At 33.2% G+C, this 57,913-nt stretch overlaps 1 protein-coding gene across 2 annotated transcripts; it reads left to right on the top strand.

Moving 5' to 3' along the window:
* The first annotated feature begins 10,168 nt into the window (after positions 1-10,168).
* Positions 10,169-56,560, top strand: LOC144422932 (uncharacterized). Of its 2 annotated transcripts, XM_078112969.1 has the most exons (49): positions 10,169-10,260; positions 23,241-23,511; positions 23,880-23,951; positions 24,433-24,699; positions 25,274-25,540; positions 26,185-26,236; positions 26,513-26,587; positions 30,459-30,563; positions 30,795-30,839; positions 30,997-31,101; positions 31,304-31,396; positions 32,207-32,269; positions 32,616-32,705; positions 33,855-33,883; positions 33,994-34,266; positions 34,806-35,081; positions 36,244-36,537; positions 37,083-37,376; positions 37,639-37,929; positions 38,183-38,464; positions 39,084-39,368; positions 40,806-41,075; positions 41,493-41,528; positions 42,089-42,424; positions 42,961-43,227; positions 43,586-43,867; positions 44,161-44,196; positions 44,497-44,790; positions 45,006-45,281; positions 45,455-45,742; positions 45,992-46,072; positions 46,149-46,190; positions 46,265-46,582; positions 46,834-47,100; positions 47,430-47,717; positions 48,111-48,386; positions 48,601-48,789; positions 49,113-49,271; positions 49,410-49,694; positions 50,677-50,967; positions 51,243-51,509; positions 51,767-52,030; positions 52,214-52,465; positions 52,780-53,073; positions 53,366-53,608; positions 54,182-54,478; positions 54,771-55,013; positions 55,486-55,767; positions 56,289-56,560. In XM_078112969.1, exons 2-49 carry the CDS (start codon positions 23,250-23,252, stop codon positions 56,558-56,560), a joined length of 10,215 nt encoding a protein of 3,404 aa, XP_077969095.1. In that variant the 5' UTR covers positions 10,169-10,260; positions 23,241-23,249. The 2 variants fall into 2 exon arrangements, with proteins under 2 accessions (XP_077969095.1, XP_077969098.1); XM_078112972.1 differs by lacking the exon at positions 41,493-41,528.
* Positions 56,561-57,913: the final 1,353 nt, after the last annotated feature.

The raw sequence follows: 57,913 nt of genomic DNA, 5'->3' as shown, positions 1-57,913 counted from the left end.
TACAGCCAATGCAACATGTAACGACATTCAACTCATTTGCATTTTAAGTCAACTAAATATGCATATACAGCCAATGCCATAAGTATATACATCCAGATCATATTCATATACAGCGAGTAACATATAAATATAGAAGCGGCCAAATATGCATATACAGACAACCCCATATGCATATATTAATATTACATGTACAACGAATGTCATATGCATATACAACCAGATCATATGCTTATAAAGCCATTCAATCATGAATGTACAACCAATGTCATATACATATACAGCCAGATCATATGCGTATACAGCCAGTGTCATATAGATAGTCATTCCATTCAAATATGCATGTAAAATGTCATATGCATATACAACTAGATCATATGCATGCACAACCAATGTCATTTGCATATACATCTAGACCATATGCATATGCAATCAGTGTCATGTACTCGTACATATAGAGGCAACCATATATGCATACACAGCAAATGTCATTTGCATACAACCAGATCACATGCATATACAATCATTGTCATATACATCTAGAGGCAACCAATATGAATATAGAGCCAACCAAATATGCACATACGTCTATGTCATACACATATAAAGCCAGGTCATATTCATAAACAGCTAGTGTCATATGCATATAGAGCTAACCAAATATGCATACTGAGCAAACCAAATTTGCATACAACCTACTGGTATACATTTAGAGCCAACAAAATATGCATGTACAGCAAATTCAATATTCATATACAACCAATCAATCATCCATATAAAGCCAGCGCCATATGCATATACAGTCAGATCATATATGCAGCCAGTGGCAAATACATATAAAGGCAACCAAAAATGCATATGCAGCCATTTCATATGCATAAAAGGCAACCAAATATGCATGTACAGCCAATGTAATATACATATACAGCAATATCATATGCTTATACGGTCAGTGGCATATTACGAATAAAGACAACCAAATATACATATACAGCAAAGGTCATATGCATATAAATTCAAAGCCAACCAAATATGCATAAACAGCCAAACAAATATGCATATACAGTCAATTTCATATGCATATACCGGTAGGTCATATACATATACAGTCAGGTCATATACATATACAGATACAGCTAGTGTCATATGCATATAGAGCTTATAATGTGCATACAGCCAACTGATATACATATAGAGCTAACAAAATATGCATGTACAGCCAATTCACTATTAATATGAAGCCAACAAATTATGCATATAGAACCAACCAAATATGCATAAACAGCCAATGTCATACTCATATAAAGCCAGATCATATCCATATACAGCTAGTGTCATATGCATGTAGAGCTAACCAAATATGCATACTCAGCCAACCAAATGTGAACAGAGCCAACTCATATACATATAGAGCCAACGAAATATGCATTTACAGCCAAATTCAATATTTATATACAGCATATACAACAAGTGTCATATAGATATTGAGCAATCACATATATATTCATATACATCCACTGTCAAATACATATGCTGCTAGATAATATGCATATACAACCAGTGGTATATTCATATCAAGCCAGATCACATGCATATATACAGCCGCCATTGCCATATACATATAGAGTCAACCATAGGTGCATATAGAGCCAATGTCTTATGCATAAACAGGCAAATCATATGCATATAGAGCCTACCAAGTATGCATATAAAGCCAATTTCATATAAATGTATTTCCGGATTATATGTACATAAAGCCAGTGGCATATACATATCGAGGCAACCAAATATGGATATGCAGACAATTCATGTACATATAGTTGCAACCAAATATACATATACAGCTGGGGTCATATGCATATAGAGGCAACCATATATGTATATTCAGTCAATGGCATATACATATACAGGCAACGATTTGCATAAAGAGCAAACCAAATATGCATATGCAGTCAATGCCATATGCGCATACAGCAAGATCATATTAATTTAGAGCTACTGGCATATACATATAGAGGCAGCCAAATATGCATATACAGCCAATGTCATATGTATATACAGCCAGATCATATGCATATATAACCAGTGTTATATACATATAGAGGCAACCTATATATGCATATAGAGCCAACCGAATATGAATATACAGCCATTGGAATATGCAAATACAACCAGCGTCATATACATATAGTAGCAGTAGAATATGTATATACAGCCAATGTCATATGCATATACAGGCATATGATATGCATATAGAGCCAACCAAATATGCATATACATCCAATGCCATATGCATATACTGCCAGATAATATGCATATACAGCCAGTGGCATAAACATATCGAGGCAACCAAATATGCATATGCAGCCAATGTCATATGTATATACAGCCAGATCACATGCATATACAGTCAGATCACATGCATATACAGCCAATGTCATAAACATATAGAGGCAGCTTAATATGCATATACAGCCAGCGGCATATACATTTGGAGACATACAAATATACATATACAGCCAACTCATGTGCATATACAGCAAGATCATATGCATATACAGGCAACCCATATGCATATAGAACCAACCAAATATGCATATACAGCCAATGTGATTTGCAAATACAGCCACATCATATGCGTACACAGCCAGTGTCATATACATGAGAGGCAATAAAATATGCATATTCATCTAACCCATATTCATATAGAACGAACAAAATATGTATAAACAGCCAATGTCATACGCATATACTGCCAGATGATATGCATATACAACCGGTGGTATATGCATATACAGCCAGATCACATGCATATACAGTCATTGTCATATACATATAAATATATGTGCATATATATACAGGCAACCAACCCATTTACATGAAGGGCAAACCAAATATGCCTATACAGTCAATGTCATATACCTATACAGCAAGATCATATTCATTTACCGCCAGTGGCATATACACATAGAGGCAGGTAAATTTGCATATACAGTCAATGTCATATGTATATACAGACAGATCATAGGCATATACAGCCACTGTCATATAAAGGCATCCAAATATGCATATACAGCCAACCCATATACATATGAAACAAATCGAATAGGTATATACAGCCAATGTGATATCCATATGCAGCCAGTGTCATATGCATATACAACCACTGTCATATGCATAGAGTCAACCGCATATGAATATACAGACAGATAATATACATATACAACTCGTGTCATATACATATAGAGAAAACCATATATGCATATTGAGCCAACCAAATATGCATATACACCCAATGTCATATGCATATACCGACAACCAAATATGCATATACCGCCAGTGGCATAATAATATCAAGGCAATGAAATATGCATATGCAGTCAGATCATATTCATTTACAGCCATCGTCATATGCATATAGGGGCAACCACATATGCATGTAAAGCCAATATAATATATATATATATATATACTGTATATACAGCCAGATCATATGCATATAGAGCCAATGCCCATATACATATGTAGTCACTTCATGTACACGTAAGGCAACGTAAGGCAATAAGATCATATGCATATAGAGCCAATGCCCATATACATATGTAGTCACTTCATGTACACGTAAGGCAATGTACGTATAATTTGCATATACAGTCATTTCATATACATATAAAGCCATCCTTATATGTATATACAGTAAATGGAATATGGAATCTTATAATGTGCCCTCTGGAAACAAGTGATGTAGAAATTATTCACTGGTCTGGACATGACCGAACGCCAATGTCATATGCATATACATGAAACCCATATGCATATAAAACCAACCAAATATGCATATACATCCAATGTCATATGTCTATAGAAGTAACCATATTCATATACAGCCAATGTCATATGCATATACTACAAACCAACAAATATTAAAGCCAACAAAATATGCATGTACAGCCAATTCAATATTCATATACAGCCAACCAATTATGCATATTGAGCAAACCAAATATGCATAAACAGTCCATTTCTTAAACAGATGCAGATAAATCATATCCTTAAACCCTATCTATATGACGGTCACGAATCGCCGCCATTGTTTCCAGTTTTGTGCCATTCTGAGCAACTCAAGCATGCTCATGTCTGCGATGTCCTTGGCGTTGTCTGACATTCTTGTTTTCAGTCTCCCACGTCTTCTTTTGCCAGGGGTTTTACCAAAATGCAAGTATTCTGTTAGGCCTTCTGTTCTGGCCACATGCCCCCAAAATCGCAATTTCCTGCCATTGATGTTGTCCAGCAGTCTTTGGCATGGTCCAATCTTCTCCATAACCCATTCGTTTGTACGTTTGTCCACACAGGTTACACGCAGAAGTCTTCGGTAGCACCACCATTCAAAAGCAGCAAATATGCATATTCAGTCAACCAAATGTGCATATAGTCAACTGATATACATATAGAGCCAACAAAATACGCTAATACAGCCAATATTATATGCATATACAGCCATATTATATTCCTATACAGCCCGTGTCATATGCATATAGAGACTCCAAAATATGCATATACAACCAGTGGCATATACATATAGAGGCAACCAAATATGCATATACCGCCAATATCATATGCATATACAGCTAATGTCCTATGCATATGCGGCCAACCAATATGTATATAGAAACAACCAAATATCAATATATAGCCCATTTCATATGCATTTATGAAACCCAATGCTTTTTGCATATTCAGCCAACTCATGTACACATTATGCCAACAAACTATGCATATACGGCCATTATGCATATACAGCCATCCAAATATGTATATACAGCCAATATCATATGCATACATAGCTAATGTCATATGCAGGCCTGATATGTCGAAACACTGTTCGGAAACGTTCCGAAACACTCTATATGCAGATATGTCGATACATAGAACAATCATATATGCATATAAAACCAGATCATATGCATATACCGCCACTGTAATATGCATATAGAGGAAACCAAATAATATACACATACGGCCAATGTAATATGTATATACAGCCAGAGCATATCCATATATAGCTAGTGTCATATGCATATAGAGCTAACTAAATATGCATATCCAACCAATAAAATGTGTATACTGCAATTGATATACATATAGAGCCAACGAAATATGCATGTACAGGTAATTCATTAGTCATATACAGCCAAGCAATTATGCATATAGAGCCAACCAAATATGTAAATACAGGCAACCCATATGGATATGGAGACAACCAAATATGTCTACACAGCCAATGTCATATGTATATACAACCCGTGGCATATTCTTATAGAGGAAACCAAACATACCTATACAGCCAATGTCATATGCACATACAGCCAGGTCGGATGCATATGCAGTCAGTGTCATATGCATATTAGGCAATCAAATATGCACATACAACCAACCGATGTGCATATAAAGCCAACCAAATATGCATATATTGTCAATGTCGTATGTATATACAGCCAGATCATATGCATGTGCAGCCAGTGGCATATGCATATAGTGGCAACCAAACATGCATATGCAGCCAATGTCCTATGCATATGCAGTCAGTGTCATATTCAAATGGAGGCAATTCATATGCATATAGAAAAAACCGAATATGCATATATCGCAAACCAAATGTTCATATAGCCAACTGATATACATATAGAGCCAACAAAATATGCATATACAGCCAATGCAATGTACATATACAGCCAACCAGTTATGCATATGAATTCAAGTTATACACATATAGAGCTATCTAAATAAGCATGTACAACCAATGTTTTATGCATATACAGTCAATGCCATAAGCACATTCAGCCAACTAATGTACACATGAGCCCGACAAAATATGCATATACTGCCAACTTTTGCCTACCTATAAAATCATCCAAATATAAATATATACGGCTATTGCCATATACATCTAATGTAATATTTATGATTGGGTGTTTCGAAACTCTGTTTGGAATAGTTTAGAAACAAAGATATTCGAAATGACGCTGTTTTGACTTTCGAAACAAATATTATGACGTATGACTAAAATTTGTCAAGGTATGACGTTTTGACAAAAATGTTCCCGATGCGTATGAATCTGCTGGTTCAGAAAATTTGTGGCATTGGATGGAGTAGCAAATGAGATTCTATGATTCTACCATTCATCTTTTTGCATGGTGGCGTGATAATAAAATGTAATATTCTACTTTTTCGGAGCTTGTCATAAAATATCTACCAGTTCCAGCAGCCTTAACTTCCCGTGGATGAGTCCTCTCGATCGCAGGACATACTGCTAGAGAATTAAGGTTTGCCTAAACAGTCGAACACGTAAAAGCCCGTATATGTTGTGAAGAGAAAGATTGCATGACATAATTAATTTTGAGCAAGTGGCTACCTTCCTCTCATGGTTTTCTCATCGTTCATAAGCTTTCATTCACTTCATGTAAGCCTACAAGCTTGTATTATTTTCGTATTACCCTCGTGATATTTAGCCATTGCTTTGTAATCAGGCAGAAATCTTTGCGGAGAGAATACCTTGCATGAGGTGCATTGCAAAAACATTCCATGCTCGAATGTTTTTTTGTTGTGGATTTAATTCCTTAAAATATTTGCTATTATACATAAAATTCGATGCGTAATATTGGTGTCACGTTTTATACTTGTTTTGTTTCGTTTCGAAGACAAAATTGCGTCTCGAAAGGAACAAGCCCTAGTTACAAGCAATCAATCATATAAAACCAATACCATATACATATCCAACCAACTCATATACATATGCTTATTTTGTTTACTCCATATGTATATGATTTGGCTGCATATGCATGTGACATTGACTGTATATGCCTATAGAATTGGATGTATAAGCTTATTTTGTTAACTCCATATTTATAGGATTAGGTTGCATATGTATATAGAATTGGCTGTATATGCATAATAATTTGGCTTATGCATATGTCGTTATTAAATTTGCTGTATATGCTTACGATATTAACTGCACATGCATATTAATTTAGCTGTATATGCTTATAATATTGGCTTTATATGCATACGTCAAAAGGTTTATGAAATTGACTGTTTATTGCTCATATGACGTTGGCTATTTTGGCAATCCCGTAGTATGTGAACCAAGATGGCGGACACCGAAACATAGTATGTGTACCAGCTTAGGGTTAGACCATAATTTTGTTCCAAATTTCCTTAATTTTAGTTTTACTACAAGTTCGGAGACTAGCCAAGTGACTCCCGTAGTATTTGGACTTGACATTATAGCCTATCTCTAACCTTGTACACATACTACGTTCCGGTATCCGCCATCTTGGTTCCCATACTACGGGAGTACACATATTTTGACTCTATTTGAATATCACGTTATCATCGCTGCAGGCGCCAAAACATTACCGGGGCCTGTCGCATATTGGTTAGCTCTGATCAAGAATCTACAGTAAACAAGGTTTCGATCAAATCCGGGGTCATGAGAAAGATATTACTCTCCATAAAGTACTTTAGATGGTGGTGCCCTTGTGAGTTTTTTTTATGTTAGGTTTAAAATCTAGAACTCATCTATTTGGAATGACTTTATTACTCATCAGTTGATCGCAAAGTATTATGAAGATTTTTCGTTTTCGTTTTCGTTTCGTTTTTTTTTCGTTTGAAGGTTTAACCCAGTCGAAGACAGTTTGGCCATCCCTGATCACCCCTAAGCAAGCGGCATCTGTATATGCATATCCGACAAGATTCGTCAATTCCTTAATAAGCAGTCAATCAAAGTTTAATATTGACCAACCTGTATTCACTAGTGGTATACATTAGAGTGAGCAAATCATTGACAAGTTAGCCTGACTTCATTTGAAATATAGTGAGAGCATTTCATCGCAAGCGCGGCTGTTTTATAGGCTCATAAAAATACGGTAAGAATACGCCTCTTCCTCAAAATAAATTTTAATAGTGGTTTCTGAGGGTAGATAGCATAGCTAGCTGGCTGTCAGTTGCCCTTTAATCTCATTATTGTTCGCTCAAGTAAATATGTAGGCATAAGTAAAATACACATGATGACGATCCCGAATTAAAACTATACGTAAGTTTGCTTGAGTAAATATGTACATAGCCTTACTTTTTGTAACTTCATCCCGGGGTACTTTTTTATGCGACATAGCTATTTATAGCGGCCGAACTCTAGCATTAGTCAAAGCACTTTGCGATTAAAGAGCGTATGGTTGTACCGTTTTTACCTGTATGCAGTCGCAAAAGCCAATATTTTTTGCTCGAATTAGACGAGCCTTTGACAGTATAGTACAGTTGCTTGTAATTGGGGTGTATAAGAATGCACATAGTGTTGGAATTCGAAATTTTAATAATGGGTTCTTTTTTGTATCAACCTCACTAACAACAGATTCTCCCATTCAGAAAAGGAATGTCACTACATAAGCGACTGATAACTAAAACATGACGCGGTCGACGAACCTCTAAAGCAAAAACACAAGAACGAGCCTATTTTATTTATCAATATTGTTATTTTTTTTAGCGAATTGGGTATATATGCATAACACAGAAAACAATCTAGGATTTCAGTTTCATTCTGCTCAAGTGAAGCCAATGCACTGCAATTTGCAGGTGAATATACTATTTATTTTTCTACGTTTTATGTTTTCACAAACTATAATATAATACTTATTACTTATCGATCTTGATCGGTAAGTTTTATAGTTTTTTCCTATTAATATGGTATGATATTGTTTATAAATTTATTAATGAGAATTGTTTTAGAAAATATCAACAAACTATCACAAATAACCTATAGGATGGTATCACAATCTGTGCAATAATGTTACTACTATTTGTATGAATTTGTATAAATTTTACGAGATAAGCTGAATTGAAAATACTCGATAATCGAGTTAGTGTTACGTGGTTGAGGGTACGAGTTAAGTCAGTTTCGCTCCGACTAAAGAGAAGGAAATATGATACTATGGTAGAATTTTTTATTGCAATGTATTATGTAAATTGTAATATTTTGATCAAGCATTGATGATTGTAATAAATATTGATGATTATAAATATTGGAATGAGTTTTATTATCATCCTAGGTGCAATATAGCAATTAATAACAAAGTCTGATTTCCTGTCATTTTCATTTTGATTTACGTTCAGGCATTGGTGAATTTGGCAAAGAGTTGAAGCTGCTTTTCAAACCAGAGTTTGGTTATTTCATTAAACCCAGTGGACCTGCTTACCTCTGTGAGTAGACTTTTCTTGAAATATATAAATATTTTATTTATTCAAGTTTCAAAGAATTAATGGCTTCCCAGAGTTTACTAGAATGTATCCATTTCAAGTAAATCGTATTCTAATTATATTTTTTGTTAACAAGAATTCTGGAGGAATAATAGTAATTTGAAAAAATGTGTTTTTTATTTTATTTCTGCTATGATGGCGGAGCATTTCGAATCGAATACTCGAATTGAATCGAATGGTAAATTATTCGAATCAGTTCAGACTAAAATTTTGAATCGCAGCCATCTTTATTTTTCTGTTCGCAAGCTCGAAGTGAAAATTCCCCAATTTTTATTTATAGAATCAAATTTCAATATGCAGTCCAGATATATGATTTTTTCCCATCCTAGTGTGCTGTTGATAAAACATGTTTTGTATAATATGTGAACACTCAGCAAACTATATGAGTGATGCATTCTATGTTTTCAGTAATTCATGTGCGGAGACGACTCCCTACAAAAAGTAGACACATACAATTACATGTCTTCTAAGTATACGAGATTCGTTTAGATTCCAAAATAATATTTGATTTGATTCTGAAGTATCTGGTATTTGAAATGCCCATCCCTAGCTATGACTCTCGAATTGAAATTTTCACTTTGAAACCAAAGCAAGAGGTATTGGCGCGATGGCCACTAGTACAGCTACCAAAATATCAAAAGTCTGCAAAATTTGGAGTGAAATGTCTGACCACAAAATAATAAGTAGATTTTAAATAAATAAAAAAAAACATAAATGTAATAATCTTCATCGATTTCCTCCGCCTTCACGTCTCCGCACCCATGACTAACCAAAACCCGAAAACGTTCTTTAAAAAAGCTACACAGAAATTAAAGTATCGTACATAATAAATATAATATATATATATAACATTTTAAACAGAACACTTCTGGAGAAAACATCGATTACTGATCTTTTTTATTCCGAGGGAGAAAATCCATTTAAAGGGGGAAATTTTTTGCAAGCAGCGAACAGGTAATTTTATTTGAATTACATTTAGTGTAAGTATTAGTTTTAGCTTTACTTGTCAGTGACATTATTTAAATACAAACTTAGTGACAGAGAGTGAGAGAGGGGAATAGATTTATTTCATAAAATAGTCATAACAACAATAAAATAAAAAAATAGCTACAAAAAAAAACGTTTTTCGGTATAGATTGGAGGGGGCGATACGACCATGCGGTCGGTCATCGAAGTCTGCTCCCTCCAAGTTCGCGCTGATAAGACCACATCAAAGTTCAATGAGTGTCACGTGGATTGTCACAAAGTTTTTGGAATTCTAATCCTTATGTTCCTGCAGGAGCAATTTTAAAGGGTGGGAACGCCCTCATTTTGAAATGTAGAAAAAAACATATTTTAAGAAGCATATTTTTTTTTCGTTGCATGAACCATTTTTTATACCTTCAAGACTCTTCGAAGCCCAGGTTTTCCTAGCCATTACGATCAAACTTGTCAATTAAAAATTTCATAACTACCACCTTTTTGAAAAATTCTGGGTTTATGGGAGTTTCGGATCAGACATTTGGGATCAAGCAAGTTCCAATGCGGAGAAACGTTTATCATCGTTGTGCGAGCCCCGATTACAGTGACGTATTCCCGTAAATGTGGCCAAATTTAAAAATGCCTCCCTTGATAGTTGGTTGGCAATTTTTAATGACGGTTGTTTTAATGAGATACTTATCTATGTCAGTAAAATTCCGGGTTTCAATTATTTCCAAGTTATTGAAGCATTTTAGGAATAAAACTTTTCGCCATCCAAACGGTGTTCATGGCATGAGCCATGGTTGCCACACCCTCGATACGGCACTGCTCTAATATTTAGTAACTAAATATTATTGAAATATTGTTTTGGCTGAACATAATTACATCTTAGTAGAGTAAATCACCCGACTTAAATTGTCTGCCTGATCTATTATATTTTTCTATTCGTGAGGATCGCAGCGTATAATTCTTTTTACTATTGTTAGCAAAGAAAATATCAATTCTCGTTGTGCTTGATTTCCTCTAAATGCTATCTGTATATTCAATTTGAGTGACGCCCATAACGATTGTTTTGTTTTCATGGTAGCAACGTATTTCAAAACTCCCGCCAAAAATTGTGGCAACGACCAATTGACAGTTATCGAAGCATCCGACCACGAAGTTTGTTTAATGTCCAATAAAAGATTTGTCTTATCATTGTAAAATAAACACGCATTATACTAAACTCATCTGCTGCAATTCTCGTTTACAATTGAAATATTACTTGAATATATTTACTCATTCAAAGTGTAGGGTAGTTAATATTTTAACATTGAATCGTGTTGGTCAGTATGCAAGACCCTTACGGTTCACCGAGAATTTATTCTAGCAGATAGGAACTCCATAAGACGGCTTTTTGATAAATGGACCTCATTACTTTGTCTGGTGACTTTACAGTCGAATTTATTTAAACTCCAGGGCGCTCACATACTGGGTTTTGTTTGCTAACGTCTGCGAGATAATAATTAACACAAAGATAATGTAATGTAGGACCCTCGAACCTTATAATATTATAACCACGACTAGGCTGGAAGATTAAACATCAAAAAAAAAACGTAGCGATGCACCCTTTTGGTAACGCTACCTGCTATAAAATAGGTTTGTTAAATATTTTTTTTTTTCAATTTTTCGTTGCTTAGATGCTCAATATGCTTTTGCATGTTGCATGATATAAAATTTTCCTTGCGGCATTGCCAATTCACAAACGTTTAAATATGCCCATTGTTGAGATTAGTAAAGGGAAAATTTTTTTCATTGGGGAATCGATTAACATGGGTATAGGTAAATAATGTCTTAAAAATCTATTTTCCTTGTTTCCTATTCACGGATTCGGTAATACATTATATTGTAAAACTGTGTCGACTGAAATGTGAAATTAGATTCGATTACATTTATTCATTAATAGAATTCTGTACCCACATTTTCGATTTTTTTCGAAGTTTGTGGAGTTTTCGCAAAAACTAGTTATGTATTTATATATCAATGCCAGTTGGCTAACGAGTCAACAGTTTGAATCTAAATCCCAAAACTCCGAAGCGAAATGTATTCACAGTTTCGGGAGACGGAATTTAATTCGGTAAAGGAAATTGAAGTACTACGGCCTCAGTTTCTGTTGCGCAACGTTATCACTTAAATATTACCCGTAGGTTTGCAATTTTCTTTTATAATAGAACAACAGCCAATTTACGATGAACGCGATCGGTTTGCGGTTTGACCAAACGCGTCGCTTTTATTAAACTTCTCATAAAAGCATACAATCGAATTTATTTAACCTTCAAGGCGCTCACGTACTGGGTTTTGTTTGCTAACGCCTGTGCGATAATAATTTACACACAAAGGTAAAGTAAGTTTAAACACCATAAAATATTAAAAAACACAGAGTTCCTGTAAGCTTGAACATCAAACTAAAAATCGTCTAGTCACGCCCTCTGTTGAGAACCCTATCTTCTAAAATTCAAGTTTTTGACTCGTTTTTCGCTTGGCTGCCGGCCGATTCACTATCATTCAAGCTAGCCCATCAGTAAGATCAGTGGAGGGGGAAATCTTTTTGTCGTGGATCTGAAATCAAGAACCGTTCGAAATTTTAATCCGGTCTTCGATTCCGGAGAATTCGAAATTTTTAACTCCAACTTCACTTCAATAATAATATTATATCGTGAATGGTGATAGGTGTTTTCCTAAGAACCCCATTTGCATACTAATATTGTTTGCAGGTCGTCACATTATGATATAAACGCGCCGAAAAGTTCGAAAATATTTGTTTTATCTCAGCATACATTCGATTTTGCGCTACTGAATACACTTTGCGCTGAAAGTGTATATCATGTCTATCATGAACGTCCGCACATAACCCACAATAAAACGTTCATGATCATACTCGAAAGGAGTTTTTCTTCTGAGAGATATTAGGATACGCCAGGGCCAAAGCTTACCCTAACCAGATGCAGAGTGTTGAATAAAATTTTTTACGACTAATTAATGTCAGAGAAATTCACTAGGTAGTTTTTCTAACAGAAGGTTGTAAATCTGACGCGAACGTAGGACATAAGACCTTATTTACGGACCACTAGTTTTGCTATGGATCTGACAAAGCTCACCCAAACTATATGCTGAGTATTATACCCGCCCTAAACAAAAAAATGTTACGCGTTTTGTCCACAATAAATACTATGATTCAAATTTGCTGTTCACGTATGGTTTGCTCTCAAAAGTGCGTTCCCGACATCAAACTAAATATATGAACATGAAGGTCGCACCTTGGCATCGGCATGATATGGCCTTAAAGCAGTGATCTTGCTAGTAAGTTCGACGAAATTGCGTGTCGGGTCGGTCAATAGTAACAGATCAAAAATCGTTTCTCTTTCAATTGAAGTGAAATATTTTGGAAATATTGGACCTTATGAGACTCCGAGAAAATTGGAATAATATACATTTAAGTAATGAAAAATTTAAATCGATGGAATCGAGTCCATTATTTATTTTTTGAAAAATAAATTTTTTTGTCAAGTACAGCAGTCATCAGAACAGTTAAAATAATTTAGCAAAAACCCATGCATGTTTAATTAGCTTTACTTAAGAGAAAAATTTTGATCGGATCGGTTGATTGCTCAACTAAATAACTAACTGGCGTAATCGCTGGTTATCCACAACGTCAACGGCCTCATCTTTGAGGATAAAGTATTTAGATTGATTTATATCTTTTGATATGTATATATTTGCGATCTATACATGTATTTTCAGTTTGCTCAGTAGCAGTACGCATTGCTGCAAAACAATAGTTCAGGAATAGCTTGCTTGTTTTCTCGGTAAAATTTCCAATTTCTGTATTTGAAGTAGGTCAGAGGGCCAAAGCTAACCTTAACCTGATGCAAAGGGTTGGATAAAAAAAAATTTCGAACATCAATGTCAAGGAAAGGCACGATAGTTTATTTTTCTAACAGGGGGGTTGTCAATCCGACGCGAACGAAGGACATAAGACCTTATGCACAAACCACTCGTTTTGCTACAAAGCCCGCCCTAACTATATGCTGAGTATTATACCTATCTCAAAGATGAAAATATCATGCGTTTCGTCCGAAACAATAGGATTCAAATTTGCTGTTCACTTACGTTTTCAATCAAAAGTGCGTCCCCGCAGCGAATTAAATATATGCATATGAAGGTAGCGCATTGGCATTGGCACGATAAGGCCTTAGTTCATCAAGTCCATTTGTTGCGTAACTACAGCAGTCATTAGAACAACAACGATAATTTAGCAAAACATTTATACGTGTTTACTTTGTGTTTAATTAGCTTTATTAGAATGAAAATTTTTGTGAGGATAAACGGAAATGTTTTAAATTGATTGCTCAACTAAATTACCAAGTGGCGTAATCGAGGATTACTCACAAGGTCAACAACCTTATCCGTGGGGCTAAGTAAACGGAGTAATTCGTATCTCTTGATATACATATTTTCAATCTATATATGGAGTTTTATGTACTTTCAGTTTGCTCGGCAGCAGTACCTATTGCTGCAAAACAATAGTTCAGAAATAGCTTGCTTTTTTTCTCTGCCAATATTACCAATCTATCACAAATACGATTATTGGATACATCGCACTCTGCAACAACACATAATTCTATTATTTGTATATTGTTTAAGTTACCGCTAGATGGTACTGTGGTTATTTATCTCAATGTAATTGGTAATTCGTGTGGTCGTGGCAAAAAAATCGATGGATTTTATTAGAAAAGAATTTTACACATGAATTAGATTGCTAAACTTTGTTGCTATTGGATAGATTGTTGTTGTTGTTGTTGGAAAAATTGCAATCCTAAGAAGATTATTACAATTTTTCCACTTTTCGCTTAGTCCTATTTAGCCCAATATTTCTCACACGCTTTGCAGTTATATTTTAATTGAATGGGAACGTTCAATTTGAACGTTCACTGATCTTTGAACTTTGTGTATTAATATTTGAGTATCATTCTATTATTTTCGAAATATTCACATGTTTTCTCGATACAAAGTTCTATAATATCAAGTAATGATAAGTTCTAGATACCGCATATAAGAAAGATTGAAAATGGCGCATTGGCACCCACGTACATTTTCACCCGTATTATGCAAGCGGAGCATTTGCACCAGCATATTTTTATACCCATACATTTGCAACCACAGATTTTCGAACCCACAAATGGATTGCACTCCCGTACACTTGCATACAAGCACGTTTGTTTTCATGCAAATTTGCACCCACATACAATTGGACCCTTGGAGATTTGCACTTTTAACATTTGCAACCACGGACATTTACACTTGCAATTTTACTCATAGACGCTTGTATATCTTAATAGTCAAATTGATGTTTTTGTACATCAGTGTTCAGGCCTTGGTTCTATACACGACAAAGACGGAATCGGGGAATTTTGAAAACATACTTCGCATGTTAGTGTGGGATCGGCTGGCCTTGAAAAAATGAAAAATATTTACTACTAAGAGAACAATGCTCAAATATGTGTGCATGAATGTTGCGAAATGGTATCGGTACGGTGAGGAACGAGGGGATTGTATTGTATTGCCCGGCTTTAAAAAAGGTGAAAAATATTTACATAACGAATTGCACACTGCTTTCTTTGTGGCAGTGTGCAATGTTGCAGAACAATGGTTCAAAAACAGTATGATTGTGTACTATGCAAGGATTTTCAATTTTGCACAAAAAAAAAAGATTAGACATATCACATTCAACAAAAACACATTTTAAGTTACCGCTGGATGGAACTAAGGATCGGCAATATTTTAACTAGTATATTTGGAATTCTGTGAAGCCATGACATAAGAAATAATCGTAAATGTTGACGGATTTTATTGGGCAAAATGTGGATGGATCGCAACGTTGTTGGGATTTTTTTTGTTGTCGTCTTTTCTTTCAATTAATTGGCATATTTTTCAGTGCTTAAAAATCGGTGAAGTTGTTTTTATTTTTTTTTAAATTTGCGATCACTAAATTGACCCGAAATTTCACAGTTCAATTTCACCTTAAAATAACAGTTTTTGAAAAAAAAAAAAAAAATATGGGATCAGTTTATACTAAGTTTGACTTTTGTGTCTATATATTGGAGCATCTGGGAATGGAGCTCAGTGTAACCTCAGTTTGCCAAAATAGAATGCTTGATTTCTCAGCAAAGATTTCTAATCTAGCACAAATAGAATTATTGAACATATCAATTTCATTATTTGTATATTTTAGTTTACCGCTAAATGGCACTATGAAATCAATATATTTTATATTGATATATTTTGTATTCTGGAAGTCGAGGCAAAAAATTCGACCGTGATTATAGAATGGATTTTATTGGACGAAAAGTGGACATATTGATTATTTTGTTTCTATTGCGTTGCTGGACAAATTGCGTTTCTCGTAATTATTAGATTAGTGATTTTCAAATATTCAGTGTTTAAAGATAAAGAAGTCGTTAGAATATCTTATTACCATGATATTTTTCGACTTTTCTCTGAGTTATATTTAGCCCAATATTTCTCACGCATTTTGCTGTTTTATTTTAATTGAGTGGGCACGTTTTTTATGACATACGAGATAAATTTTATATGAACTTTGAGCTTCGTATATTCATATTGCAGAATCATTCTCCTATTATCGCGACTATTCACATGTTTTCTCGATACAAAGTTCCATAATACCAAGTAATGATAAGTTCTAGATACCGCATATGAGAAAGCTTGGCAACGACGCATTTGCACCCATGTACATTTTGCATCTGTGAACATTTTTACCTTTTGACATTTGCACCCACTTGCAATTTTACTCATGGACGTTTGCATATATTAATAGTCAAATTGATATTTTTGAAAATTAGTCTTGTGGCCTTGGTACTATGCGCGACGCAGTCGGGGAATTTTGAAAACATACTTTACATGTTAGTGTGGGATTGGCTGGCCATTAAAAAGCTGAAAAATATTTACATACCATGAGAACCATGCTCAAATATGTGAGCATAAATGTTGCGAAATGGTATCGGTACGGTAAGGTACGAGGCTGCAAAGCGCGAACGTGATGAAATATCAGGTTAAATAAATATATACACTAATTATCTTCTAGCTGGAGCTAGATAGGATTGAAACTCCAAAATAGAAGGAAATATTCGAGCACAATCGGACTTAAAAAAAAAAGAAGATACCATTATCAGCCTTTAAGGGCTTCAGCGGCCAATTCAACAAGTCTTTGTGGGAGCTCTTTTTCAATTTTTCTCTAAATCCATCAGTATATTTATGAAAATGGCTATTTCTTTTTGATTAATGAGATACTTTTTTATGACATGTGTTATCTTTATCTATGTATACATATTTTATCATTACTCTTAGAATACTTTCTCATGTCACCCACAAGTTCAACAATCGTATCTGCGAGTGTAAAACAAACAGCTCGGGTTATATTGAGGACACTTTTGTATCCTAGCACGTCAATAAATTTTTCTACCAAACTCGGCGCACACGTGACTTATATATATATGTTATCCGTATATTTGTTATATACTCTTTTTATTAAATTAATGCTTCTACGTAACATTACTTAAAACAAAGTATGAGCCTCTTTCTCAAAATCGGAACGAAGTTGTACATATGGATCACATTGTGAATGTTTTTGTTGCAGTTGTTGTTGTGAAAATCACATTTATCCGAAACTAGCCGCGATCAAATTTACAGTGCAATACTGTAGGTCTACCGTACTCGGAGACTGAAGAAGTCGCTGGAACGCTATTGATTTTATCTTTTTACTACTTTTTGAGTCTTTCTGAACCTATAAATCCACGCAATATTTTGCTGTTTTAGTTTTTATTCACGGGAACACTTTTTTTTACATACGGGATCAATTCGATATGCACTTCAACTTTCGTGTCCACAAATTTATGTCTCATCTTGAAGAATTTTCATGGTTTTTCTCGAACAAGGGCATAAAAAAGCATGTTTTTGTTCGCACATGGACATATAAAAGCAACTACTAATATGTAGAAGCTACCACATATTATAAAGATTGAACTCTTTCAAATATTTGTTACACCTACCATTAACTGAGTACAACTTTCAGTAAAATTGTTACTTTCGTCCTTTAAATAATATTCGCCGCAATGATAGAGCAATTGAGGAGATTAAAAAAACACTTCACATTGATTTGCCCGGCTTCTAAATAGGCAAAAAATATTTATATAACAGAATAGCAATGCTCAAATATGTAGACTCGGATATCAGTCATTGGGACAGGTACGATAGGGGCCGTAAGCGTAGAAAACCGGGCTCGGTAGTAAAAATCGGCGAACAATCGTGTGAATGGCGGTCAGGCGAGTCGAAATATTGAAAGTAAAACATCAAAATATTGAATGAAATATAGGATTCCATGGGACGATATGAAGAAACATGAGTAAATTTTATAACGTATACAAATTTAGCCTTCATGTGATTTCAATCTGATTTAAACACTGAACTATTGAATATATTGGTTCATTAGTCACGGAGAAAAGTGATGTTGTCGTTAACAACAACAACAACACCAATATAAAGAATTTACTAAAACAATGTATCTGTACAATTCGTGTTCACCTAGATTTGACTTTGCCATAAATTCTGATATGCATAAAAATATTGCTGAGTTGATAAATCTACAAAAATAACAAGTGTCGTAATCATTGGTTTCCCACAAGGTCAGCGGTCTTATCTGTAAGTGTGAAGCAAATAGAGTGTTTTATACCACTTGATAGAAATTTGCACACAGCTTTCTTTGTAGCAGTGTGCAATGCTGCAGAACAATAGTTAAATAACAATATGATTGCTTACTCTGCAAAAATTTCCAATCCTGCATAAATAAAGATTAGTTGCATTCAATGAAAACACTTCATTTTTATATTTGTTCACTTTAATATACCGCTACATGGCCCTATGTGACCACAGTATTTTACTTAGAATATTTTATATTCGGTGAAGCCAATAAAAAATGATCGCATTTTTGGAAGAATTTTTTGGAAACAAAATGGATGGACCGTATCGTTGTTGTTGTCTTTTTCGCAACTAATAGACGAATTTGCATCGCTTAAAAATCGAAGAATTTTCTTTAATTTGTTTTTCTCCAAGTCTAATGCGATCCGTAAATTTACCGAAAAGTTTACTGCTCAATTTTACTTCAAACAAACGGTTTTGCGATCAGTTTTATACTATGTTAGACTTTTGTTTACATATATTGAAGCCTTGCTCTCTTGTTTCTGAGAATGTTGTTTAGAACAGGCAACCACATTTAGGAAGTTCGGAGTTCTTATCGTTCCGCATGCAGCAGAAAAGTTATGGGATTGCATTGTGGGTAAGATTACATTAGTATTTGAAGATTACTTGAAAGTTATTTAAAAAGCTATCACTTTTTTTCACCAATTTGATCAGAGATTTCCGCTTCCAAATCCCCCCTATAGAACCAAATATTTCACCCAAACTTTCACTGTTATATTATAGTGAAACGTGAACACCATGTCACGCTTTTCAGTCGATCATTTTAGCAAACTAGAGTGTAAGGGATGGTGAGTCACGGTGGGACATGGGGCACAGTTGAAAATCAACTCTCTCCCTCATTTTTAACGGCGTATTTCGTTGAATTTAAAAGACTGCCCAATTGTGCACCAGGGTGTGTCCGAATGTACCTCACCAGTGAGGTGAGGTGGGACACTTGAAAAACGTTTTTAAAGCAATTTGGTGGAAAGATGAGTGTCGCTAGGAATTTTTTTCTTCTTTTTTCTTGAGTATTTTGAGTTCTTCGAGAATTGCACAGAATTTTCCCTTTTTATTTCCATTCATGGAGACACTTTATATGACATAAGTTATTCAAGCATTGAACTTCGTTTTCATGTATTTCATCATTTACCCTTCTTTTCTGAAAATTATGACACGTTTTTTCCAAACAAGGATACATACGAGCAACCACTAATATGTAGAAGCTACTACGTAGTAGAAAGATTGGAATCTTTCAGTTCAGCATAGCACAGAGAGCTTACAGTTACATAATTCAAACAACTATTATTGATCTGTACCCAAATGATATGGCAATCGAAATGATACGGTATATCGTGCTAATATTTAGGATATACATAATTTAACTTTTCTAAATGTTTGCTGAATTTATCATTAACCGTGCATATCTGTACAGTAAAATTGTTCATTTTGACTTTAGTCTTGCGGTTTTGGTGCTATGTGTGACGTAAGCGGGGGGTTTCAAAACATACTTTGCATGATAACACTGTGTCGCTTTCCCTTGAAGGGATGAAAAATATTTTCTTAACAAAAGACCAATGCTGAAATATGTGTACACAAAAGTTGCACATTAGTACCGGTACGATAAGGCACGGAGGCTACCAATCGTTAAAGTGATGAAATATCGGGTCCCATTAGTGTTTTTTATATTGCATGATAATACGGTGTCGCTTTCCCTTGAAGGGATGAAAAATATTTTCTCAACAAAAGACCAATGCTGAAATATGTGTACACAAAAGTTGCACATTAGTACCGGTACGATAAGGCACGGAGGCTACCAATCGTTAAAGTGATGAAATATCGGGTCCCATTAGTGTTTTTTAAATCTTGAGATATATATTTGCTATATATGAATAAAAGTTTGTGTCACTTCAACTTGCTCAGTAGCAGTATGCATTGCTGCGACACATTAGTTCAGATTTCCAATTTCTCGCAAAGTAGATGAAGCACATTGTATTCAACAAAAACAGCTCAGGTACATATTTATACATTTTATGTTATCGCTAGATGACACTATGGAACCACAATATTTTACCTAGTATATTCATTATTCCGTGGAGTCGTGGCATAAAATTTGATTATAATTATTGATTATTTGCTTTTCTCCAATGCTAACGAGCCATTGAACTAAAAATTGTCACAATTTAAAGACGGAAAAGTCTTAGAAGACTATTACAATTATATTTTCGGACTGTCTCTGGGTATGGGTGCAGATGTACAGCGGTCCAAATGTCCGAGTGTGCAAATCTACATAGGTGTAATTGTCGGTGGGTAAAAAAGTTTGCAGGTGCAAATGTACGTGTGCAAATGTTTGTGAATGCAAAAATAATGAGACCGAATAAATGGATGCTTCTCAATTCTGCATATTTTACGTGGATTACGGTTGCATAATTCAAACAACTATTTTTGATCTGTATCCAAATTATACAATTGAACTGACAAAAAAACTTTTCCAAATATTTCCTACAATTATTGGTATTTAAGATGATATGAGTCGTTAGAAAGCTATTTTTTTCTAGCATTTTCCATTTTAGAGGGCCAACTTTGCTATCTTATTCTTGTGAGAGGTGATACCTCCGTCATGCTTGTCTGTCGATATTTTGAACAAACTTGGTGCAAACTTTTGCGTCCATATATTTGTGAACTACTTTCTTGCTTTTAGGTGATATCATGAAACAAATCTGAATTTTAACGCCAAAGTAGAATATACGAATCAGATTTTTGATATACTATTGTTGTTTATCGAAAAATGGGCCCAGGTTTCAAGTAACGAAATTTATTTCAGCAAACGAAATTAAAGTACTTCGGACTCAGTTTCTGCTGAGGAACAATATTAGTTCAATATCACCCATGTTTTTCAAAACATTTATTAATAGAACAAAGATTTTACGACGCCTATTATAAATTTCTTCTAAAACTAGATACATCATGTAACCTTTTTTTTCAAATTCAGGGCGTACACGTACTGCGTTTTGTATTCTAACGTCTGTGCAATAATAATTTGCCCAAGGGCATTGTGAGTTCAAACATCTCGCAGCAGGGTGATTCAAACTCAGACCACATGCGGCCCGCCGCTTCATTATCTGTAGCCGGCCTCGAGTTTTTGCAAAAAAGTGAAAAAAAATAGTATTTTCTAATCAAGTAGCCAATATATATCAAGTTACATTTGTAGAAGGGCGATAATCATGCTCAAGGAGTTTGAAGGGAAAACAAAAATAGGAAAAAAAAAATAAAGGCGCGAGCAACAGATTTGAATTATAATTTGGTTTGACAATATTTTCTGGTTAAGATATAAGTTTTACACTCAGAGTGTAGTTAGAGTAGCATTGAAGGATTCATGCAAAAATTAGTGGTGCGTGCAAAAGGTCCTGTCTTTCTTTCAGAAAGAAAACCCCTTTCTAGCGTTGGTTTGACAACACTTGTTAGAAAACAAACTAATTCTACAAATTAAAATTATTTTTCATTCCCCTGACTTTGGTTAGTTGCTATTTTTTGTTTGATTGCACTTGGGTATACTTGTGATTGGAATGAATACTTTGACGCGAGCGTTTTGTGCCTTCTGCAAACAAAGCAATTTATGGCGCAATATCGACTACGTGTCAGTAATGAATGTCGCGACAAAACAAATATTTCTCGAACTTCTGATTGATTAAAACGTTAAGTACTTAATAGATGCTTGATTGCAAAATTTGCAGCCACTCACACTTTTTTGTATTCAAACTTCCAAGATATTTAGATTTATGATTCAAATACAATGTTTGACTGTGACCCAAGGGCTTCTGGGATGACAGCGTTGAAAATGTGTTAAATTCACCCTCTTATGCACTTTGACGTAGTTGTTTGACCTTCGTGTGTCCACTTATTCAAGCCTCGCTTTCTTGTTGATTGAAGGGGTAACCACTCATATAGGCACTCTACCATGTGATGTATTTCTGCATGTGGACAACCCAATGGAACTCAATCGGTTCAATTTCTTAACAAACGTGATCTACAAAGCTAGAATCCGCTACAATGCGCTGTAATTCAATATTTAATATACGACGCATTTTTCATATTCATTGTAATTTTTTGTATATTCAGTGTGTTTTAAGTATGGTGAAAAAATAAATTACTGATTATTCGATTCTAAGTTTAAATTCATTTCACAGACCGAAACCATGCGCGCTTTCGTTACCGAAGATCGGAAAATCCGAGTAGAATGGTCGCCTGTGCCGTCTGCTTCTAGATACAATTTATCTTTGGTCAGGAGAAATGACGGCCATGCAGAATTTCATAAAGACATCAACAATACTTCATATGAGTTTTCATTCCAACACGAATCAGTCGATATGTACTACTGCAAAGTTGTAGCTCTTGACGATGACTTGAAAGAAATAAGTGGGAGCCATCGGGAATCAAAAATTTCTCAACGTAAACCGGGTAAGTAAAGTTAACTGTTAGTCAAATTTTGTCGATAGTCAATGTTTTTTGCAATCTAAGTTACTCCTACTATTTTTAGTCACAATTATGCAAGAGCCGGGAATCGTTTATATCTGGCCTCCAACTCTCATACCTATCACACACCAAGGGTGTTTTTTATTGTGCGTTATTTGTTACGCTTTACATCCGGAACAAGGCTGCCTAGAACTACTCAATTTCGGAAGAACCAAACTTTTTTCTTGTTCGACCCCATTTATTGGTGATAGTGGGCATGGGTTTCTTGCCATAATTTTCAATCAATGCTACCAATATTCAGTTAAAAATTATCAAACAGAATTATCAAATTATCCTCAAAAATTATTAAACAGGCCTGAAAAAGATGCAGCCTAAAACAGCAGGTGGGAAAGCAGCAGGGGAAGATTCCACAACTTTGTCAGAAGGTTTGATTAACATTCGATTTAATTCTTTTCAACTTAAACCATTGAAAAAAGAGAATGCGAATGATGTGAACTACAAATCAAAATATTTTGTAAATGGGTATAATGGGGCTAAGCGCTAAATCTTGAATTTGCCGTACACAAAATTGCTCATTACAGCTTGTCTATTACAGCTCTTCCATCATCGAGCTATGCCCCTGGAACGAATTAATGAATAACAATTCCCATAATTTTACCTGGACTGGTAACAACACAAGCCGTGGTTTGCATAGGATTATTCTGTTTCGTGGAATTCCCTCTCGAAGATAATGATTATAAAAAACTCATCTTAAATTTAAAATAAGTATCCTAGTTATACGTTGACTCAAACTGCAACTCAAACTGGTGGTAGCGCACGATGTCGTGTGATCCGCAATGCCAGCTCCATCCAATTACCCCTTTGAGTGATAAATATTAAGGGCCTAGATACGATTTTGTTTTCCAGTTGCCGATTCGGTGAACGCTGTCTTTGATAATGGACAAATAAAGGTCGACTGGAAAGCACAAGTGGGCGCCGTCAATTACACCGTTGTGCTTCGTAATGCCGATAATCAAAGACAGATTTCCCAAGAGATTACAAGTAAATTATCGCATGTTTTCCCTCCGGAGGTGAGCGATGGCACAACTTACTATTGCACAGTGTCCCCATTAGACAATGATGACAAGGAAATCGGTCGCAGAAAAGCTTCCAACAACATATCAACTGCGCTGAGTAAGTATACCAATAATTAAGTTAGCGCATAACTTTAGTTTTGTTTTGGAAATTAGTCACTTTTATCACTGATATTTCGTATTTAATATCGGCTGATCAGCCTGTTTATTTTTGTAGAATTGACTAACAATAACGATACAATCCAACTTGAACCAGAAACCTTATTCCCTCTGGCGTGCCCACAAAAATTGGGATTTTATTTGGGATTTTTTCTATATTTTGGAATAACTCGGCTTTTGCATTTTTGTACTAATTAAAAAACTTCCCGCAACGCAGACAAAGGTCAAAGGTCAGGCGATTTCCATTCTTTTGTTAATATTGAATCTATTGATTTGGTTTCTATGACTATGGTTATCTTAGGATGGGCTAGGACAAGTTAGATGGTGGGGCATGCATGCTTACATATATACTGACCTAGAAACAGAATAAAAAAACAAATCGGGATAATATTGATGGATTGCCCACCAATTTATGCATTATATCAATTTTAGTCTGTTATTTTTCATTTTCGACAGTCGTTTAATCTATCTTATGTATTTTGTTTATCACTATCGTTCCTATGTTGATATTTTAGCTGCTGATCCAGAGATCAGCATAAAATATCAGGATGAACAACTTCATGTGACATGGCTACTTGATTCCACGTTTGAAGCCTTTGATGTCAAGTTATACAATACAGCAAAAGAATGGCAAACTCGCAAGAAGGTTGTTGAACAAAAATCCTTTGCTGTTTTCAAGCCTATCGATGGCAATGGTATTTACTATTGCACTGTGACCCCAACAGCTGATGGCAAAAGTGTGGGGCAAACATATAATTCCGAATATGTCCACGTTTCGACAGGTAGGCTTCTGAACATTATGCTACATTGGGTATATTGTATGTCATTTGTTCGGAACAAATTTATCTAAATATTAGATATTGCAGAAAATTAACCAGCACTTTGAAGATTTAACCTAAAATATTTGTTTTCATATTTTGCCGTTTGCAAATAATTTGTTGGTTATTCAACGTTGTCATTCTCCCACAGAATGTGATGAATGGAGTAAATAAACTTGCACTCCACTTAAAATTGGTCGCTTCTACATAGACATGTTTAGAGCAAATGTGTGTAACACTTTTGATAAATGTTATCAATTCTATTCAATTAGTTGAATTAAATTGTAAATATTTTACATCAAAATATCTTAACTTTCATTTTATGAAATTAAGGCCCAGTGCTTAAACCGTTAGATTTGACTATGTTTGTATTGGTGGTTAAAAATTGTGGGTTTATTTCCCAAACCCATCTCCTTCCTCATCATGTTATAAATATGTAGACAATGCCAAATCATAAGATTCTGGCCTCTCAAAAATACAATAGTTCTCCACCTAGCAGTGGGTGCAATAAAAAGCCTTTATTTGTAGTGAAAGCTTATAAATACGCTGTGTATGTCTGTAGCAAATGTTGATAAAACTAAAAAAACCAAATTTTCTCAATATTACAGAACAAAAAGATACAGAAGGTATACAAACAGATACAGATGCGGTAACGAACAGGTGAGAAAAATGTTTGATTTTGTTCATGGTGATTCAAAAAACCTCAAAATGTGAATAACTCTGGTTATGTAGTAGTAATGACTGGGAATGGTCTACTCTACCATTACTCATTGAGGAGGACGGGTTCCTGTTTGTATGCCTATGCTCTAATTGATTTTGATATCTTGAATATTGAAAAAGATTTTGAAGAGAATGAGACAATACATTTCTCCCATTTAGGCTTTATAGAGGATTTCCTGCTATCCTTTCATTTTACTAAACCAATCATGTATTTAGACATGAAACAGAAGAAAATGTGGCATCAGAAGATCAAGGTATCCCACATAAAGACTCAGAAACTGATACAAAAAAGTAAGTAATAGTTTATTAAGGAGTTTTTAATTTTTGGATATATCGTTATTCAGTCCCCCTGATAATATGGCACATCACATATTTTCGTAGAAGCGAGTTGGGTTGTTTGAAGCGTGATATGCAGCTGTAAATATGCAACAAAATCCTATACATACAGAGCTAACTCAAAGTGCTTATACAGCCAGTTGAATGATGTACATACAAAAGTCAAATTTAATTTCCTTTTTAAGCAAACTAAAGATACATATACAGACACACAAGTAATGTATATACACAGCCAATGTCATGGGCATATCCCGACCACTCATATATACATATTGATATACAAGAGGGCATATACAGCCAATGTCATGTTCATATAACTCAATAGGCATATGCAACCATTCAAGTAATGGACACCCACAGCCAATGTCCTATTCATATATAGGATAGGCCAGTCAAAGTACATGTACAGCAATATGAGTGATAGATATACGGCCAATCTCATATGCATCTAGAGCTAATTCAATATAATATACAGCCAATAAAAATTAGAGTCATTCTCAGCATAAAAGGAAAACTCAATTTAGGTAAACATCCACTTAGGACAACTAAATTTAGTTATAAATCCACTTAGGTTCCAAATGAGGTGATATGCTTAAAAAGTTTAATATCATGAGTATCGCCTAATGCAGGGGTCACCAAACTTTTTTGACCGCGGGCCGGGTATGACTCAAACTGTGTTGAAACGGGCCGGATGAATATGTTCGTCAATGCAATACAATAAATTCACAAATATTGGGAAATCCATTCAATTTATTCAACAATACACATTCTACATTTCTGAAAACTTGAATATTAAATTCTATCTACATCGCAGAATATAGATCGAGAACATCCTGGGAAAACAAATATACAAGATTTCTATATCTGGACAACTATCCTGAGTCTAGTTGTTATCAAAACGTTGCTGTCATGAATTAGGAATGTTACAAAATCCGTTTTTTTTGCGTTAAAAAATGTTAAGCATCACGTCTACTAAGTACCGTTACGCCATGTTGGAATACCGCTCATATAAAACCACTACGGACTGCCTGCAAATTTTGACATAATTCATATAAAATTAACAACTATTATCTGGTATTTGATTTTTTTCATTAGCGCATAAATTTCCCAACGTTCGACGCTTTTAAAAATTACGCTCTAGTTATACCTAGTGCAAATTAATGATATTGTCTATGGACACCAATAAAATTTATATGGACTTGTGTATTTTTTTCCTAACTCGATACATACCAATTTTTATGAAATTTGTCTAATCAAAACATCGTTGATTATTACCCACATTGTCAAAATATCATGCACAACTCCAGTGCTTATTTGCAACGATCTTTCGGCGGTGTCAATGACCGTTGCCAGAATAAATTCCTGAAATAGTCTCAATATTCCATAGATGTGACGCACATCGAAAGATTGGTGATTGATATGTGTTCTTTTTTCATATTTAGTACAGTTCTTATCCAAAAAGTAATACATTCCTTATGGAAAAAAATTGGCCTGTCGGGCGGTACTAAAATTCTGATATCTCCGTTATTTCTTGACCGTTTTTTATAAACTTGGTAATATTTTCTATTTTCATTCAGATCTATCCATTGGCGCAGTTTTTATTTAAATCGGTTAAACTTTAATTTTTTTTGTAACATACCTACATGAATATCCGCATTTAAGCAGTACAAAAGTTAGTGTCCCCTTTTGAAATTGAAACAGTACGCCAGGAATTACAGTACTGTTAGCGCAAAATTCACATTCGACGTTTATTTTAGCATAAGAAACGTAAACAGTTTCGTCGAAAAAAAAACAATAGGATCGGCCTGCTCATGAATGGCTAATCTGTGTCATAACTTGGGATCATGGCTAAATTGAATGTATTTTGGGGGGTCAATAGTATTTCATAGTGGTCTGCATGTGAACAAAACCAATTTCAAAACTCAAAATGTTTAAGTTTAAATTATCCATGCTTTTGATGGTTCTTAATTACGGTGACGTCATCATATTTTTTTATGTATAATTTTTATTTTGCAACAAGGTCAATTTTATTTGTATGAGTATTTCAAAGCTTAAAAATAAACAAAGAATCTGTTATTAGTTGAAAACGGAGTATTTTGAACGCGCGAGCAACGTTCTCCGGCTCATAATAAACAAACAAAGATACCAGACAGCACGCGATCAAATGCTCTTCGATAAAACGAATATCACTCCACTTACAAATCCAGGCCTTGTTTTATTTTGAAGGTGACGTAAAGCTCTTCTAAAAGAGAACTCTTTCTCTCGCATATCAATCACGTGTCGACCACAGCGTTAAAAGTGAGAAACTTTTTCTCGAATTTTTTTGAAATTTCTCTCTCCTTACGTACGGCGTACGGCCGTACACATTTGCGCTACGTAATTTGGGCGCGTTTTAGTGGAAAGCGACGAAAATAAGCTTTTTAAGGACACATTAATGATGTTTTTGGCATTTTTGGTTGGTGAAATATTAAAAAAATTATAGAGGGGTGTCAAAATGAGCCAGGGACACCCGAGATCATTAGGATTTATTAAGTGCATCTCTCGCAGAAAACGTTGCGAACCGGTAGAGAATTATGGCCTATTTTCTCACAGCTATTCCTAGACCCATTTTTCATTACTCTTATTAAAACTACAACTCCTAAAGAGGCAAATGATGATTGACTTATTTGATTTATACTTAAATTTCCGAAACACAACCAAAAACTAACGAATAGCATTCAAAGTCGCAAAAACGAAGTATTGTTTATAACCACGACTGAAAATCTGTCAGGGTGACAAAAGTGTCTGAGCGGATGTGAAAGTGCCTAATATTACATCACTTTTTTGCATCTTGCTGATTGGCCAATGTTACGAAATAAACGAGATGACAATAATGCAGATAGGTATGAATAAGTCAATTATTTAAAATCTTTTATGAAATTAAAAATTCACATGATATTTAGAGGAAGTATAAGAAAACTGGGTACTCCCATAGTATGTGAACCAAGATGGCGGACACCAGAACGAAATATGTATACCAGGTTAGGGTTAGGCCATAATTTCAGGTAATATGGAAAATTAGAATAAAATTATGGCTTAACCTTAAACTGGTACACATACTATATTTGGGTGTCCGCTATCTTGGTGCACATACTACGGTAGCGTCGAAAACTGCAATAAATAACCTTTGAAAAAAGTAAAATTTAAGATTAAAAATATGGATGAAAATTTGGAAGTAATTTTCAAGTGATAATTTAAAAAAAATATTATTCACCACTCAACTCTGTTTATAGATTAGAAACCAAAGAGGAAGATTCTGATAGGTCTGATAGGAAAAAATTCAAAAAATGTTTCTTTGGCTGCAACAAAGTAAACATTACAATATTTAGTGACTTTTTCATCTGCAGGATAAACTTGCTTTTCGAATATATTATGAAATCTCAAAACACGCCATTAGAATGCCAATAATATTCACCACTCATCTCATATTTCTAGTGAGTGGTTCCCCTTTTGATAAATTCAATTTGTGTAGATACCAGTTATTTTCGTTTTTCAAATTTTGTGATTCAGTATATTTATTCATCAATTAAAAGAACTGTATATCGATATTGAAGTTTGCTGTATATGCATATGTCACTAACGTTGACATTAATAAAACCACAGAAAAAGAAGTATACAATTAATAGACTTATAATACAATTTTTATAACAATTTCTCAGATTTAAAATGACTCTATAATATTATTTTATCTGTGATTTCTATATCAATTAGACTAATTCTCCTAAACTTCAATACTTCCTGACTTCAACAAAAATAGTGAATACTCAAAATTTTCTTTTCAATTCAGAAATACACAGCAAAAAGATTGGCGGGACATTTCCGAATTGCCTCTCAATAATCCAGACAAAGAAACTCGACAGAACATTGGTGATGATGACGATAATACAGATGGGTATGTACAAGTCTAATATTTACAAACATAATATAGGAATAAACAATATTCTTTTAAAAGTGTATAACTAATAATAAATTTTCTGATTTCTATTAATATTAGAATAAGTAAAAGGAAGTATAATTCATTTCACTTTTCCAACAAAACAACATAATCTCAGTCTTATTTGTAATTGACATTTAGAGACAAATCTGAACCCAAAAATTCAGAAAAAGCTATTTTTCCTTTCAGTGAAACGCAAAGAGAATCTGAGGTTGATACTAGTATTTTATTCGAGTGAGTAATGAATGTTGAATTTTCAAGTTAATTAACAAGTTTATAATTTCTTAGTAGTGTTGATTTTATATATGAAATATTGTACTATATACAAAGTCATTATAGGATACGATAATAAGTACTAAATAATGGTATTTTAAATTTTTTTCGATGTCAGTCCTACATTCAGCAAAGCTTTGAGCACCAATTCTTCTTTGCCTATTGACAACTCAGACAAAGATACTGAACAGAACCTTGTTAATGATGACAATAATGCAAATAGGTATGAAATACTGGTAGTCTAATATTTAAAATTCATTATGAAATATTTACATGATATTTAGAGATAGTATAAAAAAATAGAAATAAATTACATTTGGAAAAAGTAAACTTGAATACAAAAATATGTATAAAAATAGCAAAGTATTTTTTAAATAATAAACAAATATTTTAAATAATATTCACCACTCAACTCATATTTCTAGATTACAAACCAAAGAAAATGATTCTGATAGGTCAATTCCACCTGTTGTCAAGACAGGGCAGAATTCTGGCAATGCTTCTTTGGCTGCATCAAAGTAAATATTGCTTTATTTGGTGAAATTTTTCATCTATAGAATAAACTTGAATGTCAGCTATATTATGAAATCTAAATACACGTCATTAGTATGCCAATGAATTTATTATTTAGTGCGTTTTTTTTTTATACATTCAATTAGTGTAATGACCATTCACTCAACCAAATAGCTGAATATGTATATCAAATAGGCTTCATTGGAATTTAAGATATGGATTTCATATGTGCATCATTTGAATGGCTGTATATGCATAATGAGTTGACTGCATATGATAATGGATTTAGTATATTCATCAATTAAAATGACTGTATATTAATATTGAGTTAGTAGTATATACATACATCATTGAATTGACTGTTTGTATATAAAGAGTGTCCAAAAAGTTTTGCCCGATTATCAAGTTTTTATAATCAATGAAATTGTTAAAAGATTTGTAGTCAACCTATATTGAATAGGATGTTATAGATGTTGGATGTTGTTGTTTTTATTTATCATACTATAAAATTTATTTTAACTTACAATTGTTATTACTATAACACCAGGCGAAACCTTTTGAATACTCTGTTTATTGAATTGGCTGTATGTACGTACATCTAACATTGACATTATTGAGATCACAGGAAATGAACTATACAATTTGTTTTTATTTTATAATAATTTCTCAGATTTAAAATAACTTTGGAATCTTCTTGCAAATGTGTATAACTGATAATACATTTCTGATTTCTGTTAATATTTAAATAAGTAAGAGTTAGTATCATTTATTTTACCTTTCTAACAAATCAATTCTTATTTGTTATTGACATTCAGTGATGAAACTGTTCCTAAAAATTTGGACAAAGCGATTTCTTCTCCCAATGAAACACAGACAGAGTGAGTTGTGAATTTGGAATTTTTGAATTAATTGACAAGTTTACGATTTGTTGGTAGTATTGATTTTATTTTTATAATAATGTACTATTCACAAAGTCATTAAAGAAGTTTCTTGGATATTTTTATGCCGGAAGTTAATATAATAAATATTTACTGCATCATATCATTCTCTATAATTGGCCAATCGCTCGCCCTGCTTTTAACTCTGGAATCAATTTGAACCTCACTTTTGGGGTGATTACTTTTAACATAATAAAGACCCAATTTATATTAACTTGATAACTTGAATGTATCTTTTTTCTATATGATAATTATATGAAAAATGGGATATTTTTTGCTTCTCTAGAATTTTAGGTACCAATGAACCTTCACAAAATAAGGAACAGTCGCTTGTTGAAAAAAGCCGAGATGGTGCCTTTCATAACACCAGTTGTGAGTAAGTATTTGTACTGACATTTGGTATCCAAAATATGTTTTCTTTTTAAAAATGACATTCTGGCATTGACTGGTCACATTGAATCAGACTAAATGTCTCCTAAATTTTAATTTTTGATCTCTCGTCAAAAGCACTTTAATTACAAATGAATGCAGTTTTCAGTATTTCAACGAGTAAAGCTGCTTGTTATATATTCCAAAGAAAATGGAATGAATACACAGAACACTGTTGATGATAGGAGCAATTTTAATGTTAATGTCTTTTTTATACTTTTGCACAAAATTGATGACTAAAGGGCTCTCTTATATTTTTGTAATAAAGTCCTCTTAGTTATTTATACAATAGAAACAAAATGTTTACTCCACTTGTACCACACTTGCCCTACTTGTGGCAGTTGTATGAACCCAGGTTCAGATTTTTACCAGTTTTTTTGAAGTAAGATATCTACCCTAAGCCAGAACATAGCATGAATTCACCCCACATCATATGTTCACTTTATTAACCTTCGAACCAAAATTTTTTTTTGTTTTTATTTTTAGTTTGAATGCCTTTTCGTTGTTTATATATCATATTCAAGGGTTTTGATTTTCGTGATTGCCAGTGATTAAAGTATTGGGAATACCTATGTTAGCATCCCAAGTTCTTTTCCCAGGGAGTAATAAATATAGTAGGTAATGTCAAACAGAAAATATTTTTGGTACTGTTTTTTTCTGAGTGAAAGTCATAAAAAATGAATAGAGCAAAAATTTTCATGCAAAACATTTCAAAAATCATAAAACGCCTTAACGTTTTCACTCGAATTGCGCAATGCTCCTAAATTTTGTTTTTTCTACTGGCACCTCATAGTTCGTAATTTGCCATTATCAATAGGCGATAATTTTAATCAAAAAACACATTCTTCAAAAACTTAGAAATTAGGGTTTTGATGGCTATTCATGCTATATTTTTATTTGTGATAGATATGATGTTTTAGCAGAAAGGTCAATTATTCAATGGCCATATGTATATGAGGTAATTTACATATAATTGGGGCAAGTGTAGAACAAAAGGGGAAAAGTATGAGACAATTGCAATATTTTTGAGAAAGTCATTGAAGATAAATTCTTGCCTAAATTGGTAATAGAAAATATCACCTCCTTGATATTGCAGGACACAAGAATCTGATGTTCAGCCACGGCGTGAGTTTTATTTTTTCTTATTCTCAACTATTTGACATCTTTGTTTCAAAGACAAATTTTCAAAATCTACATATATTGGAAATATAATGTCAATTCAACATTTTTTGCAGACTTAGATTCATCTCCACAAAATATTTCGTCGAACCAAGATGACAAAAATCCATTTCAAGTTTCAGTTACATGGGAATGTCCAGAGATGAATGTTTCAGGATATGAATTCATTGCGTATAAGGGCCCAGAAGAAGTTTGCAGAAATAAAACAGATGAAAGCAGCATTACTTTCTTGGTTCCGAAACTTGATGCTCAATATGGGTGTGCGGTTACTAGCATTTTAAATGCTGATGAAATAGGAAAGTCGAGCACATTCGATATTAGTTGCAATGGTAACAATTTTTTCTGTTAGTTAGAATTGGATATTTGAGAAATTGTCTCAAGGAGGGAGGGGAATAGGGGGCCGATGAGATAGATGGCTTATACGTCTTGTCTATCGACCAGTTCATACTTTGGATATGGAAATATTTACCCAGGTATTTTTTTTTTCAGAATCATTTCCTTGATGGCGGAGAAATTTGTAATTGACCATTAGTGATGTGAATCATCCTATGATCAACAAAAGTGTGCAGCAATTCTATTGTGCTTAATTATACCCCACAGGATTCAAACCTACAAGTTCGGGCCAAACAGGATTTTTATGAAATAAATGTTTTAATGCTTATTACAATGAGGCGATATGATATAGTGTTACATTAAAACAAAAAAAATTACATTACAAAATGTTAGCCAACAATGCAAATACAATGTAATCTTATATGGGTAATTATAGAAGGATAAAAAAAATATTTCCCTGGTTTTGAATATGTTTAAACAATATTAAAAATCAAATACAAATTCAAAATCTTTCTAATGAGATTTTTTTTCTCAGGCAAAGCAACTGAACCAACTAATGTTGAAATAAAGAAGAATGAGAGTAACCCATTCCAAGTACGATTAATGTGGGAAGAACCATTTATCAAACCAGAAAAATATAAAGTAATTATATACAATCAAATGGCCAGTTTTACAAAGGAATACTTGCCAATAAAACCAGAAGTGCAATTCGAAAACTTAGCCCTCAGTATGACATATCAATGCAAAATTATTGGCATATATGGTGGGAAGGAAGGTAGAGCAAAGCACTGCACATTCGATACAATATCAGGTTTGGTTTTAATGAGATTGCTCATAGATCACTGTATTGGCAAATGAAGTTAAGAACAATAAGCACAATGTAAAATTTATTGTACATGAGGTGTTTTATGGCTTTGCATGCGGCTCAAGAGAGATTTCATGCGGCTCTTCTAGCTAGCATTAATTATTATCCGAATTTAACTAAGAGAAACTGTATTGTAACGTTTTTTTTTAAATTTATTGGGCGGTTTAACAAGTTTTCATCAATGATTAAGAGAAATTATGTTTTAGTATGGAAATCGTTGTAGCATGGGATTTTAAATTCAAATTTAAAATAAAATTCAAAGTCAGGCGACAAATCTTACGTCACAATGGTCAAATGTTTGTTGCTGTGTTAGCGGTATGCCGTGATAGGATAGCATTCACGTATTTATCTCGGATATTTATCCCAGGGTAGAGAAAAGTCAATATGATGACTTAATCATATGGCGAACCACAGCCTCTTGTCCGGTTACGAGTCAATGCCGGGTATGGGATTAGTTAGGTATTTAGCCAGTTACTTGTTTTCATATGCATGTACTAGAATATAAGGTAGAGGAAGTAACAACAGACCAGTGGTTACGTGAACCACCCTAAGGCGGCGAGGAGTCCAGCAATCCTCTCGCACAAAATTAACCACGCATGGCAGAAATTGATGACATTAGTTGGCAAGGAATTCGATTCAACAACTGAAGCAAGTTTTGTTATATCATTGAACATTGATCGTGCTAAACACCCATAATTTGATTGTGAATAACATACAGGTAGGGTATGTTGGTTCGTGTAACCTCTGTTCGGTTACGACTTCGTTCATCATCAAATTCATGCATCTGAAAACAAATATCTGGCTAACTAATCCCATACCCAACATGGACTGGTAAGCAGACGAGATATTGTCGTTCGCCATATGAGTAAACTTTGTCATAACTTTCCTTTCCCCTGGAATAAATATGCAAATCCTATCCTATATAATTTTGTTGCATATAAAAATATATGTGAAGAAAAAATTTTGAAATTCAAATATGTTAGTGAATTTATTGTGTAACATTAAACAAACCCGTAAAAATATTTATCATTCTCTATTTAAATCTCATTTATGTAAATGTATATTTGATTGATATCAGTTTTTATAAATGCCAATTTCGAATGTTCAGGTAACGAAACTATAGTTTCTGAAGTCAAAGCTGCTGTCCATCCCAATGATCCTTTTAGCATCGATCTTACTTGGAAATCTCCTGAAAGAAAACCAAAAGAATATCTTGTTGAAATATTTGAGAATGGGAATCAATTGTTTTTGTCCAAAAAAGAAAAAACACCTTCGACCACGAAAACAGTTCTTTCAATCCCGAAAATGAAAATAGGAAAAGAATATGATTTTATAGTAAAGGCAAAATACGATAAACATGTTGGACTTCCATGTCAAAAAGTCACTTACAAAACTCCTACCAGTAGGTCTTTTTTATTTTGTTTGCAGTAGGATCTTAAAATTTCATCTAATAGTCAGGAAATCATTGCGAATTTCTTCTCCTTTTTTTCTATTAATACTCCCTTACTATAGAATAAAAATGTAAAAGATAAAAGAAATAACAGTTCATTACAGAAATTCATTATAAATTTTATTACTCAGCACACAAATTAATATTGCACTCAAATCAGTTTCTCGAAGAGTAATGCAGTTGTTGATTTTGTTTTCCCTGTGTTAAGTTTCACTTCTGTAGGTTGCAAATATTGAAATACTAACAAATATAAATTATTATAAAGTTAACATGTGGTCAAAATCCGGTTGCAAATGCTGAAATATAATTTGCGATAGAAAGTAATCAATTTAGACGAATCATTTGCAGCATTGAAAACATCCCAACCAATGTTGTTTATTTGACTAGTTCTTCTAAATAATTTCTTCTTATAACATTTGAACAGCATAGATTTACGAATAATAAATATTTCCGCAACATAGGTATAAGTTAATAACGACATTTGTTATTTTTTTTAGGAGATGACATGAGAGTTCGTGATATTGAGACAAATTTTGTATCTAACAACCCGTTTGAAATTGGTGTCAAATGGACTGAGCCTAAATTCAAATGCTTGAGATATCGAGTTGGTATTTTCAATGATGAAGACAATAAATTGGTCTCTGAACCAAAAACAGAAACAAAACCCAGCACAGTCTTTCGCATTTTAGATCTCAATAAACTCTGTCACATTACAGTAAATTGCTTGTACGCTGGAGGGGAAACCGGTCCATCTGAGTCAAGTACAATTAATCCATCATCAAGTGATACATGTAAGTTTTTCTGTAATTTTGATAGAATGCTTTTTCATAAAATTTTGAAATTAGTAATAAATGTTCTCATAACCATGTTCAAACGTATATCAATCATGCCCAAATTTCAATGGTATTTGAATTGCTTAATATAACTGAAAATATATTTTATTTACAAATATTCAATTTAAACTCTTTATCCAAAAGTTGCTGTTTTCCAAGCAGAAATGGACAGTACATACTGTACTATGTTTTTACTATTTTATGTTCTAAACATATACAGGCAAAAAAACGATTCCAAAATTAGGAGAACCAACAATCAAAGCTGACGATCCGTTTGAAATTAAAATACAATGGCAGGAGCCAATCCTGTCACCTAAAAAGTACCTGATACAGACTATAAAAAATGGAGATTTATTAAAAGACAAAGAGCCACTTTATATGAAGAAAAAACTGGAAATTGATTTTCCCATAACAGAAATTGGATCAACTTACCAGTTTTTGGTTTCCGGAATTTTTGAGAAAGATTGCAGAGGAATATCTGCAATTTCTGAAGAGCTTAACACTGCCGAATGTGAGTGTTTTCGTTTATCTAGGTTTAGTGACAAATTGTATGGTAATCAAAGTTGATTTATATAAGTAGAACTCAAACCTTTCATCAACACTTTACTTGAAGTGATAGTTATAGGTAGTGAATTGGAGATACTTAACAATGTATTGCCAACATGAGGATTAATACATCATACATGTAATGTAATGCATTTTATTATTTTAACAATACAATATCAATTTTCTATCTTGAAAATAATATCAAACGTTTTTTATAGATGACTTCACTTCGGTACAAAATTTGCAAGTTAATAGAGATAAACGGAATCCGTTTCATATTGCTGTGAGATGGGATCCTCCAAAATGTCCTCCTATATCATATACTATCATGCCGCACAAGGATGATGTTTTGATGAAGCCTCTAAAAGAAAAGCAAGAATGTGAAGCTTTGTTTTCAAACTTGGAAGAAAAAACAACTTATTGGTATTCTGTAGTTGGCATCTATAAAAATAAAAAACGCGGAAGTGAAAGTAAATCAAACTCCGTGACAACCGCAAATAGTGAGTATTTGCAATGTGTACTGTGTCTTTTCTCATCAGAGAAATATTCTGTTTATAATTATAAAAAGTAACAATCACAATTTGGTACGGGAAATGAGCTGCAGTGTAACAATCACAGAGTCAACATCTTATATCCATTACTTGACGATAGTTGAAATGCAATTAGAGAATGTAAGGGAAACCAGTTCTTCCAAAATAGTAACTCATTATGTATCAGTGGCGCTTGTCTATATATAGCCTTGTTAAATTAGAAATATGAAACCTATGGTAATGATAAGTGTGTCAGAGGGTCATGACCCAGAGAATACTTTAAATATCGCAATTGATCTACAGATATATCAAGTCCATGCGCCTGAAACAAATAATTGGCTATATGGACTCATATGGACTTGACGATTGACCATGGTTAGCCATATGATATAGCTATCTTATCATTATCCATCTCCCCCAGGATACATATCCTAAATCCTATCCTACAATGGTTATGAATGGTCAAATAATTTATGAAAAATAACCATGTTTGACCACGAGATGTGGAAAAAGATTGTTCCTGTTTTGATCATCAAATTTTCCATAAGTATATTCAACTTATTCTGTAATTACTTTTATCATTTTATAGAAATGGATACTGCACCGACTAATATTGAGGCTATTGTTAGCAATAAAAACCCTTTCCAAGTTCGAGTACGCTGGAAACCTCCAATTATAAAACCACCCAATTATAAAGTTTGTATATTTTGTGGCAAAACAAATATCAAGTCTCTGGAAACAGAAATAAATGAAGCAGTCTTTGAAGGCTTGAAACAGAACACAGAATATTCTTGCACTGTTGTTGGGATTTTTGAAGGGTTTAAAAATGATTTCATTATAAATGGGAAATCTAATACAGTCACTACTGGCAATGGTAAGATATAGAAAATTATGAAATGCAATCATGAATTTTTTTAATAAACATCTCTAGAGATAAACATATAATAATTTGTAATATAATTATTGGAGTACCTTGTCAATAAAATATTGATGACTAATTGATGATTTGCATAACTAAGATTGGCATTCATTGATTCCATTATCTTTGCACCCATGACATTTGCACCTGTATACCTTTGCACCCACGTATGTTTGCACCTATGGACACCTGTACCCGTACATTTCCACCTGCAGATTTCTGGCACCTACATACAGATTGCACCCATGAACATTTGCACCTATGGACAACTGCACCCACGTACATTTGCACCCACATGCATTTGCACCCATGGTCATTGGCATCCACGGACATTTGCACCCAATACATTTGCACCCATGAATTTTTGTACCTGTGACCATTTAAACCCATGGACACCAATCTTTGAAGTAAAAAAGTTTTTATTGGTATTCGTGCTGAAATATGGACATCCTAAAGGCATGACCGATAATTAAGACAAACTCACTGCAAACTATCACGCCATTAATTTGGATTTCCATCAATTAACCCAGATCGAGCAAAACCTCAAAACAAGTGAAAAACAACCCGCATCGGTAGACATCATTATGGCGCAACAATATAAAGTAACGACAAGCTCGTGAATACTTTGATCCATATAATGCTTTTGCCATTTTTTTCGTTCAGAGAGAATGACTGACAAATGTGAGATGGGATTATAACACTCTATGACTGTAAACACGTGACCCTAACCAAGAATACAGGCTACTTAAAAAATTAATAATCTGTCTACACTTTCAAAATGCAATTATACTTAAAAGTTATAGTTTGCCTAAAACTGACTGTCTGAGGGTGCCTATGTATGCAAATGCAAATATTCACAGGTAAAGATGGGATCTTTTGCACAAAACCCTTCCCCCAATAATGCGAAAATGTGGGGTTTGAGAAAAACACCCCCTTCATGTTTTAAAATAACAAATAAGTGATTATTCATTTAGGAAATAATTAGAATTTCCACGACAAATGCATATTCATGAAAATGACATGGGTGCAAATGTCTGTGGTTACAATTTATTGTAAGCAAGTGCAATTTCCATGGGGGCAAAAGTCTGTGCGTGCAAATGTTTTGTACGCGGGTGCAAATGTACGCAGATGCAAATGCATGTGGATGCAAATATCCTTGGGTGCAAATGTCTGTGGGTGCAGTTGTAGTTGGGTGCAAATGTTCGTAAATGAAAATGTTCGTGGGTGTAATCTATAAGAGGGGGCTAAAATATGTAGTTGGAAATGTATAGGTGCAAATGCGCTGGGTGTAGTTTACAGGTACAAATGTACGGTTGCGAGTGTATGTGGGTACAAATGTGCTGTCACTACATTCAACTCAATATTGTATAAATATTGTAATATTTTCTACAGATGAAATGCTTGCTCCCACAGGATTGAGATTTATACCAAGTAATCGAGAAGTTACTATCACTTGGGCTCTGCCAGATAATCATTGTCATCTTCTGGAGTACATATGTCAATTACAAGAAGAAGAAGAACCGTTCGATACAAAAACAGTCAGAATAAATTCTGTCTCATTTTCCGAGCTTCGCAATGAGCACAATTACAGATGTAAAATTACTGCCGTGTATAGGAATGCTCACAAAGCACATACAACATCGGATCATATTCGAATTAACAGTAAGTAGAATGAATTGAACACATTCGTGTTGGAAAAACTCATAACTCTACTTTGATGAAGTAGAAGATTTGGGAAAAATCAACTCATAGAATGTAAATCCATGACAGTGACTCTTTTAGGCCTGAAGCTGTAAAAAATAGGGAAATTTACTTAATTTGACATTTGCAATTAAACAGATGATTTTAATTAATTACCATATTTTACAGAGCATCAAGTGAATTGTATTGTAAGGCGCACTAATGTTAAAACACTTGGATTGAAAAGAATTGACACAAAGTTAAAATTGCTATAGAATTTGCCAGCATAAAACGCAAATATCAGTTTTTTAGGCTAAATTGGTTAATTTGATTAATTAACTGATTAAAAGGGGAATTTTTGTAAATTTTTTACAAATAGGATATTTTTGTGTTTTTCAGCGCAAAGAAACAAAAGTTTCAACATTGAACAAAAAGGTAGTTCAATGTTAATCTCATTTAATTGAACTTTTCGAGTTAATAATACTAGACAACAGAAAACAAGCTGTAAATTTGATCATAAAACATTAAATTATGGTAAAAATAGCCTTTATTATTATTTCATCATTGACTTGGTCCAATTTTGCAACAAACAATATACATTTTACTTTATACTTTGTTCAATTATGTGAGTATTCAGTAGACATACATAATAATCCGATAATAATCAAAAATTTTCATACCTCTAAAAACTAAAAGTCAGATTGTCTGCTAGTTTTCGAGGGTGATTTGGGTGATAAATAGAACAATCTTTTTTAATGAATAAGCAAATGTATTTGTTATTTGTTAGCTTATGTTGGATCATAGTCTAGTTTTTTCAGAAAAAAACAACCTAATGAAACTGCCGATAATGCAGTAAAAATACACCATTATTCGTTTTTTGATTAAGGTTTATTTTGTTTTGTCTATGGTTTGAAATTTGGTCTTATGAAAGATAAAAAATTCACTTGCTGTTCCTTAAATAAACAGATTGATTAAACTTTATATTTACATTATAGGTAAACCTATAAACATCAGCTGCAAATCATCAGCAACAGACAATACACTTTTGCTTCTGGTCAAATGGGAAAATGAAGACATTGGGCAAGAAGCTGTCAATTTCAAAAAAATGAAATCTACAATCAAACTCCAAATGCAAGACTCAGATAAAGTAGTCACGGCCAACGATAATTGGGTATTGCAAGATTCTTTAGAAGTGGAATACAGCATCACAAAATGTTCATTTCCAAATCTGGTATATGGAAAGGAGTATCGAGTACAAATTTCAACAAGATATATGGACTTGGATTCAAAAGAAGAATTAGTTGCAGCGAGTTGGAAGCCATTTTCAACGGGTATTTTTGCGAATTGTTTTGCATTTTAGTTTTGGAGGCTCTAACAAAAAGCCACTTATATTTAGGGTTGATATTTTGTCAGTTTTTCATAACCAACAAATTTTGTAATAGGTGCAGATATATATGGCTCGGCGGTTAGCTCATTATGCTAATTATTAGTGAAACACTTGCCATTTTACCATATACAGTACTAGTTTACAGGTTTGAATCCCATTGTGAATAATTATTTGCCAGTGGATTGCTGAAATCTTTGGGATGGTTCACATAGATGGTTATGGCTTTCTCCACTATCGAGTCCATGTGTCTAAAACGAATAATTGTCTATTATCATATTTAAACTGTTAACTTGATGAGACGTCATGGCTCGCCACATAATTAATCTCTCTTATAGACTTTCCTCCCCTTTAGATAAATATAAAAATATTAATCACGATAATCTGTGATGCCAATGCTGTTGGGCCCAACATTCAACCATTGAGCTATTACATTCACAAACATCAAAGCAACTCGTCATGACTCTGTTTTACAATATTCAGGAATTGACACGGCAAAGAATCTTGAAATAGAATGGAAGAACAACCAAATCATGGCAAAATGGGAAGAAGCTCAAGGAGCAAAATCGTATGAATTGAGAATTCTTGACTGTAAAACCAGAAAAGAATATTTTTCAGTCACACCCACTACTAATTCTTGGACTTTCAATATGACGGCAACTTGTGGATACGGGCAGAATCGAATTTTTCAACTCATTGGGAAGTGTCGGGATATAGCATCAGTGCCTGTTGAGAAAGAATTGTTAATTGGTAAGTTACTACACAAGATAGCAAATATAGGGAGAGATGTAGAAAATCTATTCATGAGATTTGTAAACCGTATTTTAGAATAAAAATACGCTACTAATGACTAGAAAATGACACATAACTTCAATACAGTATATTGCCATGCAGATGCTGGAAGGCAACCAATGAGAACATTAATCAATAGCTATGCATCGAACCCCAAATTTTTTCGTTTAAGTAGATTCAAGTTGGAACAACTCAATTAACAATATAACATTAACGCAAAATTCCAAGTAACAATTCAGTATTAGATTTATTTCCATTTTTTGGCAATTTGGATATAAAGCTACAAATCATTTTTTTTAAATGTCTGTGATTGCAGGAGGAAATTATGTTCCAACAAATGTGGAACTGAAACCATCTCCTGATGACACAAAACGACAACTTTCTGCATCATGGACTGCTCCTGTTGAAAAGCCATCAAAATATTACATCGAAATAACTAAAGATAATCAATCTGTTAATAAATTAGAAACAAAAGAAACAACATGTACTTTTACTGACCTCTTACCAGGATCAGTATATTCTTACAACATATCTGCATTTTATACCAATGTTGATGGTACAGGGAGCGTGTGGTCTAACAAATGCTCTACAACTATGAGTGGGTATTTATTTTATTTATTACTCAGCACCACCATCAGAGTTATCAGTATAATTCTCATATTGTAGCAGATAAAGTTTTGTAGTGCAATGAATGCTAACTATTTAATGTTTGTCTAATCTAGTTTTGGTATTACTTGTACATTTTTGAATGTCATCTACAATGTCAAATTTTTCATAGTTATTGCTTATAAATACAGTTCATCATCGATGATTCAAAAATTTATGCAAATTTTGAACAAAGTTTTTAAATAATATGGTATATTGGAAGAATTGATTTTTTTTCTTTTGCAGAGTCTTACACAAGGGAAGAAAAGAATCCTACCTTTGGTGAATAGACTGATTTTTTATTTTGCAGTTTTCACGCTTTTTGCTCTGGCTCACGAGAGCTGAAGGCTCTGTACAATCAGCCACCAGCTACTTTTTTTGCAAGAACTGGACTGAAATATTTTCAGTTACTCGTCATTGCCTACCCAATTTTTTTACATCCCAAACGGGGCAGTAAACATGACGTTTGAACCTTCGATATTTAACTTGTGATGCAAATATAGTTAAAGCTAATACTCTAACCTTGAGATGCTGATGTTTTTCAGCTATAAAAATTCTTTTATTCATTTTTTTTATTTGCAGGATCTCCTGGAGAAATACGACATGAAATATTCAAAGATGAAAATTCACATTATCTCAAGCTATCTTGGAATAATCTGAATTCTACCGAAAATTATACTTTCAAAGGGTTTGAAATTAAAGTGTTCGATACAGCAAAAAAATGCATACATTTTGAAAACAAACAGTCAAATCCAGAAGCAAAAATTAAACGATTAGAATCAGGATCTAAATATAAAATTGAGGTTTTTGCAGCAATGATGGAAAAAGATTCGAAAAATGAGAAAGGAATAACTTCAACCAAAAACATTTATACAAGTAATTAAGATACTAACTAACCATTACAGTTTATTCAACATTTATAGGGCTATATAATTAATTTATTCCCCATCTTCTATTCATCTATTTATAGGATACTATGTTCATGTTGTTCTCCCCTATTAAAGTAAAATGACTTCTATTAGTATATTATTATCTTTTTGTAATATGTTTGAAAAATGTAGATATTTTTTAATATATTAATATATATTTAGAACCAGAGGTACCAGAGATTGACCCATGCACTTGGGAACAAGGTATTGTGACATTTTCATGGAATGACGTGAAAGGTGCAAAATATTACAGTATTTGCATTATGGACGAGCATTTGGAGGAGAACATTATTTTAGACACAAAAGTCGAACGCAAATCAGCATACAAAGCTGAAATGATGGGAGAATTAAGGATGGGAAAATCATGCATGATGAAAGTAACAGTTCATGATGAGAGTGGTCAATCAGTGAATACTGACTGGACACCACAGCGAATTGGTAATTCATTTCGTTAATTTTCATATTCCTTTATTCTAAATTCAGCACCTCTTTCACCTCTTGACAAAACCAGTATTTCATTAAAAGGAATAAAAGTGCCTTGCTTATTAGACTGAAAAAAAAACATCAAGATTTTAAACTATATTCAAATAAAACTCATTTTTTACTTATAGGTGATCCTAAAGCTCCTAGAAATATTAAAGCAACAAAGAATCGACATATATCTGGTCGATGCATAGATATCAAGTTTGACCACCCGATTTATGACAAAAGCCCTTCAAAATATCGAGTTGAGGCTATACCAAATACTGGAAGAATTAAGGCAATGAAATTCAGTTCTCTAGATCAGATAATTTTTACTCATTTACGTAAAAAATCAGAATATACTTTTGCTATGTATGCCGTGTATGATGGAGAGGAAAGTGATGGAAGCCTTTCGAATATTGTTAGTATTTCTGGAGGTAGGAAAAATTCTTTACTACTTCGTTCCATTTTCCATACAAGTCTTCAAAAAATGGCCTCTTCGTGTAGCGAGCCTATTACTTTTTATAAAAAATTTTATAGAATATTTTTAGGACTCAGAGTGAGATGCATCATTTATTTGACTTAATAGCAATATTAACTACTAGGCCATCCAGCTAATCTATTCCTCATGTTTTTCATCTCGTTATCCACCTATCGACTTTCAGTAATAAATCATTTTGTTTTAGAATCGCAGGATGATTTCTCAACTATGAAATTCAATAAAATGCAAGGTGGCAACTTTAAAATTGGCACTGTGCATGCCCCAGGTAAGGAAATTGCCACTTTACCATGATGACTTACTTCTATATGTTTTATAACCCATGTACATATTTGATTTTACAGGAGAAGTGAATGTCACCCATAATCATCCTGATGGTCCCTTTGGTGAGTGAATATTGCAAATGATGATGATGAAAAATGTATCAACATCAGTTATTAATACTTTCTTATTCTTTCAGGCATACCACTAAAAACAAAATCAGAAATTGTAACATCTCAAGAAAAATGTGAAGAATGCAAGATTTCTTGGCAACCACCTTCATTTAATAAGAGAAGAAATGATTTCAAAATTTATCATTTCAATATTCTATTGGAGCGTAAAGATGGGTGTGTTGTGCATGATAAAAAGCCATTTTCGGAGAATGTAATGACATACAACATTACATTAACTCTAGAAAGAGGGTGGGAATATGCTGCATCTATTTCAACAGTATTTGAAGATATTGACAGAGATGAGGATTACATTTCAGAGCCAGCAACGCTTTCCATCTATACACGTAATTTTATTCAATTTTTTGTTGTTTCTCTCTGAATAACGCTCCAGTAAAACATCCATTTTTATGTGGAAGATACTGAAAAAATGTTTTTTTTAGGTACTTTACCCCATTCAATGTTATCTGAATGGAGGACAATCACAAAGCTTTCATAATTCCAAGATTCATAATTTTGACTCTTACACATCTTCAAATGTCTGTGCCAACTATAAAATAAATGAAACATGTTAATATAAATGTTGTTTTATTTACAGATCCAGAAAAGGCCGAATTGCAACAAAATTTTTGGGAGGATACAAAATTGATATTAAAATGGAACATTGCCAGAGGAGCTCAGGAATATCGAGTCATAATATGCGATGAAAACAATAAATGTCTACGTGATTCGCCCTTTTTAACAGACACTGATTATTCTTGGAAGGCAGACGACTCTTTTTTTGGAAATGCATACAAAGTCATTATTCATGCTATTGGAAAAAACAATATGGAAACTGAATATGAATCTGAACTCACTATAATAGGTCGGTGTAAAAAGTGGCAAACTACAGATTGATTTCTTTGTTTCGTTTATGTTGTTGAATTTATAATCAGATTTTATAGTCATGTTTCATTTTTAAAAAAATAAAATAAATTCAGAATGTATGGCTAGCCAAATAAAAATACTTCCTTTTTTGTATTTATGCAAATATTCTTGTGAATTTGGAATTGAATGATGCCAAAATGAAAAGATTTCAGACTTGCAAACATATATGCTTCTGCTTTTTAGCGAATTCTTGTTTTAAGCGGGTACGATCCACAAAGATGGAAATGTTGCTTTCTCTAATACAGCATGTCTTTATATAATTGTCAGGTGGAGACAAAGTGCCAAAACAAGTAACTGCAAAACTTGCAAAAGACAGTGAATCTTATAAGCAAGCAGAAATTCACTGGGAGGAACCGACAATAAAACCTAAATCATACGTTATTGTAGCTGAACCAGAAAATGGGAAGAAACTTGAGAGCGAACCGATTAATGGAAAAAGCTACTTATTTGATGGTCTTATGGCTGGGTCCAAATACGTATTCAAGGTGTTTGCAGTAGATGAAAACAGTAAAAGAAGTCTTGGTTCATCCAGTGGTACAATAGAGACAAAGCCAGGTAAGAATGAGGCTGTAATCTTTTTAAGCCAATGGTCAAGTTCCCTCTTTGTGTGTCAGTAACAAGAAATGCTCTCATAAAATAATAAACATTAAAGCAAGCTTTGTCAATATATTAACATATTTATATTTGGCAAAGTAAGGGTGAAGGAGTAATATATATTGCACCAATCAAAAATGGCTATTTATTTTCATTTACTTAAATTTTTATAACTTTTTCTTTAAAGATTTTGCAGACAACAATTTTTGATACAGTTTTTTTTTTTTTATATTTTTGATTTTCACAATGCTTGATGTCATTCTGGTACAGACAAAAGTCAGATAGTTTTAGAAACATGTGAGTAACAAATGAGTAAGTTTTATTCTAATAGCCTATTTCTTCTGCATTAAACAGATCCGAACATGGTAAAAGGAGTCAAAACAAGTATGAACACAGACCAAGGATTTTGTGTGAGCTGGAATAAAATGGAGATGATAGAAGCACTCGGACAAATTGAGTATGAATTAAAAATAACAACTCAAAAACCGTTCATGGAAATTAAACAAAAAACCACGGACACACAATATTGCATTAGTGGATTGTCACCAGGGAAGAAATACACTGTTGAAGTGAGAGCAATTAATAAGGAAGGACGAGGTGAATATTCAACCAAGTACATGACAATGACAGGTATGAGATAGAAAATAGATTGTAGTATAATATTTGGCACAAATCTTGTGGTTCAGAAACTGAAATAATATTTAAACATAAGTTGAAAGAAAGCAATTAACATGAGCACTAATTTATGTGAGTGAGTAATACAAATTTCTTGGATCATTTATATAGTAACAATTGAAGTTATTTAAAACCTCGTTTATTTTACTAAACCAATTTTATTATTCAGAATATGGCAAACCAAGCAATATTAAGATGAAACTGTCAGAACCACCTGCTTCAGCCATTGAAATAAAATTTGTTCAAGCTCCTAATGAACCAAGTGATTACAACATACAGTTGATAGAAGTCAAACAAAATACCGAGATGACCGTATTGGATGGATTGCTGTTTAACAACAGTTTGGAGGAACCAAAAAGTATGTTTGTCAATCTTGTTTTAGAGTTTAGCAGAAAGTACAACACAATTCTAATTACTGGCTAGTTTATTAATATGCAGAAAAAATTGAGTACAGAAAAAAGAATAATCTCTGATATATCAACAAATTTACTTCAATTAGTTAATTTTACATGTTATTTGCATACAGGGAGTGCACCCTATTGTGCATACCCTCATCTCTTTTTTATTTGAATTTAAATTTAAAGTATCTTGGTACAGGTATTGAGATTCAATTGAAAGCCAAAATTTGTATTTATATTTTAACCTCATTGTTATTTGTTTTTCATTTTTTTGTGTATCCAGAACAAGGACCATACATTAACAATCAAAATGCAGATGGCCAATGGCAAATTTTTGTTGTTAGTGGTCTTCAGCCCAATACACAATATAAAACAGCAATTCAAGCACAATATGAAAGTGATACGGGCAAAAAAGTATGCACTAAATCAGCTGTTTTAACAGGTTAGTTGAACACGAGACTCGATAAACCAAATTTTAAATTGAGAAGTGTTATTTATATTATCCGGTCACTCAAGCTTTGAAGTTATATATACAAATACACCTGAGAAAATGTTCTAAACTGTTTTTCTGTTATTTTAGCTTCTGCCAAACCTGCGAAACCCAATGTGGAGTTGTGTAAAGATGAATATGGATACAGTTGCAGGGATGTGTATATTGACTTTGGTAACCATGGAGATTGCATGCGTCACCAAATTTCAGTGAAAACAAGTCACGATGTTATTGAATCCCAAGTTACAGTTGACAAACTAAAGATCTACAAGTATTCTTGTGAACATGAGGCTGGGCAATACTTTTTTCAAATACGATGTCAAAATCTGTCAGAACAATTTAGTGACCTGTCCGATAAAACATTGCTTCAACTGGGTGAGTTCCATTTTTTCTCTATATTTCCACACATCCTGGAATATTCTAATGAAATTAATAGACATGCAAGCGTTAGTAATTTATGTTCAATTTATGACTTGACTGAATAAAACGTCTCATTCCTAAGTTTACTAATATAGATCTTCCAACATAAATATCTTTATAAAGACAAGCCCTTAACAACTTACTCAAGAGTAAAAGAATCCCATTAAATCACAAAATAGCGTGTGACATATGAGTCTTTTTTTATTTCAATTTCAAAACTTACACATTAAGCTGTTTTGTAATAAAAATTATAAAAAAGTACATCCTAGACAAAATCTCAAGTACATTTTATTATTTATTCAAGATAAAACTAACACTTGATTTAAAATGTAATATAAAATTTCTGCTGGTATCTGGTATGGTATGTCTTCGCTGCTGCTGAGTAATGCATGAGTTGTTCCTAAATAGTTCATTACTTTAGTTAATCATATTAGACTCCTAACTCTAGACTCCGATATAAAACTATATATTAATCAAAAGTTATGCGCGTTCAATTTGGAATTGCCTGTTGATTTTATATAACAGCTGAACTCATTTTGCTACCTTTTAATATTTTATTGCTTTGTTTGATAAACATACAAATTTTCATTCATTTAACGATGAAACATAAGTATAAAGTTATAGTATCATATCTCAAATGGAGATTGCCAGGATAATAAAGATCGCTGTCATTTCGCTCCCATTCACTTACTGTTTGTCCTTCTTGAATTGTCTTAAGATATTTTATTTAAAGGAGCTGGTTTCTCAGTTTAGTGGATAAATTTTAAAGTTACAGATTGAAAATTTGTTACAACAAGAATGCAAATAGTTTGAGAACATAATATTTAACAACGGTATTTTATCAATAGCGCAAAACTCATTACATCATTCTTTCAACGGTAACGTAAAAAGAAGCTAATTAAACTTAAAATTACATTATATACTTTTTAATTTTTAGCTCCACTACCGGTGACTGGATTAAAAAGTGAAACAGATAGAGAAGATGTTAAAATAATTTGGGATGAGCCAACTCGACAGGTTTCTCAGTTTGTTATAACTGCTCAACTAAAGGAGGAATCACATAGCGCCGATAACAAACTGAGTTTCACAGTGCAAGATCAGTCATTTGCTTCATTTCCTCAACATTTTCCTGCTGCTGAATACACTGTCAGTGTTCATGCTGAAGTCCAATTAGCACAATCAAAGAACATTGCTGGAAAATATGTTACCTTACAAGATGTTATATCAGGTATGTATTCAATACTACCTTGTACACATGGACAATATCAAACTATACACCGATATTTGACTATTTAATGAAGTAACCAACAGCCCAATAAATTGAAAATCTAATAAAATTACATATTATTTATATATAATATTATTAAGTATATTATTGTGTATGAGTTTGAGTGTAGTTCAGTTCTGAAGAAATATTTGTAGCCTTTTAGCAGTTTTAATATGATTGTATGTCTATTTGCACATGTAGAAATTTATGAAAGAATTGTTCTTTAATTTATTCAGAACCTGCTAAACCTCAACCGCCACAATTGATACCCAATGGTACAAAAATATCGATGAATTTTAGAAATTATAATTATTTATGTGATGAACGTGAAGTTGAAGTAAGCAATGAAGAACAACAATCTACCTTTGTAAGGCTTAAAGCAGACCAAACAGTTTACATTCATGACAATAATTTGTCTGCGGGAATGAAATATTTTGTTCGTGTGAGAAATATATATAAAAACGTTGAAGGAGATTGGTCAGTTCCATGGACTGTCCTATTAGGTATGATTACTATGTGAAATAAATCAATTTATCAAATGGCTTGAAGGCTTCTTTTTATTCCTCTCAAAGAAAATTTTTTATAGTGCTCATGTACTTGTGATTAATAACTTTTCAATAAACAACTGTTCACTACACCTTTTTTGTTACTTTTACTTCAGCCTTCTGATATTCAAGCCCTTTTTTATTTTTTAAGTGGTTACTTTGCCTCATTGTTCTTCTACAAAAAAAAAATATCAAATTATGTTTTGTTTTAAAAGCCCCGGGAAGAGTACAAAATATAAAAGTTGAAATCGTTGAATTCAAAATGGGAGTTAAATGGGACAAGTTACATGTAAAAAATATTAAATACAAAGCAACAATTTTGGATGAGGGGAATCAAGAAATCGATTTCTACAGCGGACCAGCAACTTCATGGAATTCCGAAAAGCATCTTGTACCCGGAAAAAAATATTATTGTAAAGTTCTGGCATTTAATTTTACCGGTGAAGGTCCAAGTGAGGCTTCAGTCAAACTAAGAACAAGTGAATATTTCATTATTTATTTATTTGGGTTTGGATAAACTTCCAATAAGGTATTTTGTAATTTTACTCTAAACATGGCTCTATACAATTATTGACCATTGACGTTAAAAATTTGAAGCATTTTGATGTTATTGCAATATTGCGATTAAATTCCCAAAACCAGAACTGATATTTTGTGTACAGGTTGGAATCGTCCAACTGAAATAGAGGTTACTAAAGATGACAAACAGCCTTCAAAGAGTGTGAAACTAGCATGGGAGAATCCTGATGGAGTCAATTGCTTCAAACTAAAAATTGACAACCAGGATATTCTGCTAACTGAAAATTGGTATTATTTTGAACATGGAAAACCTGGACACACTCACACAGCACAACTATTTTGCGGGTTTGACAACAAATACGACAACAAATGCATTAGCAAAAGATTTACTATGAGTGAGTCATTTAATGGTATTTGTGCAAAATATGTAACTTCATTCATATCTCTGATAAACTATCCATCACCCTTTTATTTGAAATTGAGCATGCTACAAAGAATCTGTTTGACAAAGCTTAATTTGTATAATTCTAACTGAAAATCGAATAAAAATATTTGCTAACGTTTAGAGTCTTTTTATGACAGCTTTCATTATACATGACTACTTACCTATAGTATATGCTACTATCTATGATAAAATTATCATGTATGAATAAATGTCATATCAAATACTCCTTTATAAGATGCTTAAAACTATGACACCTTTTTTCAGACCCTCCACCACCCAGAAATGTGGAAGTGTTCCTGGAGACTGGGGATAATTGTGAACTTGCAATTGCTCTGGATACAACTGATACTGCACACTGTAAATACGAAATATGTGTGTATGAGTTACCACAGACACAAAGTCCCGTTATGATTGTCAGTGATGTAACTAGCCAATGTACAGTGATCGGAGGAGATCTCATCCATGGCCAGGAGTATGTTGTTGGCGTCAAATCGTTTGATGAAATTGAAGGAGTGAAACAATACAGCACTGAAAGACACTCTAAACCAATACTGACATGTAAGTTAAATATTGTCAAAAATAGAATGGAAATGGATTAATGTATGTATGGAAATGGTTTAAAATATGTAGATTTATTTCTACCCAAGGTCAGGTCTATATTTTGAATACCTATCTACTTGTTGTGGATGCATGAACTTGGGTGCATTGTTGAGTTTTTCTGCATTGATTTTTATAAATTTGTTTGATTATTTGAGTTGGGGTTAACCGTATGATATTTATTGTTGTAACTGCATATACAAGTGTTCAGTTCTTATCAAATTTTTCTAAAATTCAAACAAATTATTCCCAGATCCAGGAAAAGTTCAAGCATTGAAAGCAGTACATGTCAGTACAACAACAATTAGAATTGAATGGGACATTTTGAACGGAGCTGAATATTATAGAGTTCATTGGAATGAACAGACAGCTGAAATGAATTACAACTACTTTTTCATAAAAGACTTGCAACCTTCCACTGAATACAGCATATCGATTAGGGCTGTCAATCAATCTGGACCAGGAGTATATTCAGACAATATCGTTGTGAAAACATGTGAGAATAAATTAGTTATTAACTTTTTGTCTGTGAGTTTATACCTCTGTGTTCTTGATCGGTGTTGACCAAACTATCGGTACATCCTTTTTGAGTTCTTTTTGATACTGAGTATCAACACTTGGTTGAGCTTCTTTCACTCCTGTGTAAGTTTTTTGTATTTCAACAAACAACAAATTTCAATAGTTTTACCTAATTAAATTGTTTATATATATTTTATAATAATCAAAAGAGTAAACGTCATGATTATGAAAACAAAAGTACATTTTGATCATGAATTTTATCTTAGCGAAGCCCTAGTCAAGACATATTCTTATTCTATTGACTGGCCATAGGTAGATTACTAAAATTGTCATTCAAGTTTTGAATTTTTTTTTAAATTGTCAAGGCAAATAGGAAAATTTTAGCTAACATTTAGAGTCTATTATTATGACATCCAGCATTAAATATGTCTTTTGTTTCATAATATCTGCTACTATCTATAATGAAATGGAATTAGTAATAAAGAATATAAGATGTAATCAGATTGCCCATATGGGATGTCTGAAATGATGATATTATTTTTTCTTCCAGATCCCCCACCACCTAAAAATGTGGAAGTTTTCCCGAAGGCAGGCGGAAAATGTGAACTTACAGTTGCGTTGGATACCACTGACACTGCACACTGTAAATACGAAATATGTGTGTATGAATTACCACAGAGACAAAATTCTGTTATGATTGTTAGTGATGTAACTAGCCAATGTACAGTGATCGGAGGAGATCTTCTCACCCATGGGCGGGAGTATGTTGTTGGCGTCAAATCGTTTGATGAAATTGAAGGAGAGAAACATTACAGCATTGAAAGACTCTCCAAACCAGCCTTGACATGTAAGTTGAGTATTATCAAAAATAGAAGTGAAATGAATTTCACATATTTAATCAATAGGTCAATAGATCCAAGCACGAACTTGGATTGAATGCATTTTTATGGTTTGTTCTCTGTGTTTCACATATATAATCTACTAATTTTCAGTGCGGAATATTGTAATGTGCAATTGTGTATTGAAATCCAGGTCGAGTTTTTCATATAAGGTTTATCGTTTTGAACTAAACCTTTACAGCGAAAACATACACTTCAATTTATATAGAATTTTTCAATATTCAATCAAATTATTCCTAGATCCGGGAAAAGTCCAATCATTGAAAGCAGTGCAAATCAGTACAACAACAATTAGAATTGAATGGGACATTTTGAATGAAGCTGAGTATTATAGAGTTCATTGGAATCAACAGACAGCTGAAATAAAAACCAACTACTTTTCAATAGAAGACTTGCAACCTTCAACTGAATACAGCATATGGGTCAGAGCTGTCAATCAATCTGGCCCAGGAGTGTATTCAGACGATATCGTTGTCAAAACAAGTGAGAACAAAAATATTTATTTAGTTTTTATCTTTGAACCTATATCTCTGTGTCCTCCCTTGATCTTCACGGACAGTTACACTGTTGACTTGACTGCATTTTTATTACATCTATCATTATGTCATAGTCACCTTGAAAATTAACTGAGTTCTTTTTTATACCGAGTATTAGTAACATTTGGTTGAGTTTCTTTCGCTCAAGGATAAGTTTTTGTGAATTTTAACAAAATACGAAAGTAACTTTCAGTAGCTTCACTTAATTCAATCGTCTTATAAGTTTTATAATAATCAAAGCAGTAAACCTTCATGATTATCAGAATAAAATTACATTTTGGGCATGGCTTTTAACTTAGCAAAGACTTAGTTTAGACATACCCCCCTTCTATTGACTGATCCTAGGTAGATTACTGGAAGTTATATTCAAGTTTTTTTTTTTAATTGAAGTAAAATTTATTCTATATTATTCACAACAGTACCTCCATCACCTCAGGGAGTGAAAACGGTTTCCCATGAAAATCATCCAGGAAAAATCAGAGTTGAAATTAAAGATGAAAATCAAAAATCTATCGAACATGAAATAACACTTTTCCGATATGTTGGGGAAGACAAGAAAGAATTGGTCCGTGCGAATTCAAAGTCAAGACAACATATATTCGCCGGAGCGGTACCGGGACGAAAGTATTGTGTGTCAGTTAGAGCAAAAGACATATTCGATAATTTAAGCGAGGAAGTTACCAGCAATACTGTAATAACAGGTAAATATCCAGCTATCATTTTTACAATCATTTTGGTTGTTTAATCTAGCCTTTTTACTCTCACGGACGGGTAAAATAGAATAAAATGTACTCGCGGACCGGCAAAAAATTGAAGTGAACGGAACATGAAATATTAACATATATTTGCGTAATACAATGCAATGCGGGGCACCTACTATGATTCTGAGTAAAAATAAAAATGAAAACTGTTAAATGATCCTCATTTTGCAGGAAATAACGTATTACCACGCTAACAAGTCGCTTTGCTAGACCCAATTTCAGTCTGATTTTTGGGGGGGGGGGGGGGGGCATCTCAATGGGTGGCTATGCTCTTTTTGTCTTCTGTGGTCGGTTCTTTTTTCACAGGAGTCTTCTCAAACATGATTTTTGTTAACTTTATATTTGGGTTTATATATTTTAGTCTGTATTCGATGAAGCCAAAGGGTCTGCCAATCATGCTAATTGATTGACTTCATAATGCCAGCTGTTATTTGTCATATTCTTTTTAAAAACCTTTTCAGAGTTTCCTGCACCAAGAAATGTGAAAGTCTTCCGCAATCCAGCTAATGTGAAGACGAGTTTAATTGTATCTTTTAATGATGAAGACAATCCATTGAAAACATACTTGATAAAAGTAGCTTGTGGGATTAAGGATGAACATATCGATCCTATTGAAACAAAAAAGAAGACTGCAATAATAGAAGGACTCACACCTGGCGGAAATTATTTAGTTACTGTACAAACTAAAATTGACAAACTAGAGAGCAAGGTGGTGCAAGCCACACCGGGGTAGATGTGGACTTGGATTTAATCTTACTTGAAAAACTTCAATTATATTGAGATGTTTCTATGTGACTGGTAATTGTTGTTCCATATTTAATTCAACCTTCGGGGCTCCAGAAGTATGTGTACCATTATGGAGGTAACTAATTTCGTTCGCCTACTTTACATCAAGTTGGACAGGCGGTATATTCACTTGGCTAACACGGACAGTCGCCAAACTCTAATAGAACTAAAATAAGGAAAATCGGAATAAAATTATGAACTAACCTTAACCTGGCACACATATTATGGGAGTACCCATCTCTTAGAGTAAATAATCAATGTTTTCTTATCCGTCTCTCCTTTATTTCACATAGAGAGAGCAAGAGAATAGAACTTTATTAATTTACTCCAAACCAGAAAACATGATATATGTATTATAAAAAACTTTTGTGCTGTGTTGGTATTCTTATCTTTTTTCTCGGTTTTCTTTGTGTCATCTCTGTGTAAATTTAATTATAATTTTGCAGCAAATTGTAGAAAACAATGTCCATATCTGTTTTTTATGTAATTATGCATTCTGAAAAGAAATGCAATATATTGACTTTAATGTTTGATTACTTTAAATTTTTATTGAAAAATATGATGAAAATCGTGACTTTGTTACTGTAATTTGTAAGATCTATCATATTTAGTTGAAAATAGTTGACAAAAGATATCAATTTAGATTCAAAATAATTATGCTGTCAACTGTTTATGTTTACATTTTTAAATATATAAGTGTATTATGTTCCAAATTGTTCAAAGCAAAATGTATATTTCATCAATAAATTTGGTGTCCAAAGCAATGAATAGATAACATATCAAATAGGATTGTATATTATTTGATTTATTCAATTTTATCATTTTATCATGCTCATATTTATTATTGTTTTATTTGATTCTGTAGAATTGGCATAGCTGCCCCATTTAGACATATCTAACAAAATATATCAGTTTTGTTTCCAAGTCAAAATTTACGGATTGTTGAAATTTAAATATAATTTCAAATATATGGGTGTGTGTAGGTTTGGATTGACTAAAACAGCAATTTATATTTCATTATTTTTTTGTGCAAAATACGAATACCACATGCAGTGAGATTCTAAATTATTGACTTACCGTAGTTTTATGTAACCTAGAGATCCTAACTGTCCATATTTTCATCTTCCACTTAATTTTTGTAATTAGCCGAACCACTTGAATCTACATGAAAATAGATAGAAAAAAAAATAAGGCTATTGTGTGCGCATATTATAATTCAGATTACATCAGAAAATTAGACATACTTAGCAATATATCAATTTTATTTTTATTTTTCTTATCCATTGCTCAAATTGATGCT

This window comes from Styela clava, chromosome 1 (assembly GCF_964204865.1).
Source record: "Styela clava chromosome 1, kaStyClav1.hap1.2, whole genome shotgun sequence".
Lineage (NCBI taxonomy): Eukaryota > Metazoa > Chordata > Ascidiacea > Stolidobranchia > Styelidae > Styela > Styela clava.
This window is presented reverse-complemented; position numbering and strand designations above follow the sequence as displayed.

Bases quoted from the DNA above. Each gene is read 5' to 3' on its own strand.
- LOC144422932 (XM_078112969.1), top strand. From the start codon at position 23,250: ATGCGCGCTTTCGTTACCGAAGATCGGAAAATCCGAGTAGAATGGTCG. The intron at 33,884-33,993 runs GTGAGTTTTATT...CATTTTTTGCAG, and splicing joins ATCTGATGTTCAGCCACGGC to ACTTAGATTCATCTCCACAA. The intron at 48,790-49,112 runs GTATGTTTGTCA...TTGTGTATCCAG, and splicing joins CAGTTTGGAGGAACCAAAAA to AACAAGGACCATACATTAAC.